This window comes from Gambusia affinis, linkage group LG07, assembly GCF_019740435.1.
Source record: "Gambusia affinis linkage group LG07, SWU_Gaff_1.0, whole genome shotgun sequence".
NCBI lineage: Eukaryota > Metazoa > Chordata > Actinopteri > Cyprinodontiformes > Poeciliidae > Gambusia > Gambusia affinis.
Genome location: NC_057874.1, coordinates 8,066,009 through 8,137,705, shown reverse-complemented (window position 1 = coordinate 8,137,705; position 71,697 = coordinate 8,066,009). Strand labels below are relative to the sequence as shown.

The 71,697-nt window shown below is 41.0% G+C and overlaps 2 protein-coding genes and 1 long non-coding RNA gene across 5 annotated transcripts; all 3 read right to left on the bottom strand.

Annotated features, from left to right (window-relative positions):
* Positions 1-43,930: 43,930 nt before the first annotated feature.
* LOC122834372 lies at positions 43,931-51,255 on the bottom strand. Its single transcript, XR_006371187.1, has 3 exons — positions 51,025-51,255; positions 50,876-50,919; positions 43,931-44,058 (listed from the first exon to the last, which is right to left on the bottom strand). It is a non-coding gene; the product is annotated as an uncharacterized LOC122834372 (long non-coding RNA).
* Positions 51,256-51,830: 575 nt separating this feature from the next.
* On the bottom strand, positions 51,831-52,770 carry LOC122834371 (inter-alpha-trypsin inhibitor heavy chain H3-like). The gene is made up of 3 exons (XM_044122767.1): positions 52,502-52,770; positions 52,301-52,426; positions 51,831-52,205 (listed from the first exon to the last, which is right to left on the bottom strand). Exons 1-3 carry the CDS (start codon positions 52,592-52,594, stop codon positions 52,041-52,043), a joined length of 384 nt encoding a protein of 127 aa, XP_043978702.1. The 5' UTR covers positions 52,595-52,770; the 3' UTR covers positions 51,831-52,040.
* Positions 52,771-57,229: 4,459 nt separating this feature from the next.
* On the bottom strand, positions 57,230-71,073 carry LOC122834369 (inter-alpha-trypsin inhibitor heavy chain H3-like). 3 transcript variants are annotated; one of them, XM_044122761.1, is made up of 22 exons: positions 70,817-70,977; positions 70,596-70,625; positions 70,230-70,253; positions 67,888-68,042; positions 67,306-67,410; positions 67,018-67,180; positions 66,815-66,925; positions 66,578-66,706; positions 66,367-66,483; positions 64,763-64,931; positions 64,541-64,666; positions 62,797-62,978; positions 62,514-62,699; positions 62,282-62,421; positions 61,249-61,409; positions 61,041-61,076; positions 60,863-60,931; positions 59,672-59,785; positions 59,385-59,586; positions 58,788-58,960; positions 58,205-58,316; positions 57,230-58,129 (listed from the first exon to the last, which is right to left on the bottom strand). In XM_044122761.1, exons 1-22 carry the CDS (start codon positions 70,934-70,936, stop codon positions 57,991-57,993), a joined length of 2,763 nt encoding a protein of 920 aa, XP_043978696.1. In that variant the 5' UTR covers positions 70,937-70,977; the 3' UTR covers positions 57,230-57,990. The 3 variants fall into 3 exon arrangements, with proteins under 3 accessions (XP_043978696.1, XP_043978695.1, XP_043978698.1); XM_044122760.1 differs by having other exon boundaries at positions 70,811-70,967; XM_044122763.1 differs by lacking the exon at positions 70,596-70,625 and having other exon boundaries at positions 70,817-71,073.
* Positions 71,074-71,697: the final 624 nt, after the last annotated feature.

Sequence of the window (71,697 nt, the reverse complement as noted above, 5' to 3'; positions counted from 1 at the left end):
TATTTTAAACATATTTTAACAAAATATTCACAGTGGTTCCAGTGATGAATCTGCAAGCACACACTCATATAATCATGATAGGAAGATGTTTATATTGTTGCATCCTTAAACGACTCAGGAAGTTTCTCACTGTGGAAACTTTAAGAAAAAGCCATTAAACCAAAACGTTTTTCAAAGAAATGAGCAAGAGAAAAAAAAAAAAAAAAGCAATGCAGTGGTCTTTTACAGTAAGCAGGGGATTAATTAAGACCATTGTTGTTTATATGTAGAGATCCTAACTTTCTGAAAGTAGAGAGGTGCGTTACTGAAAAGACAAACTATAATACCAATTAAATCAGAAAACACATGAATTCTGGAGGGCAAGCATGTTGAGCATTTGTCCTCAAAATGATTTATAAAAAGGGAAAGTCCTTCCTGAACCGAGGTGTTTTCTCTCCACTCTGTGATTTACCTGCACAACCGCAGCGGATGAAAACTGCAGCAGCAAATGAAGCGTGAAGCAGTGAACCTGAAAGAACAATATGGGCCCTGAAAACGGTTCTATCTGACGGAGCAACACGGCTTGTTTTCACTTTACATTTCCAGTAACTTGTTTACATTTTACTCCACAGACACACCTTCAGCTCAGAAGAAACGTAGATGTGGAGCCGGAGCAGCTGGGCACGTTTTATTTTAGGCATCTGACAGAAACGAGTTGTGTGGACCGTTTGAGTCATTTTGATTCAGTCGTTTTAGGCTCTGGGGAATATTTTCTGCTTTTCTATGTGTATCAAAGAGACGGCACCATCAATCATTTCAATACACAGTCATTGCAAAAACAAAGTGCAACCCCATTTAAATTCTCAGAAATATCACTAGTGATTTTGGAGAAAAATGTGCTCAAACTGTATTGTGTTCCTGTTTTTGACAGTGAATGTACACAAAATATCATTCTGGCATAGTCACCCGTTTTCTCTGTGAGCGCATTATCTGTTTTGGTTTGGTCACAGAGCGTGAGGATTTCTCAAAACAGGATGACACACTCTGATATTACATAAAAACCCTCCTAACTTTTGCAAGAGATGTGATCATATCATTGACATTAAAACAATCAATTCCCAGAGGAGTTTCTAAAACATTTTTAATATCTTATTTATTATTAATTAGTTTAGACTTACAATTATGACCCAGAAACAGCATCCTCCACCCACCTACGGTCTGTTTGACCCTTGGACATCTTATAAGTAAATCTTTCTGTCTCTTATGTCTATCTGTTTGTAACTAAAGAGAGGAATTCCAGTATTTAGACATTTAAGCACAGCTGCTTATTGTTAAATACAGAAAAGTGAACACTTTTTTCTTTAAAACAGAAGAAAATACAGCACACAGACGTTTGAAAAAAGCCTCATTGCTTTCTGCCACGTTTTTGAGTTGGACTCAGTTATGTTCCCAATTTGATCAGAAATGTGGAAACCCTCTTTTGAAGGTAAATCATAAAACATTTCCTACATCTGCTGCATCATAAGAAGCAGTTGGGTGATTTATTCTTGTTGCTTTATTAACTTTTGAATGAACACTAGACAATACATCAAAATAAAATTTTCCTTCACATAATTAATGTGTGCTACATTGAAATCACAAGGACAGCTTGCAGGCAACATGTGATTTGCAGTAACATTTCAAAGGCATTAGATATTTAGCTACTTGGAGGGATTTTCATTATCTGTTATCACCAAAACTGATTTTGGCAAACAAAGTCAGAAAGATTTGTGATGATAGATGTACATGTGTGTTAGTGATGAATAATATTGTCTTAAAATAAAACGGTAATCTTGGAATATCAGTTTTTCCTTGTAATGTGCAGCCCTATCTTATAAGATAGACTTAAAGTAAAATTTTATTAACCACAAAAAACTTTGTATCAGCAAAAAGAAATAATTCAAATGACCACAATTTCTTTTGTCTTTGGCTATTTTATCTTCCAAGTTTGTGTTGAGTTCAATACAATTTGTTTCAACTTACAGGAATTATTTTGTTATGCAACACAAATCCTCTTTTTTTATTATTTTAAACTAGTAAAATTAAAAACAGGCTGATGGTTTTGGCAGAGAGAACCATGGTTTCAGTTATTTTGTGTCACCTAAGGATATTTAGAAAATAAAATATGATACTTAAAAAATAAACGTTTTCAATCTTCAATCGCACTGACATACACCTTAGCTTTGAATATTGTAAACTATTAGACAGAATATTTAAAATTCAGTTTCAACTTATTTTTTAAAGGATTAACATATTTTTTAAATAGTACTGTAATATTTTTCAAAAGGAAAACTTTATGGCTCATTTTAAGTTCAATAATCACTGAGTCATTGCTTAAGAATCGTGGCACTTGATGAGCACACTTGATGTTCTGCAACGATTAGCACAGAAACGATTCATCCTACATCCTCTCATGCTGCTGATAAACAAAAAAACGTCCAGATGGTGTTTGTTTGTTTGTAGCAACCTTGAAACTGATTACAAAAAGTGTCAAAACCTCCCATATTTAGAGGGAAATCCCATATGATGTAAAAACGCATCTAAGATAGAAGCAAATTGCAGATGTTTCTAAGAAGCAACCGTCTCAAAGGTCTACATAATTTGTTCATCCGACTTATATTAGAGTGTTCAGTGGCGTCAATGGTAGCTATCTATAGCGAAGGCGGTAATGTCAGCATAGTCTCTGACGTTAGCTTTTAGGTAATGCTGGCACATATGATGCTATCAGGCTAAAAGCTAGCTGCTTTCAGTTCACGCATTTCAACTTATTTTAATACTGTTCCACACTAACTTTTGTTACTTATTGAAACTAGTGAATGTGGTGGAGTATTTATTTAAAACACTTAGATGACTTTCTTCCTGTTTACATTACTCTTCAGGTTCTTCAGCAGATCAGCTAGATAATTCATCCAACAGGACTCACACTGTTCTGTTTTTTTTTTTTTTTTTCAGAGAAATTTTATCCAGTTTTTTCTTGGTAATTCAAATTTTTGTCAAATCAGTAAGAACTTGAGAATAGTTGATAACTGAATCCTCCAACCCTCTCCCTGAACTTAATGTTCCTTTATGTGATTTATTATGTCGAATAACAGAGCGAAGAGACTGTGTGGAGTTATGCAGGGCGTGGCTGTTTTCTTGTCATCTTGGGTCAGGAAAAAGGGTTATATATTATTTTCTGCTAAAATCTCTAAATCCTTGATATATTTATTCACAAAGAATATTAAAACCCCAAAACAGAGAGAGCAAAATGAAAAAAAGTGCAGGGAAAGACGAACGAAAGAAAACGCAGTCCTATCGTTGACGCTAAAGGGTAAATATGTGGAGACATGGATGCCGTATTCACATCCCTCCACACGTTTATTAACTACGTCTAATTCTTTCTCAGGGGTGGGACTGTGGGAACCATGCTGTCACTTCCTGTGCCCGCAGGCCTCAGCCAATCCCCATCAGATAACAACCACAACTCTGCCAATGAGAGCTGGTCTTCAGATCCACATGATGGAACCGAGGCAGCGATAAGGACATAACTTGCCAGGGAAAATGTCTTGATCTCAATCGTACTCCCCTTCCCCACAATCCCCACTTCCCACCAAAATAGTTGTTTGGAGACAAGGTTTCTTTTTGTCTTTTGCCCATAATTACGCTCCCTTTCATCTGCCCCCCTGTTCCCCTTGACCCCTACTCTGGGGTCAGTGGCCAGGATATCCCACTCTCTTCGGTCCAATAATGTGCCTTTTAGGGTGGATGAAGAGGGGCATTCATGCCAGGGCAGACAGGAGAGCAGCAAGGAGAGTAATCACTCCATCACACTCTGCCCCCGTCTGTCCCAGCTCCTGCCCAAACACCCAAACAGCTTGCCTCACTCCTCACATCAAAGACCTGGAGCTGGACTGCAGCCTCAGAGCTTCAGCCCCACTCGGCACAGAGGGGGACTGTGCCGCCACCAGGCATGGACAGCACTGACTCGCACACACAGATCACCAAGGAAAACCCCCCTAAAAACTTTCCCAGTGATGATACAGTGAGGCGATTACTCAGAACTGAACCTTCACAATGGCTGTCATGAGTCCACACCATGTTGTGCACACAGAAAGACTTACCTGGAGATCAACACGGTTTGTGAAAACAGAACAGGATGCTCAAACCTGAACCCCAGTCTGAAGCAGCTGCAGCTCAGTAGAAAGAGCGGGCAATGGCTAACGTGAACACAAGTGGTGGAGGGTTCATCCCTGTTTGGGCCACTTTAATTGAACTCTAGTTTGTTTGCCTAGAAAATCTGCCTCGGTTGGAGAGTTGTGAATGCACAATATATCGGACCAAAACAGTGAACTCTGGCCCGCCTAAAGATCTAGGTCTCGGTTTGGTTGAAGTGATCTCTGGTGCAGTTTAAATGCAAACTTGGATGCAAGCAGACCGGAAATCGCTCCAAAAGCAGGAATTGGATTATAGCGCAAGGCATTGTGGGTAAAACAAACACAGTCTAGCGCTAGCGGCAGAAAGAGCTTGTGGTGTTTAGCTGTAGACCAAAAAGAAATCCTACAACCACTGAAATCTGACACTATTCCATATTTATTTGAATTTTGTGAAGAAGGAAGGTGTGCTGGTCTTCTTCTAAGGATTTTGTTTAGTTTCTTTAGGTGGTTCTCGGTGCAGCCCCACCACAGGTGAGGAGTTGAACAAGTTATTCAAAATGGTTTGAATAGATTGACACAGTACAGTGTAAATGTGAACCTCATTAGCTGAAAATGTAACAAATGCTGCAATTTTGGTCCCCAATCAAACCAAGTCTACCGTTTTTCACACCTGTGTTACCAGGTGTGAAAACACCCAAAGTCTCTGGTTTCTCAAAAGCCGTAGGTCAAAGCACAGACAAGAAGCACATCCCTGAGACTTTTTGACAAGTGACAAACACACCATTCTTTTTAATTTGTTCACATTTTCACAAGAAAATAAAAGTATTGTATACTTTTGTTTTCAAACCCCTCTACTTTGATACCCCAAATCAGGGGTCACCAATGTGGTGCCCGCGGGCCCCCGGTCGCCCAAGGGAACCTTGTCAGTCGCCAGTCTTTATTATTTAGCATCATTTGTGTTAAAAATTTTTTTAAAAAGTGCGCTGCTTTAGTGGTTTAGGTTTGTGCGGCTTTTGTGCGACGCACACACGATGCGCGTTGGAGAGGTGGTTGTGCTCTTGCAGGTCAGGTGTAGAGATAGTTTTGTACCTTCTGATCTGTCTGACATTTTTTTTTTCGACATCTGCCGGTGTCAGCCAACAGGTGACCCGTCAGCTTTTAAGTTCGCGAAACCACAAAAAAAGCTAATAAACCAACGACCCGCCAGAACCGCGCACTGTAAAAAGCTCAGGCTGGATCTTAGAACTATGGGAGGTTCAAACTCCACTTTTAGCTGACAGAAAAAGCAAACTGACCAATAAGATTTAGGCTTTGGCGTGCCCTTTGACCCCCACAGACTCACACTGATGTACGCTACATACAGGATGTTTTGGCACAAAATAACTTTTTGTTCTCTGCACAATTTTGTTAATAGTAAAGAGGGTTGGATAATAAAAAATACAATAACTTATCTTTTTTTTTATTTAAACAAAAATCTCACAGTGCGTCCAGCTGTGCAGCTGCAGCTGCAACAATTCATACTCTCAGTCACTTGTGGGAAATTTAGAATCACACAGAAAAGCTCCAAAAGGGAATCAAACTTAAAACTCTGAAATTAAGAACTTCTGATGACATAATGGTAATTAACCATATCTGCCATGATAAATTATTACTGATAACTATTGTCAGTAGTCCCTCACATTAATATGATCAGACAGCATGTAATCATATATATATACTGTTGTTATAAAGGCTGAGCCAAGAATATTTATGTCTGTATCAAACAAGTAGCCCTTCGTGTTGCTCTGGACCCATGAAGTAGCTCCCAGTCTCAAAAAGGTTGGTGACCCCTGAACTCGATGCATCCAGAGCTCAGCCAATTTGTAAGTAGAGTCCAGCTGTGAGTAATTTAATCTCAGCTGATCTATGAAGACCGTAGAGGTGTTTCTGAGAATATTAATGAGCAAACAGCATCACCAAGAAACAGAACAGAAAAAGAAGAAGAAAAGTTAAAATTTGCAAGGGAAGACGATAGAAACAGTGAAGCAGTGCGAGAATTGGTAGCAGCGTAGAAATGCTGTGAGCTGTCTTCCAGACTACAGCTGTATAAATGCAGGCTACCTGGGGGATCGTTTCATGCGCTAAAACTTCAGCAGCACAGATGTAACATATCACTGTCACCGAAGGTGGTCTGGTTTGTGGGTTGGTCCCTTGATGCTTTCAGAGCTGCACAAACTCGTCGGGGTGTGTAAACAGTGTGAATATATTTTAAAGCAGAGTGTGCCAAAGGAGTATTGGAAAATCTGCCTGGTTTTAGATCACCATAAAATGTTGGAGGGTCTTTATTACCCTGCATGAAAAGAACAATAAGCAGTTTGGGTCAGGATCTTAAAAAAGGCTCATAAAGCGTTGAAGAATGACTGGAATCCTGCCAGAATAGTCCAGTCTGTCGAAAGCATTTCTAATACGGAGAGCAATAAGGCAACTAGAAAATTCCTGAAGAAATTTAACTGGGGCCTGCCAAAGTGTGCCCGTCGGATTGGATCCAGCATTCTGATGCTAAGAATCTAGCATCAATGCTAAAGAAAGCTGCAATGTAATCAATAGCATGTGGAGAATCACAAGAATGTTAAGTAAGCTGGACATGCAACATTCAGTATGATAAAGCAAGTGCATTAGCTAAAATGAGCAAATATGCTAATGTAAGCATGAATACTTTCAGTAGCATGTGGGGTATCATTAGAATGTTTACTGTCATTTACTTACTCCATTAAGTATACTAAACATGGCTAATAAGTCTGAAAAATAGAAAATAGCTTATTTAAGCTAAAAGGCTAATGCTAATGAACTGCCTTGCTGCGCAAGGCAGTTCCCTAACCTCGGATAAACAGATAATGCAGAATGATATCATTGCACCGCCGGAGGCGGTGCACTGTCCAGAGGGGCATATTGAGGCTTTTATTTTGAAATTTGCAGTAAGCTTCATATTAAATGCCCACACTAATCCAATGTGTAAGAGTGCTTTGGATAAACCAATCACGTCAAGCAAAAATGAGCAATTACATGATGTAAAAATTCCCAAGGCTTTTATTTTGAAATTTTTAAGCTTCATTTGAAAGGGTCAAAGTCATCCCATGTGTAACAGTCATTGGATTAAATCAGTCATATAACGCTCAAAAAAGCAATGACCTGATGTAAAAATTTTCAAGGGCTTTTATTTTGAAATTTTCAGTAAGCTTCATTTCAAAGGGCCAAACTCATCCCATGTGTAACAGTGACAGGGTTAAATGAGTTATATACAGCCCATAGCAGCAAGTTGTTCTAAAGGCCAGCTCAGTCCTCCTCTGTTTTAACTGAACTAGTAGTTCGAACTACAGTGATGCGTATTTGTAGTCCTTAGCAGCTCTCCCTGCTCTGGGTTCCGTTGCCATGGTAAATAATCCTCTCTGCCAGCTGTGAGTGAGACATCCAGGGGGAGACAATTCTCTGTTTGAGCCAGCCAGTTTGACTAAAAAAAGCATTGCAAAAAACTGTTGGGAACCGTAATACATATTGAAAACCGTTTGAAGCATATGAGACGGCTGCTATTTGTCGTCTCACATAGTCCCGCCATATTCATATCTCTACCTCACTCAGAGTATTTACAGCGATGAGATATTTATAAGTGTGTGCCAAGGTCTGAAATTTTTCAGAAATACATGGAAGTGAATCAGTGAGATCTGTCTGCTACCCTGGCGCATGACTTTGCTCTGAAGCACCTGGAGAGAAAACTGTAAGCGCTAGATAATTTTTGAAAACATTTGACCGGAGCAGGCACGCGTATCAATGTCATGACCAAGTTTGATACCAATCATGCAATATTTGTGAGCGTGAGGGCGAGTTAAAAAATGATTTGGGGTCAAAATGTCGCTCTGACTCTCACTCTAGAGGAGCAGCCTTCACACTCTGATTTTTCCAAAAATCAAAAACTTTGGGTCGCTTAGAAAGAAGTTGTGGACAAACCATAATACATATTGACGTGCTGTCTTCACTTTAAAAGAGATCACGGACGTATCTACAAAATGAAGTTTGAATGGCGTTTCTACATAAAGTTATGACGACACAGAAAATCCTCAAAAATAGGGTATTTTCAGGATTTACTGGTTGCCTGACGAGACTTGCACCTGGTGAGCTCGTTAGTGATTTTGGGGTCGGCTTTTACGTCGCCATGGTAACTCCAAATCCCACCAAAAGTAATAGCTCCAATGCGGGTTCGAGCACGCGTTTGATACCACTTTTGTGGATGGGCTCGCAGCGGTACGAGCCGCATTAACGGTCACGGAAGAAAAATAAATAATTATAATACTTAAAGAGACATTCTATTGGGTGTAGAACAATAGGTGCCTGCCATGCAATGCATGGAGGCAGTGACTGACTTGCTTCGCAAGTCAGTCACTGCTCTCCTTATGCATTGCTATGGGCAGGCCTCAATAAGATCAAACAAGTGCTTTGTTTTGCTCAGCTTTACAGACCATATTAATGAGGGAAATCTTGCAGAAGTATTCAGACCATTTGAACTTTTACACATTTGTAAACTTTTCTAGCAGCTTTGCCCATTTTGGCCATTCTTCCACAAAGTCAGTCATACTGGACCGGGGCTATTGTACTTATTAATAAGAAACTAATATTACGAGTCCTTTCAAACACTTATTTAATGAAATAAAGTATGTCTCTTGTGATGGCCGTTTTGTCCAATAAGTAGGTTCATCATCATCAATCAGTCCATTAAAACATTTTCGCTTCATTATAAATGGAATAGATATTGAGATATTGTTTTCTATCGGAGCTCTAAGCTTCTCCTCCATCACCCTGATTGTCTGCTGTGTTCTTTGGTCTTCCTGATGCTGACGCTCTCTAATAAACTTCTGCGGCCTTCACAGAACAGCTGGATTTATACTGAGACTAAATCACACACCTGGACTCACTACACTGATCTGGCAAAGACAGAAAGTTGCTATGCGAGGCATTTATATGCATCTGTGTACAGGGGGTTGAATACAAATGGGAACGGCATTTTTCAACTTTTTACATATAAATATAATTGAAAACAATCTATCATTTTCTTACACTTAATAATACATATAAAATCCTTTAAAAATATATATTATTTCATAGTAAGGGTAGCCGATATGGACAATAAAGTTTATGACAAAAAACAATTTCTTGCTTATTTTTCAGGTCGCTGTAAATTGCACAGTATTCATAGCACCACGAGCATAAATATTGTTCTTGAATACCATTTCGGCTTCTTAAGGACAACACTCACTTAAAAAGGTGCGATTTATTTCAGTAAACTGCACACATTAACCACAGTAAATATTTTCAGATTTACTAATATTTATTGATGCTCTAGTGGAAAATCCAGTGGAAAAATATTTTTTTTAAATTATAATCATACTGTCATTTTTTAAAAATTTACTATCAATAACTTAAATTCATCAGGACACATATAAATCAAAATTTTTCACAATAATTGATGAGCGATAAATAAATGCCCACCTGTATTTCATAGAGATTTTTAATTCCGGTGTGTCCTGACACAATGTGAAAAAGTTTATTTGGATCGGTATGGATACTTTTGCGAGGCTCTATGTGTGTAATCTGAGTGAGAGCAGATATCCAAGAGAACAAACTAAACTACGAGGAGGTTTCAGGTACGGCACGGCGCTCATCAGTAGTGCGACCTCGTACGCCCACAGGACTAAACAGTCCTCAACCCGCCCGCCTGCAGCCTTCGAGCCTTTAAAGTTTTACTGTGATCAATAGCAGGATTAATTGCTGAAAGGACAAGGGGAGGAGGAGGAGGTGGAGAGGAGGAGGAGGCCTTCGGAGCCCCAGGCGAGGGAGGGTTTTCAGAAGGTGGGGGGGTTAAGATGCCGCTGACAGCTAGGGAAAGCTGAAGGGATTTAAAAGGCGAGTGGAGGGGAGCTGGACTTGGAGCTGCAAAGGCTCAAGAGGGGGGACTTCTACCTCCCCTTCCATCCATCCTACCCCACCCCAGGTCACCTGGCGGTGCGCGGGGTGGCGGGCCATCAGATTAGGATCTGAGAGGAGGAGATAACGAGTTTATTGCCCCCTGGACGGGACTGCTGGAGCCAGGGAAGGAGGAGGGCAGGCCGAGCAGGCCTGGCTGGGAGGCTGAATGGTGCCGGGCGTTTTGTGTTTGTTTTAACCTGGGGAGATAGATGCAGTCAGGCAGGGTCTTCATGAAAGAGCACCCCGGCAGGGAAGGAAAAGGCGCAGGCAGCATGGTTAGAATACCAGTAAAATCGCCCCACCAGCAACTGCAGCAGTCCATCCGTCACAACCTTGACAACGGATATTTGCATATGCTTGTTTGCAAACAGGCTCAGACAGACCAATAAACACAGCGAAAGCATTCTTTATTCTTCTTCTTTTGCTCAGTGGATTTAAAAAAAAAAAATAGCTGAAATTTCATGATCGCAACATAAGTGATGCTGCTAATTACATCCGCTCAACCACCGGTCCAACTCATGTGTTGAGTAACATCTAAAGTCCTGAATAGAACTCCATTGATCCTCAGCATTTACTTGCATGTCATCTCCTGAGTTATTGGAAATGGGATAAGGCCAATCCTATTACAAGCGAACACAGAATAACGTATGAAATCTATACGTATTTCACAGCGCCGTAATCTTCGGTCACTGGATTCTGCACACGTACTGCGAGCCCGTATTAGCTTTGCGTGTCTGGCCCCGACGCTGGAGGAGAGATAAGGGGAGCGGATATGAGAAATATGAAAAATAGCTCTGTGATAGGATGATCAGTGAGAATGAGCAATACGGGGGCGGCGGTGACAAATGGGACACGGCGTCACGGAGGAGAGCAATGCAAAAACGGCATTAGAGCCAAGGACACAGTGATTTTCCGAGAGGAGTGGAGGTACTTTGTTAGAACGAACAGGTCAATAAGAAATTCATAATATCAGTCATTTAGTTATTTTCTTTCCTTTCACATAATTCAGTTTGAAGGTATTTGGGGAAATCCTATTAACAACAAAGAAGAGGCAGACATGCGGCAATTTCACTTCCAGAGAATGAGAAATTTAGTGCTTTTCATGCTACAAACACAACCTTCAAAGCATTTTCTAGGAGTTTTTATGGGAGAGACCAACACAAGGTACTGCATAATTGTAAGATAGAAGGGAAATGGTAAATTTACAAACATTTTTGAAGGGAAAAAAATCCTTTGCAACCAATTGATACTAGAAGTCAAATGATTTGTAGAAACCAGTCTGAGTATACGTGTGTGTAATTTAATCGCAGTATAAATCCAGCAGCTCTGAAGGCCTCAGATGTTTGTTGAGGTGTTTTCACACCTCAATGAAATTGTAACATTTGTTTCATTTTCAGCTGCTGTGGTTTGTTTTCACACTGTACTGAGTTAGATGATCCAAACCCTTTGAAACCTGTCCTCCCACCTCCTCACCTGCGGTGGCGCTGCACCAGGAGTCACTGAATAAGACGACACGAAAACCAATGAAGATATGAATGCAACTTCCTTCTTCTCAAAATGTAAAGAAAAATGGAGTAGCGTCAGGTATTAGAGGTTGGTCTGTAGCAAAACACCACGACACATTCCTTCCTCTAGCCTTAGACTCTATCATTTGTTTTGGTTGTTTTTACCCAGAATGCACTGTGCTATAGATTGCTTCCCGCTTCTGGAGCATTCTCTGGTCCGCTTGCATCCACATATGCATCAGAATTTACTTCAACTGAACTGAAATCGAGGATTTTAGGAGGCCCAGAGGTCACTTTTTTTCCGCATCAGAGATTCATTATGCACTCAAACCAAACCAAGCAATCTGGACTTTCTAGGCAAAGGAACAAGAGTTCGATTAAACTGGACTAAACAGGGCTGGTGTGAATAAACCGTTTCAGAACATTAGTGAACAACCATCATCATGAAGACTGACGAACACAGCACACAGGTGATGACGAGGCGTGTCTTTTCTCCACCAGAGACAACATATTACAAAATGCCGTTAATTACACAAAAAGAAAACCTTGAAGTGGCAAAAAGCTTGAAACTGGGAGGGAGATTCACTTTCCAGGAAGAGAATGACCCCAACTATACGACCAGGACTGGAATATTAAAAATCCAGGCCTAAAGCAAAGTTCTACCAAAATTTTTAAATTGTTTGTGACAGAAACTCTCCTTCCAATCTATCTGAGCCTGAGCTATCTACTAGAGGAACGACAGAACTTCCTGTCTGTGGATGTGCGCAGCAGGTACAGACCAACACTTGCAGCTCGGGTTGCAACAAAGGTGGCTCTACAAAGTATTGTCTCACTAAGGTTGAGTAAGCCACAATTTTAAAATTTGTATTAGAAAAAAAAAACTATTTTTTCCACTTCCTTTTGTTTCACAATTAGGCACCACTGGGTTGGTGCATCTTCTAAGACCTTCAATAACACTGAGGTTTGTGGTTTTAACGTGACAAAATGTGAAAAAGTTCAGGGGGTATGAATGCTTTTGCAAGACTCTGTGTACCTTTATTAGCACAATGAACTGAGAGTAGGTGATAAAAAAAACATGCCATACAATGAAATGATCTGGCAAACAATCCAACAAGGCAATTGAAAACAGACAGACATCCTCCACATTGAGAAACCGGATGAATGGCAACAGCTATCCTCAACCCTCACACACTCGTTCGCACACTCGGAGGGATTTTGGGGGCCCTGCCGAGCGGCACGTGAGCAGCGCTCTGTCAGCTGTGTTTGAGTTGGGGCAGGCGAGGGGCGCCCCGCACCTTGGAAAGAAAGTAGCGACCCAGTGGCAAAGGGAGAGGGGAGGGGTTGCTCCATGGAAAGGCCAAGGCCCGAAGAAGAGAGAAAAGAGCAGCCACAAAACAGCTTTCCTCCAAAAAGAGAGAGACATACACACACACACACACACACACAGAGAGAGAGAGGGAAAGGATGAGGAGGGGGTTGCTGGAACAATGCTCCTTCAGCTGCAGGTGCAATGGCTATAAGGCGGCGTGTGTGTGAGTGTGTGTGTAGACAACGCTTTCTTTTTTGTGTTAATTGAGCTGATCTGTTGTCTTTTCTCTGCTGCAAGTTCAACTCACAGCTGATTAACATGTGGCCTTTCGGAGCTCCTGTGTGTGCGGAGAGTGTGTGCAGACACACAGAACGAGCCCCGGGTAAACGACACAGGCGCGGGGTGTGTAGACAGAGAGCGCTAACTCGATTTGCACTTGTATGGAGCGCGGCGCAATGGTTAACACATCTGAATACAGGCTTTATGCGCCGCATGTCATACAATTGGAAGTGCACAGAGGCGTCACCCAGCCACTAGATTAAATAGCATACTCAGAGGATTAGAGGATTTTTACCTAAGAACAGCGATGCAGCGCATAAAGCCCGCATTCAGCTCACCTACAGTAATTACTGCCACAGTGTTATGTTCCTATTATGAAACTCTATCGGCTCTCCTCATGCACTTCAAAAGCCAGAACAGGAGATGCTACTGTGATCGCGCCAGGTTAAACAAAGAGAGAACTTTAATATTGTTGAGTTTGACATGAAAACATTTTGGGGCGACTGAGCCTAAATCAGGCCCGGCGAGTTGACGCCGCGACAGCCGCCCCCATGGTGGGCCATCCTGATATTCAGACCCCACCAGACTCGGAGAGCATGTTTGGACAACTGGTTCCCATCCTAAAACTCACACAGAGTATCGCAGCCCGAGGCCAGGCCGGGGCCCGGGCCTAGGTAGAGAGGTGCCATCGCCGTCTTCGTTCGTGCAGAGCGGACACGAAATGCGTTGCGAGAGAAACCCTCGGGCCATCGACGGAGGAATGAGGCACAGAAACATGTGTAAGGCCTCAAAGAAGACACTAAACATCACAGAGGAGCGTGTCTCCCCCCCCCATCCCACCATCATCCTACACCTTGGCCCGTCCCTTTCATAGGAGATTACAGGGAGAGCGAGGAGCAGAGGGTAAAGATGGGGAACTGCGATACGGAAAGTGAGCGAGCGAGGATGTCGAAGGCAGAAACAAGGAGATTTTGCTCTCCACTCCTCTCTGCAGATATTACTGCTTAATTAAAAGGGCAGCATGTGCTAAGTATTATTCCAGCTGAGATCTCTATCTCGGGCCTATGTAATAAGATCTTCGGCGGGCTTACAGCTAAATTTTCGAGCAAATTTCCTTCCTATTCTTTACCCTTATTTTGCCTTTTTGCTCTGTTTTCTGCTGTCACTGCAATCCTTTTTGCTCGCTCGCAGGGGCCGCGTGCGATTGCATGTGCAGAGCGTGACTGTTTTGCATGTTAATTAATGTAATATTTTGTACACCTCTCGGGAGCTTGTAAGTGTTCTCTTGAATGTGTTCCAATTAAGAAACATCCCCTCGGGCGCAAATGTCTTTGGACACACTGAAATTGTTCCCCATATTTTTTTATTTTTTTTTGTTCACGTTTTTTTTCGGGAGACCGTGACGTACGTGAAGAAAATGCAAAGTTTTCACGTAGAAGATGTGGGGAAATGTGCTGGTTGTTGTGTGCAGCCTCGCCCGCTGAGCCGCCTCATTCTCCTTAACTGTCAGTCTCAAAGCCGTTCCCGCTCGTCTCCGTCTGCTCGCCGTGGATCCCGATGATGATTCATGTCTGCCGCTAATGCCGCAAATCCAGAGATGGTGCCTGGCTCGGGTGTCAGGCTGTCGTCTTTTAAAAGCAGCAATCTCCAAGCCCTTAACAGTGAGACTGCATCTTGAAAGCAATTTGAAAAAAATAAAATAAAAAAATATATGTGTGCAGAATTAGATGAAATGTACATCTGGAATTCACTCAGAAGTCGCGTGTAATTTCTGAGAAGTAACGTGCTCCAGGTTTATAGATGTCCACCAGGATCTGAGCGTGACTGCCAAGTCATTCATGTATCATGGCTACTGGAGACTGCAGAGGGGGGTGACCATCAGTCCCTTTTTGCATTTTTTCCAAAAGAGTGGCTTTGGACTCACATTCAATCATCTGGTAAATTAGTTTAATCCTGCAGCAAATCTGTCGCTCTCCTGGGACGTTTCCAGAGGTGTCAACCAGAGATAAGGACTGTGTGACAATAAAGCCACTAAAACCCACCAGGAGCTGGGGGAGGTGTGTGTGTGTGTGTGTGTGGGGGGGGGGGGTACAGGTTTTAACTCCTCCATATATTCGATGCTATTTGATTTATGGGAGCAGGAAGAAGCACTGCAGTTTACTGCAGTTCATAGGAAGCAAAATGACGACAAGTGATGATGTAAAGAGTGCTAGACGAGGAGAGAAGAGCCATGTGTGACAAAATTACATGAAGTGGCGTAAGTGTTATGTGCTAGGGAGAAACGCACTGTGAGTCAAGCGTGATTGTTTTTCAAGAAAAATACAGCTACTCTTATTTAAAAAAGAAAATAACCTAGACCTCAGACTGCTCCAAATGTTATGTAGAATACAGACTATTAGAGCTGTTGTAATGTTGTCAATTGTGAAACAAAATTCCAAATCTGAAGTTTTAAAACGCTCCCGCTAAAGCAAAGCAAAACGAGCGGCACTGACCAGAAATTTGTCTTAACAGCTTAGTTTGTCATTGTCGAATGCGATGGAACACCATAACAGTTTCATTTCAGCCAGCTGACCGGCAGTGTGCAGCAACAGGTGGGTGAGGAGGAGCTCTGTGTCACTTTGAAGCTTCGCAAAGTCCGAAACAAAACGACTAATCTGAAGGAAGGAGAAGAAAAAAACAGTTCTGAAACTGAAACTTTTACAAATCTAACTCTAAAACACACCAGTTTCTCTAATTCAAACATTTTATAGCTGTCAATATCTGCTCCAATATCCATTTTGAAAAATTACACCACAAACAATAACTCTATAGTGGTGTGAAGTAACAGAACTGATCATGTTCTATTTATCACATTTATTGCTCTTTTTCTCCTCTGGACATCTTTTTTTCCCCATCTCAACGACACTCCACAAGGGTCTATTAAAACCCGACCACCCGGAGCAGCCGGATCAGTGTCATCCAGAGGTTCATCAAAGGCATAAACAAGCAAACAGGAATAGAGACGGGCAGACGAGCACACATGGCCCAATGACAGGAATCGCCACACAACAGCAGACTGTATGTCTCTGTTTACGCTCACACACAAGCCCATGTGGATCACTTCTGCCCTCTATTGACTATGAAGAGGACTGCGGCTGGTGAGGCGTGGAGTTGCACTTAACTGAGGTGCTAGAATAAAATTTCACTGGTTGCATGTGCAGAAAGCACAACAATGCGGAGCAGGAAAAGGAAAAGGTTGTCAGATTGATTTATGGCATTAACACATGTTACTGGAACTCATTTTACTTTTATGTAAGTCACAGTCTTACCCAAAATGAGAACAAAGAGTAAATCTTCTACTCCTGATACAAGATCTTGATACAAGAACATATATTAAAACATGTACAAAAACTTCAATAAATATAATTTTGAATAATACATAAAATGTGCAGAAAATCAAAACAAACAGCATTATTTCATTTTTTAGAAAAAAAAAAAAATCTAATCTCATCAAGTATTTTTGACAACTCTGTTCATAAGTAAGGAAACCATGAATGGCACCGACTGAAGTGTTTTTAGACTAATAAAAGTTCCCAGATGTGAGTTAACTCTCTGGACGTCTAGAAGTTTCTGAAAGAAAAAAGAAACAATGGGAAAAGTGAGCTCAAAGTTAATGCGCCGCAGAGTGGCAGTGCAGCAAGTGGGAGACAGAGGAAACAAAATGTGCAAAAGAGGAAAGAAAACTTCAAAAATTCTCTTTGAGGGAAAATAAGATCACAGGCCGCAATTATATAATTCTCGTCAAGCGATGGTGACGATAGCCGAGCAGGAATGCAGTGAACATGCACACACATAAAAGTAATCCAGTGGGAGAATAGCCTTTCTGCCTGCATTTCTAAATGTTGAAAACTTATGGGGGTCACACGAGGGTCAGGTACAGGATGAGCGTGTGTGTGCGTGTATGCGTGTGTGCGTGGGTGCGTGTGCGTGTGTGTGTGTGTGTGTGTGTGCACTCCTCATAGCTGGGCTATGAGGAGTGGGCCCCTGATAAAAGCACTTCTTCTAATTTCCTCCTTTTTCTTCCTTTGTGTCCATTTGGTCCCACTCTTTCTAGTTATGATGAAAGTCAAAAAGTCAAACGTTTCCAAGTGCCCTGATGCCAAGAGCAGATTGGAGAGGGGAGCAGGACTTGTGAAGTGTGTTGTTGCGTCCAGCGCTGTGCTCATGTGCTTTTTTTTTTTTTTTTTTTCTTTTGCATGGTTGTGGCAGTGTGCTACGCTCTCTCAGGGCTTTGAGAACAATCAGCAGCAATGTGGCGCCCTGTTTCCAGATGAGCAGAGAAAACAAACCGGGCGTTTATGCTGCGGGTCGGTGCAGCACATCCCCAACTAACTTCCTCTGTTTGCGAAAAAACGTTCACAATGAAGTGAAAGAAACAAGTCGAAGCCCTTGTTACGAGTCCCCCCTCCGCCTCCCCAACACACACGCTAGCATGCATATACTGTAATCACATGGAGCCACACACACGCAGACTGGTCGTGGGGCCAAGGGGTCTGTTGCGAGGTTCCCAGGGAGCCTCAGCAGTCTTATGGAGGCACTTTGTCTGAAGCAGATGCAGACTGCAGCAGACTCCAGAGGAGATGCTATCAGCTGCTAGCTATGCTACGGCCGGGAGAAGAGTGGGAGGGAGAGAGTCGAAGAAAATGAGGGCGCACAATAACAGAAGGCACAAAATGTAGCTTTTGAAATCAGGTTATAAAAATAGGTAATTTAAACACAGTAAAACAGAGACTCTGGTTGGCCACACTAGCCTGAGTTACCATGACTGCTAAAAAGGGTTGTTTAGATTTTTTTGTATTTTTTTGTCTCTAGTGAAGTTCTAGAGACAAACTTCACTAGAGACAGTAAACTCAGTGATTGTTTCCTGTCACTGAGTTCACTGCAAAGTGAAGAAAGTATTCAGGTACGCTAACTGGTAGTTACACAAGTTTTTAGCTCGCTAGTTTAACTAGCGTTAGCTGATTTTTGCCATTTAAACAAATCAAATTCAAAAAGTTGAAATCCATGGAATACAAAGCAAAACAAACAAATCAGAGTCTGAAATTAAACTTTAAAAACATTTCAATTGTTTCTTTGTACCTTCCTAGTTGTCATTTTAGGTGCCCTCTCTCGTCTCTTTACCCATTTGGCTTCTTTATCCCTTCCACCTAATAACACAGAGGTTAATGGAAGAAAACATTTGTAACCATGGAAAACCATTCAAGAAGAAATGGTACTACATATGAAATTAACTGTAGACGTTGTCATATTCCCACTTTGGTTTCAACATTAATTACTGTTCTTTTTAATGTTCTTCCATATTGGTTATCATAGTGGCTCTCTCTCTCTCTCTTGTCTTTTGATTTCCATTTCCTGTTCTGTTCCTTCTCAGCTCCATTTCTCTCCATAGTAACAACTTTGTTGAAATAAATTGCTCACATGACCTCTATGCTGGGCTGGCATCAGAGATAATCTAAACTATTTACATTGCTATAATTCATTCCCTCTTTCTCCGACTCTTTGGGTTGCATCAGTGATCCTCTTGGTGCCTCCTTCTCCTCTCTTGCCTCCACCTTTTCTTTCCTCTGTTTCGTGAATATATTTTCTAGCATTATATGTTTCTGCAGTAAATTAGCCAGCTTTTAGAAGCTGTTTCCTATTCACACTGCATCTGTGTGTCTTCAGTAACCTTAAAATCCACACATCTTGCTGAATCTAACTCAAGTTTTCCTTTCACCACTGCTGTTTTGAGAAACATCATCTGACTGTCGGCACAAAGTTGAAAGTTTGCAGCATCGACTAGTCAAAGGCGAAGCAAATTGCTGTTTAAGTCACGGGTATATTCTGAGACAGCTAGTCTAACATTTATCTTTGAGCTGCTCTGCAACATTTCTTCTACTGGCACTACCTGTTGGACAATCCGAGGATTTGGGTCATTACTGACATCAGTAGTGCTTTTGGGAGAGGCTCTCCTTCAGCTATCATAAATTTAAACCTATGTTTTAATGAGTGCTACGTGTTAGCTTACAGTTAAAAGCGTTGAATTCAACAACCATGGCTGGATTTACAAGAACAAGGGCTCCTGGGCTAGTTTCAGTTTTGGTACCCCATCCACCCACTCCTCCCAAAATGCCATGCAGTCACAGCAGATTCTTGTTTGGGGCGCTATCACTAGAAGCTCTCCAGTATGTTTCTCCATCAATATGACACAACAGAACAGAAAACTGAAAAAATAGCAGAACAGAAAAAAGAACATCTTCAGATTATATGGAGAACTTACACGTCGCATCATCCCTATAGGCCAGTTTGTCTTTTTACATTCACAACTCCCAATGTAAGCAACCCACACCCACTCAAAGCTAAAGAGAGACCCACGTTATCAGGCAGACCAGATTTCATCAGCCCATCAGCTGAGGTTTCACATCTGTCCAATTAAAGCGGACTATCCAAGACACTGAACTCTGCTACATTTAAGAAGGAACAAGCAAATCTGGAGTGAAAGTGCAATAAACGTCTACATTTTCACAAGAAACGGTTTGTAGGTTTGTTCCTGTTTCCTCAGCCAAGCAACATGTTACTGTACTTAAGTTACTTTGACTGATGAAGTATCTAGAAGTATCAATTTTCCTGATCAGTTGCAGCTTGAGTTCTCCTGTCTTCTCCCAGTGCAAACTAGAAACAACCAATCAGAGCCAGGAGGCGGGTCTTAGTGCTGTCAATCACCCTTCTGCAGCTGGCAATAGGAGAAGTGGAAGGAGCGCAAACTTCTCACAGATAATCTGTCTCATATTGTAACAACATAGTGAAAGTTTCAACAAATATGTAAAAGGTTTTTCTAATATAAAGTTACATACTGCAGCTCTAAGCACAGATGAACAATCAGCAAAGTTACAAATGTCTGTGTGGTCGTCCAAACTAGTTTAACAAAAGGCTCAGGTTCAAGAACCTAACATCTTTCCCCAGTAACAAATCTGTTCACATTACACACGAAAAGCTGCAGAAAGCAGTGAGAGTGAACGCCTGAGGCAAGTGTTGGCAGGCAGAGTGATGTATAGTGAAGCTGAGGAGGGGTCAGGCCTGAGACAGACAAAAGTTCAACAAGGAGCAAGACCTCTCCAGGTGTGGCCTCCTTCCTCAGCTACAAAGCAGTAGGCTCCTGTAATCACTTTCTCCTGCTTTCTTTTTTTTTATCTTACAATATTCCTCTATGGGAGGTCTTAAAATTATAAGGAATTTACAGAGAAAGGTGCTGAGCAATGATATGAACCACAAAAAGTGGATACGAGGATGACTGTTTTTCATTTCTTCTGTTTTCTTTCTTTAATCTCTGATTACAAAGGCAACGTGGCGTTACGGATTGGCTGGGGCGAGCTGACGTAGTGGTAGACAGATCTAATGTGTGCTGTCTGCTGCATGGCGACTCCTTCGTTAGAGCGTGAGGGTGAAGGGGAGGATGACAAGGGGTAGGCATGAGGGACTCGCACCGTGACCCAAGGATTTCCATGGCCTCTGTCAGCGGAAAATTAGATTACAACAGTCCGACCAGGGGGGCGACCGAGGAGGGGGCGTCAAGAAGTCTAAATATGGAGGGCCCAGTATGTCTATAATCACTTTATACAAGTTAAATGAACTAAGAGACTTATCTCCTCCTCGCTGTCCAGATTGTCTATGTTGTGTCAAGCAAATGCGTGGCGCTTGGCTCTCTGTGGTGTAACCACGCAAGGATGCCGAACAGCGAAGCATAAATATTAGCGATACGTCCAGACGGACGGCTTTGACGCGGGATCAGACTATATGGACCAATTTAGCTGGTGCCATTCAAAATGAAGCGTCCCAGGAAACAGGCATAAATACGATAAGCAGCATGTCTGCTTGGATTATACCATTCAGCATAATGAAATTAATAACCCAAGGTGGAAAATTGATTTTGTGTTTTATTTTTTTCTTTTCTGAAATCTCAAGAAAAAGGAGCACAAAATGTTTTTGTGTTTGTTTGTTTTTTTTCCCCCAGTCAAATGATTGAATACAACTAGCTTCAGGGCTGCGACATTTCAATGAGGAGCTGATCATTTCAGAAAGAACATTTAAGGACAGAAGGTGACAAAAGAAAGATGAGAAGGACAAAGTCTGGAGGACAGAGGATAGCAGCTGAGGATGAACGGCGACATAGGAAAAAAAAAACAAAAGGCGAGACGGGGTGACAGACAGAGACGAAGCAGAAAACTAAAGTACGTGTAACATGACACAAATGGACAAAAAGTATTTAGCTAATGATTTATTATTAAGCAGTGCAGCCTGCCTTCCCCTGTCCAATCCTTGAGCCCAGCCCCGGTCCCATTGTAGGGAGATGGAGAGCCAGATAAGCGCGGCTGTAATGGTAGTCAGATGGCAGGTGGGCCGGCTGAATCCGGGGTTAATCACTGCTAAGTGCTGTGGAGAGGGGAGGACAGGGAGCCTGACTGAAACACTGTATCCTACGGGTGGTGGAGGCGGCGGCGGTGTGTTTGGCCGTAGGTAAGTCAGCCCAGGTAACTCAGCCCAACAGCTCACGGAGACAGCTGGACCCTCTGTGCCGGGAGGATAATGGTGTTAACTCAGAAGAGTCGCCACAATGATGCGTTACATCAACACAGTCCCCTCCTTCTCGCTGCCTGGCCTGCACTTTCAAACCATGTTAGGCTCTTTTGTACGAGCTCCATCCTGCCTTATTGCTTGGAGCATTTCCGAGTAACACAAGTGATTTAATCTGTCTGAGAGGAAGAGGAGAGCACTGTATAATGCGACAGGGAGGCCCAGGGACCCCAACATGGCACTCTTCTAGAATCAAATAAAGCTGCTACGGACGCGCCGATCAAAAAGTTTGGGACTGGTTTCCAACTGTCTTCTCACCCGCTGACTGCAGTTCACCGTCAAGAACTATCGAAAACTGAAGTGTTAATAAAATGTTCAAAATAATAGGAAAAGACCAAAATCAAAGTTTCCTTTCTCTCTGCATCACTGAAAATCTGACTTTGACTTTGTTGCAACGAGTCATAGGAATAGTTTGCCAAATGAAATGATAACATGTTCTAGTTATAAAATGTTTGCATATTTTCCAAAAATACGGTTGCTAAATAAGCAGATTGTACTCACCTTTGATGAAGTCAATGATGTTGTTTTCTGAATCGTTTGCACTTTGATTGATTTGCTCGGTTTTAGTGAGAATGAAACCACTGAATTATCAAACATGCATGCAATTAATTATTATACTGGCCTTTCACCAAATCATTATCTGTTTAATCAAACTTGATTACATCATATTTTCCACCAATTGTCCATTTTAACAGCAAACTGGAAATTGATATTTTTTGTTTTAACGTGGTAGCATGAACCTCTCCCACTAAAAGAATAATGAAATGTACACTGTACCTGTGTAAGTAAATAATCAAAATAAAAAAACTGTATGAATACAGTAGAATTCCTTCATATTTTAATAAAACGGACATTGAGACAATGTATGGCTCACCAACCATTTTTTTGAGTTGATCAAAATATAGAAGTGGATCAGATTACAATATTTGATTTTTTTTTTTTTATCAAGGTGCTACTTTACTGTTAAATTCTTTATTCATTTATTATAACTTCATGAGAAAATCTAAAATCCTTTCTGTGACAAATAATTTGTCATTTATATTGGGAAAAGCGTCTGGTGTTGCACAACTCTGCAGTTACATAAGTTTGAACTAAATGATTACAGAGTTGACATTTTAAATCATCTTCCACACATTGTTCCGCTTCCTCAGACTCAATTTCTTTTTACAAACACCTCAATGATTCCAAAAATAACCACGTGGTCTTCTCTCAGTAACAACTTTGACACAGAAGAGCATTATTGTGGGTGCAACCTGGCAGGACTTCTGTCCAGTGTGCTCAGTGATGGAAAAAAGATTGGATTTTTTAATTTGTCAACATTCAAGCTTAACCTCTATTTCATTCTGAGCACTCAATGGTTTCTATTTACTTAGCAGCCCAGAACAGGGATTAGAACAAACTTAGAATCCAGAAAAACTATCTCAGCAACCACGTTTTAGACACCTATTCTTCCTATTCAAATAAGGAATTAGACCAGAGGACACTTACTTTTATTTATTTATTTCCTCTCCAGGGGGTCTTTTTGTGGGCTCTAGTGTCCCTTATATGACAGTAGGCTGACAGGAAGGGGGAGAAACAGCGGGGAAGACATACGGCAAATGTCGGCCGGGTCCAGGAGTCGAACCCGCAACGGCTGCGTTGAGGACTAAAGACCTCTAAATGTGGGTTGCGCTATCCCTTACGCCACCACAGCACGCCCCCCAGAGGATACTTACTTATACTTATCTACTAATCCTGAACAGGAGCACCTAGTTTACATAATTTAGATCAACATTAGATACTTTTTCATCTTTTGCTCTTTCCTTTGGTTTATTTTGTTTGTATTTCCTTTTAATTCCTGTAAAGCACTTTGTATTGCCTTGTTGCTGGGAATATGCTATATAAATAAAATTACCTTTATTTTTTCCTTTGATGCATTTGTGGTACTGACTTGGTAGGATTACCTATAAGAGTAAATTTAGATCCCATAAAATCAGTTGATTAGCCAGCCGGACTCAAAACGCAACTGTCAAACAGCTTAATATTCCCTTTTAACCACTCACGATCCACAACGCTACAACACACACAACTAAATGTGGTTACTTTATAGCCAATTTGCAGTAAGGATTTGAACTTAAATATCCACCGATTGGTGATGGTCTTTATACTGACGTCTGACTTCAAACAGGCTGTCTTGACACACCGTGAAATGCAACCCAAAGTGCATCTGAGCAGCAGATGACATAGTCATAATACAAAGTAATCTGATCAATTACAAATTCCACTGTGTACGTTCTGTTTTTACGTCCTTCCCAGCATCAGACCCTTCTCGTTCCCAAATGTCAGGCAAATCAAAACAAAACACCAGGAAGGAAACACAAGCGTACTGAGCAGCGACTGCTGATGGGCTGTTTCTGCTGGAGCCCGCCGTCTGGACAGAGGTGGGCTTTCCTCGGCCTTTAACATGAAACAGGTTGCAACTCGGACTCACTACGGAGAGCTGGAGCCGTTACCGGCTTCAGTGCCTGAGCAGTGTTCTTTTGCAGGATGCTTGAGATAGATTAAGTATTATATAACTTCAGGAGGAAGGGACATTAAATTTGTATATTAATGTAATTATTTAAAATAAAATATAAAAGCTTGGTGTGCATTTGTAAACAGTCTTCAATAAACGAGTAATGTTGAGTCCAGTGCAAGCAACTAATTTCATTTTAACTTACTTACTTAGTAAAAATAGTTATGAATGAGTGACTTGAACTTTCCTCAACATGGGTGAACAAAAGGCGTCATAAAGACAGAGGGACACAGACAGCAGCTATGGGATAACATCCAGAAACGTTTAAAGCAGACTTAGAACAATATCTCAGGTTTCTCACAGAGTACAGTTCAATGTAGCACCTGAAAATGGAAAGAGTATGATACAAATGAAAACATACGACAGGATGTGAGAGGAGAGCGTTCATCAGAGAAGCAGCCAAGAGGCCAAAGGTCACCCTGGAGAAGCAGGAGACACTCGCTGCTCAGAAGGAAGAATCTGATGACACTCCACAGGAAGTGAGTGGATGAGTAGAAAAGTAGCAAAGTGTCGAGAAGGAAGACGTTGTTAAACAGAGTCCATACGAATTCCTGTTTGCAGTTTTCGCAAAGCAAAGATTTGGAAAAAGATGCTCAGAGGAGACCGATACCAAGCTTTTTTTTTTTTACCTACGTGCCAAATGCTTTGCAAAACTAATACTGCACATCACCCTGTACACACACACACACACACGCACACGCACGCACACACACGCACACACACACACTGTCACTGCTGTAAAAGAAAGTGGTCAAAACATCATGTATTGTTTTTATTTTTTTGCAGGCACAGTTGTGAAGGTGGATAGAGCTGAACACAAAGTAGCCCTGGAAAAAACACCGGTTAAAAGATGCAAAAGGATTTCAGGCTGGAGTAGAGGTTCATCTTCCCGCAGAAAAAAATTTTTTTGTCTAGTTTCTTTTTTTTTTCCCCACCAGGGGTCTTTTGTGGGCTCTAGTGTCCCTTATTTGAAAGTAGGCTGACAGGAAAGGGGGAAGAGAAGGAGGAAGACATGCGGCAAACGTCAGCCGGGTCTGGGAATCGAACCCGCGACCGCCGCGTCAAGGACTGAAGGCCTCCAAATGTGGGTCACGCTATGCCCTACGCCAACACAGCACGCCCTTTTTGTCTACTTTCTAGTGTAAATATGCTAGTACACGTGAAGTAAGACATAAGTGGCTTACAAGTAACTTTTCAGCAAGAGACAAGAGATTGTTTCCATTCAATTTCTTAATGTTGATATAAAAAGATACAAGTTTCAAGAAATGATCTGCTAGATTAACTTGTGCTTTTTTTTAAGCAATATTAATTAATTAATTAATTAATTAATTAATTAATTAATTAAATGCTTGTGAAAAGTCACTTGCAAGTTAGTTTGCAACTTGCAAGTTAGGACAACGTAGGACATCTTATCTGTGTCCTAAGATATTTGTATCTCAGGACATAAATATCAAGTGTCCTAAGATATTTGCACTAGAAACTAGACCAGAAACACTTGGTAAGATTTCACATTTTTGCAGTGAATGACACATAAGATATAGCCAAAGCTTTTGCTCAGAGTATATTTATGTGTAATAGTTGAGTCAAAATCCGGACCTCAATCTAATTGAGAATCTGACATGAAAACTGATGTTTAAAGACGCTCTCTGTCCGTTCTGGTTGAGCTTGAGCAGAGAAAATGTTGCCTCTTGATGTGGAAAGTTGGTAAAAGAACTAAAAACGTAATTGCATCACAAGACGGTTCTACAAACTGCTGACTCAAGAGGACTGAGTACAAATGCATGCCCCACTTTCCACTTTCCTCTTCCCAACTGTGCACATAAAACATCAACAGAGTTCTGCAGTGTTGTTCTTACACTGCTATGTAAAAACAACACAAAAATCTGCACTACTGTTTTTAACAGTAAAGTTGATTCCTCCGCCTCCTCCTATAAAATGGAGTTGTTGTAAACAACAGATGAAGTTGTCCTGTTTCAGAAGAAGAGGACGAAAAGAGGAGAGGTCAAGTTGAACAGAGTCTTAGTTAAATCATCTGCTCGCAGTAAACAGTTGAGAGGAACATCTATCAGCCGGGCACGTGCCGCTGACAGTATAATAATAAGGCAGCCAGAGCGGGAGCGTGCGCTGCAAACAGATAAAGAGGGCCCTCCAGAGAAAGAGCGAGAGCAGCAAGGGAGGGAAAAGAGCCGACAGAGAAAAACCAGCTCATCGCCTTTTCCATCAGCGGCGGCAGTGGACGGAGCTGGTGTGAGTGCGCGCTCGGTTCATAATCACAAGGTTACTGTTCATTGTTCAACACGACCCGCTGGACATGAGTGACAAGGTGGGCAGCAGAGGTCCGTGCTACTGTGCCGATAATTACCTCATGACGACAAAGCTGACTTTGATGTCCACTCTCCCCACTGTAATGCCTTAATGACCTTAGAGCTGGGATTCCTGCAAGTCGGGGGGGGATATATTTGAAGAAGAAGAAAAAAAAAAAAAAAAGAACGATGCCTACACATATATAACAAGCATACACGCTGGTTCCTGAGCAGGAGCACACACTCACTCTCCTCGCACACGCACACACACGCAGCCAGGCACACACACACACAGCTCCAGCCGCCAGTGGGCTTGATGTCAATCAAGAGGGTGTCTAATTAAAAGTAACAGGAGGAAGCTGCTGGGGACAGCAATCGCTATCGGACTCCCATTTTCATATGAATGGCCTTTTTTAATTAAACTCAACAGCTAATAAGCCTCAGCATCCAGAACATGTAGCAGTTTAACAGACAAAGCCACAAAGAAACACACACACACACACACAGCGACAGACAGAGAAGAGCAAGAGGAAGGAGAGGTAAAGACAGTAGGATGAATAATGAAGAGTCAGAAGCAGAGTGATGCATTGCCTTTGAACCTGATGGCTCCGCTTTGTTGGTGGAGGCGCTTTGCCAGAAGCTATTGTTGTCAACAAAGTTTATTTAGCACTGATGGTATTAAAGAACACAGTCAAACAGAATTTGCCTTTGCCATTAGTCAGAAAGAAATGAAAGAGGGGGTGAAAAGAAAGAGCGTATCTCTTCCTTAGATGAAAAGGGGAGTCTACAAACAATTTGGACACATGCGTGTTAGTTATTCTGTCCCACAGCTGAAGGCTAATTAGAAAATATATTTGAGCTCCGGTGAATGGATCAAACATGAAACAACATTGAGAGTAAAGCAGCTGTCTTTATTAAAGGCAACAAAGACTAAATAAAAATGACAATACTTTACCAACTGAGTTATGCGTTATCATGAAATTAAATAGAATAATAACACATTCCAGCAGATTAAGCTGTGAACACGTCTGATTTATCCACTAATTCATTCATTCCTTTTAGTAATTTGTGGATGTTGGGCATTTCTCCTCGTCACACTAATACTTTTGCAGTTTTAATCATTTTGTAGGTGAATCTGTCAGGTGGAAAAAAAAAAAAGACAGAATGGGGACGCTTTGTTCCTACTTTGACAACCAACATTTAAAACATTTTTTACAGTCTGTGTAATGTAGGGACATGTGGTTTAGTGACCTATTTTCTCTAATCAGAGTCCCTTATCTTTCCCATTTTAAAGGAGTCAAACAGCAGCGAAGGAACCAAAACCAAATTACATGAAAATAGGTTGTAATTCAAGCTTTTAATATCTTTTAAGACATAATATACGACTAAATTTAAAAGCAAGGTGAGAGTTGAAGGTATAATTCTCCATATAGTTAAGAAGAAATACTTGATTGATTCACAAGGGATAAATGAAGGGGTGTGAAGTTACATACAAGAAAAGGAAACAATGGCAACACCTTCACCCAGTTAGATGCATTCTCTTGTAAGCTTCTTCCTTTTTCCTCCAAGTGTAGCGATGGTCATCAAAGCAAAACATTTAGAACTTAGTTTGGTCAGACAAGTCTCCCAAAGTTAAGATCTTTGTCCCCACGTTGTGAACTCTGATTTCACAGCAAAATATGTTAATCTCTGGGAAACAGAAAACCTCTTCTTCCTGCATAAGTTGTAATATCATATAGGTTCAAAATGGGGCGATCAGCATGACTTATTCTGGACCTTATTATTATTATTATTATTATTATTATTATTATTATTATTATTATTATGACCATTAGTAGTAGCATTATTATTACCATTATATAATATTATATTAATTGTCTCACTGATGCAGGAAAAGGCAAAAAGGTTTAAGTAAAGGAACGACAACAGATTTAATTTTCAGTCACTTTTGTTGCTTATAATTTTACTTGGTTTTAATATATTTAAAAAGGACGATTAAATTATTTTTATTTTTGTCATTATTTATTTATTATATGTTTATTGTTGTCTTCAAGTAAAAAACATCTATTGTCCCCATATAATATTGCATATTACACTGAGATAGATCTCACTTTATTCAGTGACCCAAATGTAATCCAGTGAGGTTATGTGAGGTCCGGCCCTTTACTGCTGAGTTTGAACAATTATCATCTTAGTAGTTTGTTCATAAAACAGCATCTAATTATCAACTCTATATTTACATGGAGTGAGCTACCACAAGTATATAAAAAAAGAAAAGAAATCTGCATATCAACACATAAAATTACAGAGGAAGTGAGAGTTGGCGCAACAGATGAACTAAACATAACATATGATTCCCATACTGCTCAGATTTGTCTGTGGAAGAGATTAGGCTTTCATTCTTACAAACACAACAAATCTCAATTTTTTCCAACCTTTTATGGAAGATAAAGAGCCTCAGATCCCTTTTCCGCACTAAATCCCACATCAGCGTCTGGCTGGCTATAGAAACCACCCAGCAGGTTGTTTCTAAATGACTTAAAAGAGAGCAGATAGATAGCCGGCTCTGGCAATCTCAAAGTGGAGCTCTCCGCGTTGGCCGTGACGAGCGCTCGACTCACTAATTCTCTCGCTTCTTTACTTCCTCGGAAACTTTTAACATCGTGACCCCGAGAAACATTTGCAAACTATAACAATAAAATTAACATGTAATGAGCAAAATAATTGCACATCAAACGGTGCTCGATGGTGGAGCTGGAGCTGGGAAGAAAGGGGCCAATTTACAGATTACATGGCTCACGACTACCGAAGTTCAAAACACGGAGAAATTGGTTTAGGAGTGAGGGGGTGGTGGTGGGAGAAAGGACCCTTCCAAAACGAGTCAGAAGCATTCTTTAAACTTGTGTAATGGATACGCTGCGGGCAACTCCGCGAATTTACCATGCAAAGAATCTCCATTCTGCACGCAGCACTTCAAAGAGCGAAAGTAACTGAGTTCCAGGAAGCCAGTGGGCAAAGGGAGAGGAAACTCAGAGATGCACATTTGTCTCCCGGAGTGACAGAAATTTGAGGAGGGTAGGGGGCATAAAATGAAAGATTTATCTGATGCGAGGCAGAGTATTAGTCAACATCACAGTGCTCCCTCAATTTTAGAAAACAGAGGAAAATCAGCAATCAGAGAGGAGAAATGCTAAGAAAGTAAAAAAAAATAAAAAAATTAAAAATCAAACTGGGGCATTTTTTTATACTCTCAGCTGTTGGGAAGGGAAAACACGGGATAGAGGAGCAGAAGAGAGACAGCTAGGGCGACAACAGGCCAAGTTCCTGTGTTGTATTTCTCTATTGGGCAGCAGTCTTTTATGTTGTCTTGGTACAGCAACTAAATGAAAGCAGAAGATTACATAGAAGTGATAAAGTGCTGCCCTTTGCTATCAGATACACACAGTGTCAGAGATTACAGTGAGAAAACACCTAAAAACTGCAGATACACTCTGGACTGCAGTGGACAGCTGATATCACATCAACAAGCTAACAAGTAGGAATACGAGGGTCACAACACGCGGCCTCTTCTTCAGACCTAAAACAGCTTCAAGGAGCTTGTGAACGTGCCGTGCTTTGCAAAAGTATTCAATCACCTTTAACCTTTTCAATATTTAGCCACATTACCATCAAATGCTTTAATAGCTGCTTCATTAGGATCTTTGATTATAGAAGACAGAGCTGTACATAATTGCAAAGTGAAAGCAAAATTACATATCATTTTCAAGTTAACTCTCAGCATAAATAGGTTTATTCTCAGCATAAATGCATTTGCCCTGTGATAGCTTCAGAGGTTTGAGAAAATTAGTGAAGAGCGTGACTAAGGAAGGTCAGGGATGACGCTAAGAAAATCAGGATTAGGTTTTAAAACAAAAAAAAAACATTCCAAACTGCAAATATCTCTAAGTGCGATTTTCAACTCACCATCATGTTGGCAGTGTTATGCTGGGAGGATGCCCTTCTTCAAGCTAGTATAGGGAAGTTGATTAGCTTGATGGGAAGATGGATGGAGCCAATAACAGAGCGCGATTTCCCCCAGTGTATTATAAGCCTGGCTGGTCACCAGGCTTTATTTGCGCCCCCACCAGGCTGACCATCCATTGTTCGTTTATTAAAAGTTTTTTGTACACCAGTAACAGTGATAAGGGTGGGCTAAAGACTCTTTTTGGTGAAATGGCTGGAAGCACAATGGCAACAATGTGAACACACAAGAAGTGGGAGGTCAGGGGTCATTTTTCATTCACCGGGACTCTGTAACTACAGTCTGTCTTTACCGTTCTACACACCGACAGCAGAGAATAAATGTGGTCACTTTAATTAGGATGAAACAACTCCAGTGCAAAAAAGTTTATATTTATCTTAACTGTTTTTTTTTTAATGTTTGCCTTTTTTAAGACTTCATAGTTGGTGTTTAGGTATTTTTAATAATGTCTTCCAATGACACATCATTATCTACTCATATGTACAAATTTCCTGTCAACTTTAAAAAATGTTACCCCAATACCACAGGGCTTCTGGGTAAAACCCTGACACAGGGCAATCCTGGAAGATAGAAGCCATGATACAAGTTGATAAAGACTTTAGATTGGGTCAGATATTCACTTTCCAGCAGAGTAGCTAATATACAGCCTGAGCTACAACTGACAAAGCATATTTATGTATTAGATTGGTCCAGTTAAAGCTCCCACTTAAATCAAATTCAGTCTTAATTGCAATTAGCTAAAAACTTTTCAATTATAAGTTCAGAAGAGGCGCTGATTTATAAGAGCTGAATATAAATACATCCCACACTTTTCAGATCTTATTGGCAAAAACCTTAGAAAACGTTGCATACTTTCCTTCTTCTTCACAGTTAAGCACTATTTTGTGCTGGTTTATCATATGAAAGCACTGTAAATTATATTGTAGTCTGTAGCTGTAACATCTCAGAATGTAACGGATTCAAAGCTCATGGACACCTTTGAAAGGCACTGCAGAGGGAATAAGGAATGTGAGGATGACCCTACTCTAAAACATTTAACTCAAAGTGAACAGAAATGTTAGGTTCAAATGGCACAAAATATCAACTTAAAATGGTTCAAATGCAGTATTCCTGTTTGAAAGTTGCCCTTACTGAAAAGAACGTCTCTGTCAACATTTTGTGCTCCTTGCTCACATGGCCTCCTCTCTCAGCCCTCACTCGCTCTGCTTTTGCTGCAACCCCCCACTCTCTCTTCCTCACAAGGCAGTCAACCTTCTCCTGTTCTGGAGTCTTATCTGATGGGCGCGCTGCCACTGTTTGCATAAAACACTGTTTATAAGGGGTTGCATATGTTAAAACATTAAAACCCACATTACTGCATGCACACACACTAATGTTGCAAAAAGTGCACACACTGACAAGTTGAGCTCCTCTGACCTTGCTGAAAAGCCATGCAACTGACATGTAGAGGATTTGTTTAAATAGGGCTTCTCCTTGTGTATTATCAAGGTAACCAAAATGGTTCACTAAACACACACAGACGCGCTTAAATGGCCAAACAGTGTGATTTATTTTACTTTCACTATAATATTTTAATTTCAATAATATTCTTTAAAGATTATTTTAAAATATAAACTGTTTTGATCTCCTTTCCTAAAAAAAAAAGAGAGCAAGTACAGAATCGAACCATGATACTGTATTAAAAATTATTAGAAACTTTAGGGGGTTTTTTGTTTTGTTTTGTTTTGGGTTTTTTTGCAAAAACATAGGGTAAACGTTTAAGTTGAATTGGTAAGCTAGTTTTCTTAAGAAGCTGAACTGAAACAAACACTTGAAAGAGAGAGAAAATAATGTTTAGAGAAAGACAGGGAAACCCTACAGAATGGAGGAAGGCTGAAGCTACAGTAAAACAGAAAACTACAGACCAGCTGTCTCTGCCTGAACTGTTCAATAAGTTCCCAATTTTAGGATTAATAAAGCAAATCTCATCGTAAATTAGTTTTAGACCTGAAGCGTCATCAGACAAGCAAAAGACACAATAAGAAAAGAGGAAAAACTGAAAGCCTTCCAGTTTAAACTAACTGGAAAGCAGCAACACATACATAACATATATATGTTTGTCCAAAACATGCATAGTAACATTTATTTCAGCAGCCTGTACTAAATCTAGCTAAAATGCTTCATTAGCTATCGTAGTGTAATAGCATATTGCTAATGTTTTAGCCTTAGTGAAAAGGTCACTACTAATAACACAGTAACAAAAAGTAGCTAACAGTATTTTCTATGCTACCAATTTGTTATCATTAACTAAGGTGCAAACTTAGCTAATAGGATGTTAACTTAAAAAAAAAAAAGCAACCATTATTTGCTGGGCTAAAGTTAGCTATAACTTGATGATTGATCAACAATTATTAGTTTGGAAGTTTTTCTTTAAGCATTCTGCATGCTAATTACTGTTCTTTTGGGAAAATGGGATCACAATCAGATCATGAACACTGAGATAGTAATTTGTACCATTATAACATCCTTGCTGCTGTTCACCTTTTTTGAATATTAAATCATATATTCAAATGTTCATTGTATTTTCACTCCCAGCTTAAGAAAGTAAAGTCAGCTGATAATTGTTGTGGCAGCCGTCCCACACAACATTAGTCTTTCCATTGGTCTTGCTCTATTTCCCCCATTCTGTCCTGTGTGCTGATCGTTATTGCACTCAATTAAAATTCCATCCTTTGTTTTCTTTGAAAATTAGGTTACTTTTTCAAATTTTCACTAATTTACTTAACATGTGAAAATCTCAGACTTCAGCGACTCAAAGGTCTAGTTGTTTGTTTAACACACAACTTGAACTTTTCTTCTTTTTTTCACATCAGCCCTTTTTTCACCCATCTATATATGCTCCTCTTATATATTTTTCAGTATCAATGCTCCATGCAGACTTTGGTGGAATAAAGATGTTAACCTGAAGTGATCGTTGTGGTAAATCAGTGATGATAGGAGTACCCTTATTTCCCCGTAAAATGAAAACCTGTTATATCCAAATAGCAAATTGGTAGCATAATATAACCAACACTATTGGCTATCATTAACTCGATTGGATTTGATCAAGTTAAATCTGATCCTGTCAATCCCACCACACAAAATGATTAAAGCTTTTCTTTGCTATGGCCTGTCGCGCCAACCTGACTGTCACTGGGTGAAGGAAGTGAACAGCCAGGGAGTAAAGTTCCCAGGAAGTTAAGGAGTTAGACTTGTGTATAGATTGGAAAGGGTGCTGTCAACAGAGCGGAGCCTTTTGCCCTGACACATGACCTGACTACTTCCGGGTCATGTTGCGATAGCTTTCTTTAAGGTTATTCAGAGTGCCAGCAGTGTTTCACATGACCTCCAGCACATAACATTCCTTGGCACAAATATCATGAAACGCTTTTTTCCCCCTTGCTATTTTTCTTCCAAAGAAACACTCAACACACACACACACACACACACACACACACGCCACACTTGTTCACACACAGTCTACTCGAGTCAAATCTGATCATGTCAATCTCACCACACAAAATGAGTAAGTCCTTCATGGCCGTTTGATGTGTGAACATTAAACTGGGATGGGGTTAGAGAGAGCAGTTAAGTCATAGGGGTTAATGGAGGCAATGGCAAGTGCAAGGATCTTAACTTCAAAACATTCTTTCTTTGGGCACGCGTGACTCAAGATCATCATCATTAAAGATCAGGGTATGCGGCCATGAGCTCATTATGGACCCATGATGGTGCTCATTTGTCATATCCCCAAGTAGGAATATTTAGTTCCCTGAGAAAGATGTCGACTGGAAATTTCTTCTGTTTAAATCATTTTTATTAGATTTAAGAAATCAAATGTTGAAAAAACAAAAAACTTAGTCTTGTTATGCCTTAAATAACTATTCCTCACCACAAACCTCAAATGGATTTGTTCAATTGCTACACACAAACATAGGATCAGACATTCACATGGCAGCAACTCAATGCGTGGAGTAGAAGACTTGCTAAAGTTAAGGCCAAACTTTTAGGACGGTGAAGTCAGGAAATATAACTAACTTAATGTGACGTGGTTGTTTGTGCCAGACAGGCTGATCTAACTCTTTTTGAAACTACTGATCTCCAATGATTTCATACAAATCACAAATAATGTTATTCCAAAGGTGATATGAGGTCACTATATAGTTCTTTCTGGTTCTTAAAAAAACCACCTCCCCAAAGCTACAGCGGGACGTAAAGTTTAAAGTCAGACTAATGGAGAATTATCATAGTTTCTGGCTCTCTCTCCCTCTCATTTGTACATCTAGTGTGAGAACATGGCATTTGAAGCCCCCCCCCAGGCAGACAAAGACAGTGATATCTGCACTTTGTTCATTATGCTGCACAAGTGATTGTCCATTTTCCTATTTCTTGTCTTTTATTCATTTTAATTCATCCTCCATTTGATCCATTTCCCCAGAGTCGGTGCTCTGCCTGGGCTCCAGGTCTCCTCTCTATCTCTTAATTCCCCTCTGACTGGTGGAACTGAATGGCATCAAAGACATTTCAACTGCATCGGCCAAGTTTCAGGGTCTCCTGTGTGTTTGAAGTAAGAAAGTGCAATTCATCATGCGTCTGTGTGTTTAAAATTTCCAACATTTGAAGAGGCGAATCCAAACACACAACTTTTCCTTTCTCTATTGTTTTCCTTCCCCAGTTAGATAACCCGGCATTATTTGTTACAGTTGTTGACAGTATTCTGTCTTCCTGTCTCTGCACCTGTCGAGTCGGACTAAAATGGCCACTGATGGTTAGAAGAAAGGATGAGGCAAAGGTAATATGGCTTCAATTGTTAAAGTCTGCTTGAGAGACAGCCAAAAGAGACAGAGCCACCAAACTGGGCCAAGAGAGAGCTTCATGAATGCTGTGTGTGTGTGTGTGTGTGTGTGTGTGTGTGTGTGTGTGTGTGTGTGTGTATTTAGGGGGTAGCATGGATGGAAGATGTCAACATTCTTTCTTCACGGTGCCCATCTCCATTTGCATAATTTCCATTCCTCACAAGCAACAAAGAAAAGAAGGAGATGCTCATACAAAAACCAAAATTGACGAGCGAACAATGGTGGTCTGAAGGGTCATTTCGTGAGGGCTAGGTTTTTCAAATTTGTGGCTAAATACTTTGTCAGGCTAGTTTTGGAAAGTGCAGTTTTTGCCAAAGCTCAGTCAAACTCTGGCTTTGTCTGATTTGACGAGCAGTGTGAGCCGAACTCAAATCGTCCTCAAATATTCAAATACGAAATAAAAAGCAAACAATGCCCTTCATTTTACTTGTCAGCAAGACGATGATGAACAGCGAGAGATACAGGTGCAGTGGATGGTGGACTGGTCAGTGATTAATGTTCGTGCCTTTTAAACTTGAGTTTAAGATGCATAAATCACTGAGGACAACAACCTCCAAATCACATCAAAAACATAGACGGGAAGCCCACAGTTCATGCTGCAGCTTTAAATCACAGCTGCATTTCGAACACAAAAAGTTACAAAAGTATTTATATATTATATATTGTCACTTTATAACCAGAAACTACAATGTATTTTATGGAATTTTATTTTACAAAACCATAATGAGGGCATAAAATATATAAAGCTGTCCAAAAGTTTTCTTTTACAAGTTTCAATCTGGAAAAGAAATTAATTTGTGCTAAATATCTCATGCTTAGAGTGGACAGAGAGCATCTAAACTTTTATTTTTGTGCCTTGTTGTATGTTTGTCCAAAATTGCAAATTGTGGGCGTGCCGTGGTGGCGTAGGGGATAGCGCGACCCACATATGGAGGCCTTCAGTACTCGACGTGGCCGTCGCAGGTTCGATTCCCGGACCCGGCGACATTTGCCGCATGTCTCTCCCCCTTTCCTCTCAGCCTACTTTCAAATAAGGGACACTAGAGCCCACAAAAAGACCCCCTGGTGGGGAATAAAGAAATAAATCCAAAAAAAAAAAATTGCAAATTGTTTGCTCATCTGACCTGCCATTTGGCTGATGAGTTTCCTCCATGACTGATGACAAACCTGATTCAGGATTTTATTCTGACTATTCTTCCAAATAAAGTCAGATTTGTAAAGTGTTTGACACTTAGAGAGCAACGATTACCTGCGGCAGAGTTCCCATGACTTTCTGAAATTATTTTCTAATTAATGCTCCCCATGCCCACCCTGTCAGTTAGCGGACAACAATGATGCTGTGCTAAAACCTGATCCTGCTATAAACGTCTCTACACCTTCATCCCTAACCATTACTTGGTTTACTTTGTTTACTGATGTTCTCTAAAAAGTTCCCAGCTTACGACTGGATTTATGCTGAAATTAAATTGCCACTCTGAACCCAGTTCATTTTGCCAAATTTTATTTAGGGGTATGGAATTAAAACCGTACTTTTTTGAGATTTGTTTTATTTGCAAAAAAAAAAAAAAAAACACACACAAAAAAAAACTTTTTAACAATTTTTCAAATTCATAATAACGCAAAATTTTGTTTTGATTTGTCCCAACGAACTTTAAAGTTTGTGGTTCTAATATAACAAAACAGATAGTGGAAAATAAAATAGTGGCTTTATATTTTTGGAAGTTTAGTAAATGCTCCAGTGGGAGAAAACCCAAACAGGTGTACAGAGTGAAAGTGGCAGACGTGAGGGCGAATAAGAGGGCGGGTAGGCAGGCAAAGATGGATGATGGATGGTGTTGATACAGGAGGAAGCAGCCTCGCTTTATCTAGGCAGCACAAGCCAGACCTGCCGGGGTGATGGGTGGGCTGTCAGCCTTTTGTTTATGGACCATCTCCCATCTCCTATATGTCCCAAAACCCAAGATCACTCAAAACCAGCCAGAACCTTCCTATTTTTTGTCTCCATCATCTCTGGATGCATTTTGTCCCCTCCTTAAACAGATCACAGTCTACGCTTTATTTTAGATATACAGTAGAGAAGAGACTACTTAATATATGCTTTTTAATAGTTGGCAAAAACTGAAAGAGAAATCTTAAATATACTGGGATCCTTTCTAAAATGAGACAAACACATTAAAGTCAATCCCTGAGTGAAGAGAGCTGGAGAAAAAGCAGCTCGGAGAAAAGGGGAAGAATTAAATCTAATCCAACCATATCCCCACGAGTTGCACGCTTCCAATTAACGACTGGTTGGTTTATCAGTTTCCAACGGGTGATTGCTGTTTTTAATCATTTTCTCTTTTTTCCACTCTATCAGTTCTTCCCACTCTTATCATCTAACCCCCCTCCTCTTGCAGTCTCACTTCCCACCCCATCTCTGTTCAGCACTTCCTCCGTTTCACCGTGAATCTCATGGAGCCGCTCTCTCACGCTGCGTCCCGCGCTGAAGGCCGCTCTGTTTATTAAAGGACACTTTGATGTGTTGGTTTGAGTGTGCCTGTGGTCGTTCTTCCACCACTGACACAGCAACCACTGTTCAGCTACGCACGCATGGATATCAAATTCAACTGTAGAAAACTTACAAGACACATTTTCAAAAGAAAAAACCCCCACCAGGAATCAGCTGGCAACCAAAGTCAAGATAAAAATCTGAACTTTACCCATCGACTGAAGGCACCATCATTGTGCTGACGACAACACTCTTTGGGATGGAAGTTGTTGCTAAGTCATAGAGACTCAACCCTAGCCCTGTTAGCTTCAATAAGGTGTTTAAAAATAAAGTCAGGGAAGCACCAAATGATCTAGGAAGTACTTTGCATGAAAATATCAGACCAAACTAAACAGTGGTTTACGTAGGCTGCAGGAGAGCAAAAAAGAGCAAGACTTTCAGCAGACAACAGGAAGGCTGAACAGAGTACGGCCAAGTTGCTTTGCTTTATACATTTGAGCTTCCAATCTGCCTGTTATTAAATATACTACATTTGAAAACACTGGCACCTTTTGAAAATATCAGTGTCTCAGTCTAAGGAATACATTTAGAGACGGCATTTTCAGTAATGTTATATTTCTAACAATGCTACAAATGCTAAATTCTAATAATTTCTATTTTGTTTTAAAATATGTTGTTTCACAATATTTGCCCACATACACTTCTGCTTCTAATACAATCTTTTATGGGGGGTTTTTTCCTTACCATATAAAGCACTTTGAACTGCCTAGTTGTTGAAGTGTGCAATCCAAATAAACTTAAGCCGACTTGAATATTAATGGTCGCCCCCTAAGTTATTGATCATTCAAAATGGGTAAGAAAACAAATCTTCTTATAGTTCTTGAGGAGAAATCAGAATTGGCAAATTTACCAGGAAGCAGCAGGTCAAGTTCTTTGCTTTTTCAAAGAAAAGAGCATTTATCACAAATTGTACAAAGACTGATACTCAGAGTATTGAGAGTTTGAGTTCTTTGCTGAAGTAACGAGACTTTCTTCGGGCCTTTTCTCATGACTCATTCAAAAACTCAACTATACAGACCTTTACAAATTCCTCTCCTTTCACCTGCATTTGTCCGTGTGATTGATTAGAAGACCTGCAACGTCTCTGTCGCGCTGATCGATCGGCTGGCTACGCCTGGCGGCACAGTAATAAATGGGGCATGATGGACGGGTGATGGAGCTGCAGTTATGGCTTTAATTTACCTGACGCCTCACACTGACAGAGACTCATAACGAGCTGACAAGGGTCTGTAATGGTTACGCTCAGTCACCTCTTGTAGGGGAGACAGGGTGGGCGGAGGTGTATGATGTGAGTGGAGTTTGTGTGTGTAGTACAGAGCCTGTTTGGTTAGTGTGCGTGTGGATTTGTGTGTACTAAGAAGCTCAATGAATCAGTGCTGCTGCTTCTCCTCCCTCTGGTCAAGGTGTTATTGAGAGCAGGGCTGTTATCTCTGTCGATGAGGTCGCCCGCCGCCTCACTAACAGGGGAGTACGCCACCCATTCCAATCCCAGCATGCTGAGCAGCGTGTCCGCATGGGTCGTTGCTAGCCACATCCTCCTGGGTGGGCTATAACTCATCTCGAGATGGGGATAGGGCCTTATCTCAGTCCCCCCTCCGCAGGCCTGCCCCTTGCCTGCTCTGTCTTTGGGAAAAGATTTCCTGGTGCCCTCGTGTGTGAGTTATAGTTGGAGTTAAGGTGACTGAATAGACCTGTCTGTTTGGGCTGTCTCTGAGAAATTATGTCTGTGTCGCTGGAGGGATGTGAAGCTCTATGCATGAATGTTTGTATAGTGTGCATTTCCTGGTTACACTGAGATCCATTGATCAGTTGCGGGCACTCGTCTTAGTACATCCTGTTCCCTAAGTTACAACGTAACGGTCATAAGTTATTTAATCATGTGAAGGGCATTGTTACAGTTGTAAAAGGGCTGCACCCCTCCTCTAGCTGCATGCGCACACACCCAGGCTCCCCCCTGCTCCCATCCACACCGCCTTTCTCTGTCATCTTGGCCTATCAATCAAAAATGTATTAAGTCCAGAGTCGGGGCCGATCAAAGGCAGAATTCCTGGGAGGAGAGCAGATAAGGCCTATCTCATTAATAAGTGCTTTACCATCGTAGGGGCCCGTGCGCCTCGCCACACCCAGCCTGCTTTCCTTTGATATCTAATTATCCATCCGTTTCATTCTGTCAGAGAGGGAGGAGAGAGACGACTCACAGTTGTCAAATACTGTTGCCCCCATGTGTGTATGTGTGTGTGCAGGCGTGTGTGAGTGAGAGTGCATATGTATCACGATATGGGCAAGGGGCTGCACCAAAACACTGACATGCAGAAAATCCAAACGTGCAGAAAGTGGCACATGTAAACAAATGCAAATAAGATGTTTTTGCAACGGAACGGGAGCCTTGAAAAGCTGTCATGCATACAGGATGAAGTCTGAGATGTAGACAGGGATCTGTCTTACAGGCTGCTAAGATTCAGATGGGACTTGCATGTCTTCCATTGTACAGAATCTGGGAGCAAAAGGGCCTCAAGACGTGCTTAGAGGAACTTGAAGAGGGATGAGGTAGTAAAGGGCAAGGAGAGGAACAAGATTGATCATCCAACTGGTGACTGCAGTTAGATGATTTAAAATTTGACTGGTCCAAAGCTGGGACAATGAAAACATGATTGGAGAAAGAAACACGCCTTATACCTACCAAAAGATTTAATTCAAACATCTCACTTATAGTAACAGACTTGAAGTCTTTTCTCAGTGACAACTTCCTCACTAAAGAGGGATGTTGTTACCACAACTTGGCAGCTCTGGGGTAGCTACTAGAATGGAAACTGTACTTTTTTCCAAGGAGCTTTGCTGTTCCTTTATGCTTCCACTTTCAAACTGATTTAAGACTTTAGATTTAGTTAGGTTTCCAACATTCTGTCACTTTTAAAAAAAATTTATGAAATCAATCTTAATAGTCTTGCTTTTGAGAGAGAATTATCAATTGACGCAGAAAGTTGAAGCAAAGCAGTACTGGTCAGTCAGAGCTTTCCAATATTCATAATCAGAAACTGGCTCCAAAATCCTTGATCCCGCTAGAGAGAGATATTAAAACATCAAAGGAAGATACCACAAAGAGGGGGCAATTGAAGGAGTTCAAAAGTTAAGAGGATTTTTAAGAAATACAGAGTAAGGAACATGGACAAAAGCAGAAGAAGAAATCAAGCAGGAAGGGAAAGGACAGGAGAGATGAGGAGGAGAACAGGGTATGGGAGGGAGAGAAAGAGCAGGGCATTCTTTAGCCTTCTCTCCTTGGTTTTCTGTAAGAGTAGCTCTGGCAGATAAGGCTAAAAGGTCCGTCAGTCTGTTGTGGAACAATCCATTCTGTGTCTCTCCCCTTCTTGTCTCCCTCACGATACTGCCTTTCTCTCTGTCTAATGGCACAACTCGGATTTCTAGTGATGCCTCTCGTGATATGGCTCATCTCTGGTGGCAGGGCTTACCGGCATCACTCGCCCAATTCAATAAACTCCCGAGTCGTGAGGAACCAAGCAGCCTCGAAATCTAAAGTGACAGACAAACTCTGCTGCATCTCTTTAAAGAGCGAACCTTAAAACGAGGCTAGTGTTCAAACCGGCGTCGCTTGTTGATATAAAGGAGGACTATTCAAAGCTGCAATAAAGAGCTGAAATTATGTCTTCATTCACCCGAGCTGTTCAAACCTTCATCCCTAATCGCTCAAAGCAGAGCTCGGAGAGACAAACACAAACCAAGGAGGATTTAGGAGAACAAAACCGACACAAACACAGGCCCACGTGCCTAACAAAGACTCCAAAGTCTGCCTCGCCATCCGCATGTCCTCTCTGAAAAAGGAACCTTCATCTCTGAGCGCTCGTGTTATGAAGAGACTTTCTTCAAGAAAGAAGAGAGGCGTGTCAAAGACATGGGTCACGATGTTTACAAAGGCGACTTTTAATCCAATCACAGCATCCCCGTGGCTTTTATTTCCTGTTTCATGGGATTAAAAATGAAATGAAATATATTAAACAAATTAATTTACAGCTGAAAACACTTTTTTTTTCTGTTTTAAAGGGATGGGTTGAAACGCTAAAGAAATCTACAAAGGTAATTACTGGTCAAAGAAGCAAATTAGTTCCTGAGGCTTAATATTACGATTTATATTTCAGAAGACAGAACGATGTGAGTCAAACAAACAAAGATACTTCACAAAGTCTCACTTCTTCTTCATAAAAAAAAAAAGTCCATCATCCCCCATCTGACGCTGAAACACATGTTAACCAGTAAATAATCAGCTGCTCCCTCTTCCTCTCACTACCTCTCTGTGTTTCTGCCTCTGACCTGTTGCGAAGCTTGCCTGAGGGTTTGAATAACTGTCTGGTGCCAGGCTGCCTCCCCCCAGGGCCTTGTGGGAAATGAAGAGGAGGTCAGCAGAGGTGTGTGCGTAAATGTTTCCGAGAGTAGGCGCAGGCTCGTGTGCTTGGGACGGTGTGTGCCTTTGGCTGATGTTCTTTATCGAGTGTAGAGAGGCAGATGGATGGAATGATGGAGAAATGAAAAAACTGTGGCCATGAGAAGAGTCTCTGGAAAAATACATGTGGAGTTTCATATAGGACTTAGAGGTTTTTACAATACGTACGGTTATCACAGTTAGTGATATTTCAAAAGAATCAATACAGAAAAATTGTATTATTTAAAATGACTGTTTCATCAAAGTTGATACAAAAGGCACACAACTTTACACAGCAGTGCTGCTGAAACACAGACTGTCCTCTGCCTTGGCTAATCCCTAGGCTAAGAGCTAATCAAAACAGTGAGCTGCTGCTGCTGGAAATATGACACTCTGTTAACATGGCAAAGACCCTTTATGGCCGTCTTTAGTTTTGTAAGCAAAGCCAAAACCGAAAGTGTTGTTCATCAGTTTCTATGAAACAAATCGGAAAAGCCGAAAGAAGCTAGCAACTGGAATTAAGCCCAGATGCTAGCTGCTAGCAGTACAACCAACGCTCTGTTGAGTTTCCCCACTGTGAAGTCTGCATGGTGCAACTACTGAAGTACAAGTTGACCAAGGCACATAAAACTACCAAATAAATAAGGTCCCAAGATGAATCCCTCTCTCCTGCTCTATTTAGTTCTCTCATTAATTGTAAAGGAATTAGCAGCAAATGTGGCTAATAATGTAAGGAGTAATCATTAACAAAAGGTGGAAGCTGACTATAGGAGCAGAAACTACAGTCAGAAACAGTAGCAAAATACTCTAGTTGGTCCAAGAAATAAGATGAAAAATGACCAGAAACAGAAATTGAACTGCTGCAGTTTCAGTGTATTAGCAGCATGGTGACAGGCAAACGGAAGCACAGAGATAAACACAGCAATAAAATGTAGTTCCTGCAGAATTTAAGCCGAGGTATATTGTTCCAAAAAAGGATATTAACATTTCTACTAAGCGCTATGTTGTCTACTATTTTTCAATACTGGGATATTAGAGTTTGAAACAAAGCATTGTGACAACCTAACTTGGACCTCTACTAAAATAATTTTAGAGTCACCAACAGAAAATAGGTGTTGATATGAATCAGGTGATTTTTAGCTGGAATTTCTTTAGTTGGAAATTAAAAAAAATCCAATCTCTCTCTGACTAATGTATGCGTCATGGTGAAAACCACAACACTGCTCAGTGTGGAGAATCCTACTGAGTGAAGAACTCTTTCAAAGGAAACTAAACATTTGTCACAAGACATTAATTTGTACTTGCCTGGAGGATGTTTCATCAACCTGGCGAAGGAACAAATTGACCTGGAGATGACTTTAGCAGATACCAGGAAGACTGGACGTATTAGTGAGTTTGCTGTTCTTGCACATCCACACTCTGCAGTGTGGAAGTTTCTCCTGAGCAAAGAAGACAAATGTTAGGTGCTTTTTAAGGATGCAAAGAGGTCAAGACACATCTGGTGTTCAATTGGGCCGAAAGAGAGAGTTAGCCTTTGAGCAGATAACAGGAAGGTTGAATGCATTGAATGTTAATTAAGCATACATAAATATGTCTACCACATACAAATACTGTTGTGCTGAGTACTGTATCCTGGTTTAGGATTAAAGCAAAATTATCCTCTTGATTGTGTTTTTTCCCCCCTTACTTAGAAAAATTAGATCAGACCCTCATCTATCCCCCACTCACTCTTCTGGTGTGGATGTTTGGTTACTGTAAAAAAATAAAATAAAACTGAATTGGCGTATGTTATTCCTTCTTATACTTCCACTGTGTTGGAAGTTCAATTGTACAATGTAAGTGTAACTTGCCTGCCCAAATAAAAGATTAAATAAAAAAATATTAAAACTGACCAGTGCATCTCTAAGTTAACTGTACTTCACTACAAATAAAGTTTTGATACTAAGTTTCTCCAACACCGTTTTTTGACTTGCTTTGGTATCAGTTACATAACATGGACAAGGTGCAGTAGCTGCCCGAAGCCAGTCTTTCTCTGGAGAACACCTCAGACACACAGGCAGATAAAAGAGAGGTCAGCACCGGGACGAACCTCTTACAAGCCTGGTCAGGGCTGGAGTGGGGCCAGCATGCCTGGGTGGCAATGCCTGCACCCCCAGAAAGAACCAGTCTGGTTGTGATTTGGTCCGGCAGACACTAAAGACACAGTAGAGTCTTCCTTGATTTACTTTTTCTGCTCTGAGCATGCTTTGGCTAACATGGGTCAGGAAGGGGTAACGGGGAGGTCATAGGGGGCTCCAGTTGACTGTGGCCTAAGGGGGGATCCTGGGGAGGCATAGCAGTGTGATAACGGGTGTGTGTGTATGTGTGCGGATGTGTGTGTGGGGGGTATCCCTAAGGAGTGTAACCCCTCCCAAATCAAAACAAACAAACAGAGCAGTGCTCTGATCTAATCTGACTCTAAAGCCTTGCAAACAGGCTGCCTGGAGCAGCTACCGCTCCCAACTGCAGCTTCTATTGTCTTTTCCTCCAGAGCAACCGGAGCAATGCAGTTATTTCATTTTTTGTACCTTGTGAGTTATCGATGAAAACGGACCGAGACCCATTCACATTACTGCGGTGACAAATTGAAGCGTGAGTTCAGACACAGGCGCTCCCTTTGTGTACAGAGGCTGTAACAACAAGAGTTTACTGATAGGGGATCATGTTTGTGCACATTACCAGGGATCAGTGAAACTATGAAAATTATTTCACAGTTTACAGCCCCGATCGAGTCGTGGCGTTTGCCCCGTTGGAGCCTGACCCCAAACATTCCCTTCCTTGCCTCTGTGTTTTGAAGCTTTTGCCGTAGTTCAGACAGTAGACTAAACTTCTCACCGTCTAACTGCAACATCAACACAACGGCAAACAAACCCCTCCTCCGCGAGCCGGGTCCGCCGCCAATCCCCGCGCGGCGCTCTGTCAGCTGACTGGTGAGAAAAGATAAGGGGGGAGATTAGACCAATCAGGGGGTCAGGCTGAGGTTATCACAACCACTCTAAAACTAAAACAGATTGGGGAGAGGAGAGGTGGGGGGCAGTCCGGCATCTACTGTCAAGTCTCATATCAGGAGGCCGTGTGTTGCCCTGCCCTGCTGGACTGGGAGGATGTCAGACTTAGTTTGGGTTAGAAGTTTCTGGGTCAGGCTGATGTTAGCAAAACACAGCGTGGATAAGCTGGTCCCGGACCCACGATACGACACATGATAAGGTTTCTACGTCTCACACAGTGGCTGTCCCGTAAGAGTATACACACATTGTTGAAGTCTCCAAATTGTTTTTGTGCTTTTGCCATGGATGCCTCCGTCAAAGCTGTCCGTCTTTTCATTTATTAACCGAGCTATGAAACTACAACGTCCTAATTCCTTTTGCTTTGGGCTGATGATGGAAAACTGTTGAATAATTACATCTGATAAATCAAAACTTGCATTCAAAATCACTCCTGTCGTCTGTCAGTCTGGTCGTGCTTTTCTTCCCCCCTCGCTCTGTCTATTTTTGCATAATTGTTTGCTTATTTTTTTCATTATCTCAACATCTGGAATCCAACTCCCCGCAGTGATAAACACTAGGCCCCTCTCAGTCTCTTTCTCCGCCCTTCTCCCTCTCCGGCTCCTTGCACCTAGATGCGATGGAATGGTGATTAACGGCGGCGTGGCAGGAGGACACAAGGCTTTTCGTCACGACGGAAAAACAAACAAACACAACTGGTGGGATGAAATGGTGGAAATATGTACAGAATCTTATCACAGATGCTAATTGTTTCCGTGTGCGAGGGGAGGGGGACGGGCGGCGGAGGAGAGAAGCGGAGCACGCGAGGGAGGGAAAGAGGAACTTGAGAATATCCTCCCGGTGCCTTTGGCCTGCGCCTGACTTCAGAGCTAAGCCTCTCTCAGGAGAAGGTCAACACTGGGTTCAACTTTTCACCTCTGCAGTTGGAGAGATGCGCCGAATACCGAGGATTACACCAAAGCGCGCTGCAATGTCACCTCGTCCCCTGGTGCTTTGCAAACCTATCAGGACGTGGCCATCTGAGACGAGCAGACCAGCAAAACCACAGCATAAAATAATATGGTTTCTATAGAAAAATGCATACCGCTACGGTTAAATTACATCTCCTTCCAAAAGTATTCATACTTCTTGAATATTTGTGCAACAAATAATCCTAAAGCCCTAAATAAAATCCAAAGACATGCTTTAAAAGGCACCTAATTAGTAAATAGAGTCTACCTGTGAGTTAGCTAATCTAATTATAAACAGTGTTGTGTTAGCTGTTTGGTGGCGGCCTCAGAGTTTTGTTAGAAAATATTAAAGACCAAGCATCACAAAGAAAACCAAGGAACAAACATAACAGGTGATAGATGAAGCTTAACACAGAGTCAGGTTCTAAGATAATATGCCAACCTTCAAACTTCTCATGAAGCATTTCTTGCCATCTGAAATGCTAGATAGTTTTGCCACAACTGCAAACCTATCAAGATGTGGCCATTTGAAGTTGACAAGCCAAGCAAAGAGAGGATCAGATGCAACCAGGGGATCAGACAAGACCAAAATTCAAATTTTTTTCTCTAAATGCAAAGCACTGTTTGACTCATAACTAACAACCGCACTGTCCCCATGGTGGAAGTAGCATTATGCTGTGGCAATGCTTTTGATCAGAGGGGGCAGGGAGGATGGTCACCATTGATAGGAAGGTGGATGGAGCTAAAAATGGGGCAATCCTGGAAGAAAATCTATTAGAGGCTGCAAAAGATTTGAGATTTGTGTGGAGGTTAATCTCACAGGAGGACAACAATGCAAATCATACAACCTGAGCTGCAATGTAGTCTGTAACATAAGAGAATGTTCATGTATAACAATAAACGCCCAGACCTAAATCCAATTCAAAATTTTTGGCAAGGCTTGAAAATTGCTGCTCATAGTTCCTCTCCACCTAGCATGACTGAGCTTGAGCTATTGTGTACAAAAGAATGGGCAAAGCTGGTAGAAACATACCCCAGAAGACATGCAGCTGTTATTGTTTTGACTAAAGGAGGCTGCACACAACACTTCTAAGTTTTTTTATTTTATTTTTTATTTTCAATTTTCCTTCCCGCTTCACATTCATGTGCTATTTTGTGTTGCTCTACCAGTCAAAATCCAAATGAAACACATTAAAGTTTGGTTTAATGTGTTTTTAAAGAAAGTGTGGAAAATTACAAAGTGTGTTATTGTTTTTGCCTGGTTCTTATAACTTTAACATATTCAGAAAAAATGAATTACGATAATAAATTTCAAATTCTAACTTTGGGAAGTGTAACCACATTTCAGCAAACCATTTGTGTCATTTTTATGTTTGCAGTTTTTTGTTATTTTTCTTTCCTTTTTTATTTTTACAAACAAAATCTAAATTCCATTTTAAAAATATTTTAGTAGCTTTGCACCTATGTAGTAAATGCAACATAATAGATATGTGACACCCTCGAATGACAAATGTGAACAGAGAACTTTGCCCAAGAAGGAAAAATGTGCAGCCTGGTCTCGGATGTCTGCGTGTGGGTGCAACAATGTAATCAACGGTCAGGTGTCACTGAACTGATGGACAAACGGACAGACCGACAGGCGGCCGGCTGGCGTCAGCAGCCACACGCCTGTCACGACACACTGCACGGCAAGAGGCTGCATACCGCAGCACCCACACTGCGTTCACACAATGAGCGCTCAGTGCCCCGCATCACGCACCAGCGGCAGCAGCAATGTGAAATATTCATACAGGGACAAAAGGTAGAGAGACGTGCGGGTTGGGAGGCAAAAACTCACAGACAGGAAGCTGGAGGAGAAAGTTTGAAAACTGTCAAACTGTAACTTAGAAAAGAAGAACTGACATGAAATAATATAATGTAACAACATTGATATTTTAAGGAAAACTTCCCTGCAGGAGGAGGGACAATTTTGGCTTATTTATGGCTTTTTGTTCGTTCTTAAAAAAAATTTAATAACATAAAAAAAAATTTAAAAAGTGTGTTGGGGGTAGGGAGGATAGTGCAAATATTAAGGTGCAAATATGTATTTGTTTCATAGTTAATAAAGTAACAATTTTTCATTAATTAGCCAGACAGGGACTATTTCGACAAGGAAATATTAGAGACAGTAACTGCATAACTTTGAGCTAATACTTGGTTGTTACATTGACAATATCAAATTGAGGCTATCCTTCAGACTTCATGAGGCTGTTATCAGGGTAAGAGTAGACAGCCAAAAATAGCTTGATAAATATTAAATATGACCAACATGTGATGCTGATCTAATGTTTAATCAAGACAGTCTATAAAAATTGTTTAATAATGAACTCAGAAGTTTGTCTAAAATGTAATTTCCAAGGTTAGTTACTGCAGTAAGGTAACTCATTTAATGGCATAAAATATTTTTTTTTGTAATTTGAATAAAACAAGCCAATGCAGTCAATCCAGTCGGCAGGACCTTCACGATTCCAGCGGCAATGGCAGAAATTGGATTAACAGCTCTCTCACGCCCTCTGCTGGACAAGCAGGAGACTTACATGTAGGTCCTCCCATAAAACAATCATCCACTCATCCTTTAAGTTCAGACTGACTTTTTTTTCTGGTTTCCAATATTGCTGGGGTTAAGAGTGTGTTCAGCAAACAATAATATCACTCATGTGTGAAGAGGCTGCCATTTTCTACAACAGAGCCCAAACTTATTACAGTGGGGGGCCCTCTGAAGTTGGCCCCCGACACCCAGAGCCTGTCCACATCTGCTGTTAATCAGCAAGGCTTGCAAAAACACCAGCATACAAGGAGAGAGATGCACACAGTCAAACACTTCTGCACAGAGCCACCCGCCCCTCACCACCACCACAAAATCCCTCTCAACTCCTGAACTTCCGACATGACTGAGGTTAACACACTTGCCCTGTGTCTACTAAAGCTCACACATCGCTATGAAATAGGAGCGGGGAGTACAAGGAGTTTCCTCATACATGCACACACATAATAGATTTTAGTTAATAGTTAAAGTTGGTGAAGTACTTCCGAGTGTCGTCGGAGTTTTGGTGAGATGGAAATAAATATCGGTAGTCAATATCAGTTTTATATATCAGACTGATACCGATATGAATGACTGATATTGGCAGATATCGATGTTAGTGCCGGTATATCATGCATCCCTACTTTCCCGTCATGGTTTGGTTCAATCAAAAGGAACAAATGAAAAGTCGCCACAATAAAACTGATTGGACAAATAGTTTACATGGCTATAGCCACTGATTGGATTCATGTTGTAGCCTACAACAATGCTGGATTTGGACTTGGATGATTTTTCTCCGGTATCAGGGATGTCTACAGTCAGATTCATGTTGTTTCGGGTGAGTTCTTCAGTTAAGTGCAGAGCAAGCTGTTGCAGGCACTAACAAAAAGTTTTGCTTGTTTTTCCACTGCAGATGAATGAAAATCCTTAATATTCCCGATCAGAATTTAATGAGGGAGGTCCTGCCACCTTTTAAAGTTGTACCACAAAATGTTGAATCGGGCAATTAGTTCCTAATCTAGACATTCTCCATGTATTCAGGTATAAATTGGCGCTGTATAAGTTCAGTAAATGTGAATCAAATTTATATGGCTCTAGAAAATATTTTCTGTTCAAATGCTTTTACTATTACACCCCTAAATGTCCTTAATCTGATTCATGTTCTCAGTGTTTGAAATGTTAAAGTTCTCAGAGGATGGTGGGAACATGTGTGGTCAAAAGGAATAACTTAGAAAATGATTGGTTAGTCACAGTTAATGTTTATCACATTTTTCAGCAACAGTAAAAATTTCTTGATATTGAGAAGCCCTAAATGTGTGTATATATATATATATATATATATATATATATATATATATATATATATGTGTGTGTGTGTGTGTGTGTGTGTGTGTGTGTGTGTGTGTGTGTGTGTGTGTTAATAAACAAAAATATGCTAAAACCTTTTAATATTTCAATTTTCTGAGAAACTGAATTTTGTGTCAGTAACTGTAAGCCATAAACACCCAAACTAACTGAATTAAGAGGCTTAAAATATATCGCTCTGTGTATTGAATATAACTTGAGGTTACTTTTTGAATTATTTAAATAAGGTAATTCAAGCTCGTCTCTAAATATTGTCCATATTAATATTAATAATCTTGTATTTTACCTCCTTAAGTGTAGCAATGTATTTATTAAACCACTGAAAAAAACATACCTGTTTTTCCTGTTCAATCAGCAGCGGGTGTGCCAGAGGACCACCTGTTAAACAATTCACCTTCCTCGCATTACTACTTAATTAAAGGCTACAATCAGAAATATCCCAATAATAAGACAATACAAATATTTCGGGTAAAATTAACTTACTTTTCCGCAGAAGTGTCTTTAAGGAACGGTTCATTTGTCAACGCTATTACGGTGCAACAGCTACCTAGCTAGCTCATATAAAGCTAATTTAACATTTAGTTTAACTTTAACTTAAGGGCTTTGCTAAAATATTTAGATGTAGCACTCGGTTTCTGTCGGCTTTTTTTTTTGTTAAAACAAAAACAACCTTATAAACGTCATACACTCAACATCCGCATTTTCCGTCATCTGCTTAAATAAATGTGAGCACGAATTAGCTTTGCCTCACTTCTGCCCCTTGTGGAATATATACGCAACTCACTTTCTGCTTTTTGAAATAGTTGAGAAAGGAAATAGCAGCAACGGCCTGAATTTTAGTACTTAAAAGAAAACTGTAATTTTTTATCAATTTATGATTGTAGTGTGAACACAAGACCTAAGTATTTGTTAATTTCAGTCAGAAGTGGTAAAAATGGGTTTATAAACCATTAATCACTGAAGTAGATAAAGGCAGACACCGTTTTAGAGAAGAACCTTGTCTTCACAGCTGTATATATTGCCCACAAGTTGCAGACGAATAATTTATGTTTCATTGTAAAATGGATTAAACACAAATGAATTCCACACTTTGAAGACTTTTATTTGTTAGTAGGAAGGGCATAGTGACGACAAAGTCCCTGTGAACAATATGAAGCTTATGGTTTACCAAAAAGGTAGAAAATACTGCGCACTGTGATTAGCACTGAATGCCTCATGAGCAAAAAGTTTAAACCAGGCACAGCCAAGTCACAATCAGTAAACGATAGCATTAGACAACAGTGCATGACTTACGTTGCAGCGATCTGCAGCACCTTCCTTCAACACAGCTTACAAAGGAGTTTTAATTGCATAATGATTTACAACTGAAAATTCAAAATCCTCTGTATTTTACCACCTTAGACCAATGATGTTACATGTTGCATTTATGGTGAGTTTCTGAGATCTAAAAAAATCCTAATTTTAACCACAAACCTAAATGTGTGCATTTAGGTTTGTTGTTAAAATGAGTCAAAATTAAGTTCGTTTGTTCGTTCCTTCCTTCCTTCCATCCATCCATCCATTTTCTTTACACCCTTGTCCTTAGTGGGGTCAGCAGGGGTGCTGGTTCCTATCTTCACTGAACGTTTCGGGCGAGAGGCAGGGTCAAAGTATCCATTCACAACCTGGAAATAAATAGGACATCAAATGAAAATCAATGCATTAATTGAGTTTAGACCTTACGTTCTGAGACAAAAAAAAAAAAGTGATGCTGACTAACCTGAATTTCCCCAAAGCCTTTTTCTCTTTTCACGTCGTATTTGATGATGAAATCTCCATTAATCAAGCCTTGTGGACACTGGGCACACCTCTGCTGCTCAGCTGTTGGTGAGAAAGAGATGTGTGCCTGAGAGAAAGAGAAAATCACGTCACTTGGAAACAACAATTTGGTGTCAGTCAGGCCCACGTTTTAACCGGTCACCTTTGAGTCTGGTGGTTTTCTCGACGAGGGGCAGCAGCTCATTGGTGAGGAAAGTTGCAGTAGCTTCAACAAAAGCAATGCTCTGTGGCTCATAGATGTCCGCAGTAATCTGTCACGCAAAATCAAAAGCTCGCACGGTTAACTGAGGAATACCACTAGAACCTGACAATGCCTTGGCTCTCCAGAGAGTTCTTTGATTAAAAGAGAAGAGGTTTTAACCTGAAACTCCTGCATGGGTTGTTGCACTTTAACTCGGGTCACAATCTTGTATTGGCTCAGTGTCCGCTGAAGCCGAGAACACGAAAGAAAGAAAAATATTTTGAAATGAAGCTCTCCCTTTGTTTTGTTGAAGGCGTTAGCTAGCTTTACCTAGCTTAAAAGGTGTTAATTTTTTTGTAATTTTTGTTTTCCTCTAACAAAAAAAATGTAGCCAATAAAGAATGACGGACTCTCAATAATCTTGATATCTGGTGGAGACAATTTAATGTGCCATGCTGTTGTTCTGCTGTGGTTGTTTTTCATTTTAAGACATCACCAAAAACTCACTTTTTTGTTGTTGTTATTCTGCTCCTACAGAGCATGTGAATTGTTTTCTTTTTCTTGTGGCAGCTCTTTGCACACTTTGAATGTTTTGAGACTCTATAAGCAGATGTGGTAGAACATAGCAGCAGAAGAGGCTGGTGGCCAAGATGAGGGTCGATTTATTGTGTTCTGCCCTCTGAGCTCTGGACCAAAATCATGTGAAAATAAATTGTCTGTAAACAAAACTAAGTCACCAGCGTAAACACAGGGCTATGAAAACATCTCCAGTTTTTCTGCTCATTTACACCGTACACCACACGAGTCAAAAAAAAAAAGAAAAAAGAAAAAAAGAAACTTCATGAGGAAAAAGACAGAACAAGTACAGTGGTTTGCATCTGGAGGCACTGATCAGTTTTGGATTTTACAATTAGTAAACAAAAAAGACAGAACAAGTACAGTGGTTTGCATCTGGAGGCACTGATCAGTTTTGGATTTTACAATTAGTAAACAGTGTCATTCCTGTGAGACCTGCTAGTTGTCATAGTCTACTTAAGTCTTTCACAGTTTAAATTTTTGTCTTACATTTGTCCTGTTTGTACTTCTTTACTGTGGGAGAGAAATTGAAAAGAGATGTTATGGTTGCTTATATATGCATTTAATTACAGCTCATGTAGGTGATTATCTTTATTGAACTGGATCCTGTAACGTCTCTAGTATCCCGAAGCCAATTAAAAACATGGTGAACATTTCTCACTGTGTGGCATTAAACATGAACATTTCCCAGATACTTACAGCAGGTGGCGCAGCAAGTTTTCAGACTCTCTACAAAGGAATCGGTAGCTGAAAGTGATTGGGATGTCCAGATCTGACACCAGATCAAACCTGTTTTTAAACGATAGTGGAAATTCTTTTTGGTGATGAGTCAAATTATCCCCTATTCCAACGTCTCTCTGCCCGGCTTTCTAACCATCCAGGCAGAGATTTAAAGAGAATCTGCAAAAGCAAACAAAGTGGATTAGCAGTGCTTTCCAACAGCAGATGATTTCATAATCCGACGGACCCTCCTCTCCAGGACCCCTGAATAGACCTTGCCAGGGAGGCTTAAGAGTGTGACCCCCTACAATAGGAGCACACCCTCCAGTCCCCCTTTTTGAAGTGGGGGACCACCACCCCAGTCTGCCAATCCAGGGGAACTGGCCCCAATGTCCATGCGATACTGCAGAGTCGCGTCAGCCAACACAACCCTACAACATCCAGAGCCTTAAGGAACTCCGGGGAAATCTCATCCACCCCTGGGGCCCTGCCACCGAGGAGCTTTTTGACCACCTCGGCGACCTCATCCCCAGGGATTGGAGAGCCCAACCCAGAGTCCCCAGGCTCAGCTTCCTCTATGGAAGTCATGTTGGTGGGATTGAGGAGGTCTTCGAAGGACTCTGCCCATTGGCCCACAATGTCCCCAGTCGAGGTCAGCAGCACACCATCCCCACTATAGATAGTGTTGGTGCTGCACTGCTTCCACCTCTTGAGACACCAGATGGTGGACTAGAATCTCCTCGAAGCCGTGCGGAAGTCTTTCTCCATGGCCTCTCTGAACTTTGAAGCGTGATGTCACTGCTCAAGGTGGAGGGATCTGAACGCCATATTGTATGGCCATAAACATAACCGAGAAAAGAACATAACCTACTGTCTCACAAATATTTTGAATTTTTGAATATTTTAAGTTACTTAAAATTATTTAGCAATGGTACACACTTGCTGCATTATTGGATGTAATGTCCGATCACACGACCGAAACGGTAAAAAGATGGAATACGGACTTTCGTTTCCCTTTATTCCTGTGCTAACTAGCCTGAGCATTCATATCAAGCTCCATTGTGCCAAACCAGCTGTAGCAGAGAGAAAGGAGCAGACTGTGAGAAATGGGCCTGATAGAATACTCAACCTAATTTGTTAAGCTTTTAACAAGTTTTCTATTGTTTTGTTGATGAGTAGTCGGCACCTGCTGACACACAATGACACGTTTCCTGTTTTTATGTTTCTTGTGCAGTGAGCGATTCCAGCGTACAGAGGATACGTGTGCATGTCTATGAGCCTGTGTTTGGTTCCAGGATCAGACAAAGAGCTTAGTGTGGAAGACGCACAAGAATGCTGTTAGCAAAAGTCAAACTGGCACAAAAGGACAGTCCATGTTACAGACTGGCTATGATCATAGACGTTTTTTTCTTCCAAATCTGAGATGGTGACTCAGATTCTGGGCACTGAGGAAATTAAAAGAAAGAGGGATTTTAGAAGAGGTGCTTGAGGCGAGAACATCCAAAAGAGTAAACAAGAACTCAGATGGGAAAAGACCAGTTTAAACACATAGCATGTAATCAATGTTAGCAAAATGAGGCGGGGGTGCAGGGAAGTACAAGGTTTCAAACACAATCAATATCAATTACATACCCACTGTACATGTAGACTCCATTGGGTGCTAAAAAAACTTACCTTTTCTTCTTAAATGCTCTGTTTATCATGCTGTTGATGAACTACAGCAAACTTTCACCATGCTAGTGCGCATATTTGGCACTGCCAAATTGTTCAGAGTAAATACCTGTGTCAGGCCATCTCTTCGGGAAAGAACCAGAGCTCCCTGGACCTGAACCGGAAGACGGATACAGACGCAAATTCACAGCAGCAGCAGCAGCATCCTGGGAAGAAGCTGGAGGCAAGAGGGCCTCCGCGCTGGCACAGCTGGAAACCAGTGTGCAGGGAATTCGAAGCATGTGGGATCAAGTCTTCCTGTAAAAGTCACTCCACCCACATTGTGTATTAAAAAAAATAAATAAATAAAAAAAGAGGGAGCCTCCACCTATTGAACAAAGATTGTGTGTGTTTGTGTTTTCATGTACATGGTATGCCTGCAGGGGATCTGCAGGGTGTGCAGGGATCCTGCCTAAACAAGGTTTCATGTTCAAGTCATCATGTTTTCACTCCATGAATAAAGACTATTCATGCTGCAGTTTGAATGAAGACAGCAGTTTGTCAATGTAGCTTTTATTTGGTACTGTGGTTGCACTTTGTCCTGCGGCAGAGTGTTACAAACATTTTAATGACAAAGGCCCTGTTGGCACTTTTAATACAAGTATTAAAAGATCAGGGCGTAATCTTGCAATACGACTAATTCTGAGCTGGTGTTGCATTATGTCGCATAATGAGCAACACCAGTTCATAATGCTCATTATGAGCTGGCTGTTGGACCTCAGGTAGGTTTTGATCTGTTTATAAAAGCTGAAACAAACAAGAGAACTTCTCCTCCTCTATGAAAGAATAACAACAAAATATAGATCCAACTCGAGAGCATTTGTAAGAACTTTGAACGTCGATAATCACTTTACACACACGCACTAAAAAAAAAAAAGCAACAAGAAGTTTTGTGCTTTTGGAACAGGAGTTGAAAATCAAGAATTATGATTTGTTTTGTTAGATTAGCCAAGAAACGAGAAGGACGCTCATCATACTTCACAGGCCGCCATTTTGTAGTAAGAGACTGATCACACTTCACTGAACCCTTTCCACGGGATGGAATCGGATCGGTAAGATGGTGAAATGATGCAGCATAATGATGTTAATATCAGTGGGTCGTGTTTATGACTTTCGTTCACTCTGGAGAGAAAGTTTCTAACCTCTGAGAGAGCGTTTTGTTGCACACGTAGCACAAGCTAGCGCTAGCTACGTTCAGGATACACACATTGACAAATTCTAATAAGAATCGATCATAAAGTCTGTATAGACAGAAAATGTATTCCACAGAGTGTAATACAAAGTGTGAGCTTTGTTAATTAAATTCAACAGTTTATCTGTACTGTTAGGTTTTATATATTGCTGGACATTTTGCAGTTTAGGCTGTTTCAAACTCAAGTGTTGCCAGGTTTTCATCAAGCTTAATAACTCTTGGCTGTCCTAAATATCACCAACACCTAGACAAGAATAACATAGCGCAAGTGACGATAGGGGACAGCCTAGAAATGTTTACAACTACAAATAAAGTTTTAATTTTATTTATTCATCTTCATACATAAAGTCTCTTTTTGTTTCTAACCTACACAGTTCACTTAGGAACCTACGAGAAGTCTCCATAAAGCTAATCTTTCTCACCATTTTTTATTCTTTTTGTGGAAAATGCAATCCGCATTACTTGTCTAAATGAACCAAATAACAACAAAACAATTAGAATGTGTTTTATTGTAGTGTAGTGATTTATTTTAAACAAAGAACATGTCATCCTTGCATCCCGCCCTCGTCATAATGTGATCAGTTATTTTGGTTTAATCGAGGGTCATAATCTTTCATTAATCGCCAGATGTAAGGATCTAACCACAGTAAATGGAAATGTGGTGTAGATGTAGAAATTCTCTAGAAAATGTAAAACAACACAATGAAATTATACGTGAGATCTGAGAATCTGTGTGATTATTTATCTCCGTAAGTCATCAGAAATGTCAGAAATAAACCGATACGCCATGATGGAAGACATGGGTGTGACATGCTTTGTTTCTGTTTACAAAATGGACTTTGTAGGCGATGGTGATATGGCAACATGTAGACGTAAAATGAGGTTAACAAATTGGCAAAGAGGCAAACTGACCTGTAATGCACATTATGAAGCTGTTATCTTAACATCTTTTGTTGTTGTCTGTTTTACTAATCTGATTACTTCAACAGCAGAATAAAAAACAAAGTCTCAAATTCACTCAGTTTCAAGTACTGAAATTGTCCAAAACAGGGGAAAAAACCCAAACTGGGTTCATTTTTAACCTAGCAGTGTTTCAAAAGAGTTCTTCTAATCCTAGAAATTTGCCACAATATTGGGGGGAAAAAGAGGACAGTTCTGTTTTCTGCAAGAGTGTCAAGCCGGATTCCCTCATTGTTTTGATAAACTTGACTTTGATTGTATTTAGCAGTGCACAAGAATGCGCTACTTGCTTTCAGACCGTAGTGAAAAGGCTGGACACAACGTAGTCTGCCGCTGCTCCGTCAATGAGGCCCGACCCGTTGTTGTGGATGAACCAGCAGGGAACGTTTTCACCGTTCTTCACGTCTCTTCTGAAGTCCCTCTGCCAGCCTCTGCGCGGATCCAGGAGAACAGGTCAGGATGGCGTTCAGACGCTGACGACAACCAGCTCCACTCTCTCGACTTACCTGGTCACATTGAGCTGGTGTCCTTTTGCAAACATGGTGGCGTCTGGTTTCTCTGGAGATTCCCCGGGACGTAAATCTGTCACCTCGTACTCAATCCCGTGGTAAAACTGACCTGAAGGACAGGTCAAAGCAGGCACATTTATTTTTCAAACGACACGAGGTCAGGAAATTTAAATCTGGTCGATATATTTCCCGGTTCTAATCGTTTGTCAGAAACTGAATTTTGGGTTTTCAGTACATGTATGCAGTAATCAAACTTAACATATTAACATGTAAACTGTGTGAGTACAATAAATTATTACAATATAGGAGTTTTACTTTTTCAGTTGAATTACTGAAATACATCAACTTGTCATTAACTTTTTAGTTCATGGAAATGCACCTGTGCACATGCAGGAAGTTATTTATGCTTTGCTGCATTTATATCTGTGCCAGACCCATACAGATATATCTTACTTCATTGTGCATTCTTGTATTTAAACGTTTTACTAAACCGCGTTACTATGAAAAACACTGAATTTAAATCGTATCAAAGGAAGTGTAAAAACGCACACACACAAAAAATAAATTCATCATGTTGCACCTAGCAAGCCATGAACAGAAGGGGACAGAAGGTGGGTGTCCAGGGTGTAGAAACCCAGGTAGTCCCGGTGGTAGGGATGCTTCTCCCACACTTTATGGAGCAGGATCACGAACTTAACGGAGCGCTTTAGCGTTACAGTCAGGCTGCCATCTTTAGTAACCACAACATCCACGCTGAAACACAACATAACAAAGACCGTCACAACCGACCTAATCTGAAGAACACTTTTAAAGTTTTCCTTTAGCACAGCGGTTTTCATTTTGATGGGAAACAGAAAAACATAATAAAATGGGAGGGGGGGTTTTACAGCAGAAACAGGAGGTTGTTTAAAGAATAAACATCCCCGTTTTTGCCTGGATTAACCCAACTGGACCTCCTTCAACGCTAGTCTCATGGGAGGAAACAAACAAACAAACTGTTAGGTAGACATGGGTGACGAAAAACAGGATTTGGTGGAGCTGATCAAACTAAAGTCAAACTAAAGTTTTTGTTTAAAACATGGAACTAAACCAGGCACGGGTTGCTGTAAAGTCAGCAGTTCACGGAGCTCAGCGTACTCTGAGTTCCAGGTATAAAAAGTAAGCTGCTCCAACTCACTTGGGTCCTTTGAGAGAGGCTGTATCCGTCCACAGCAGCTTGGCGTCTTTACCGTCCTGCGAAACTGAAATATACTGAGTGGTCACCTGCAGGCTGACGCCCAAAGTCCGGTGGACGATGCCGAAACGCCAAAAATAGGTGTTAATTTTCCCATCAGGAGGAATCTTCTTGTCTCCTATGACCTGACCGTTGACAAAAACACCTGAGGAGAGATGATGGGAGTCAGTGCAGGAAGGATGGAAAGGTTGAACTTCAGAGGGCGAACTGTTTGAAACTGTTTTGCCGACCTGCTTCTGGGTCACGGACCAGATTAAAAATGGTTCCTGGTACGTCGTTGATGTTGAAGCACAGAGAGTCGTTTCTCCCAGGAAGCTCTATAATGAAGTGGGGATCTCCATCCACTGCAGCACAGACAGTGACGGTAACAATTAAAAAAAGGTGGCGCTCGGAGTGAGAGCTCGGGATTTTTGAGGCTTGGTTCTGTCGTTAATGTCTCCACTTACTACAAACCCGGATTCGCTTATCCTAGCAGCTAAAGCTAACAGACGACAGGAGAGAAAGACCAAGATCAAAACAAACTTCTGCTGCTGGAGAGTCTTTTAGTTACTCCCAACCAGAAAATCTGAAGAAATTTTGCAAATTAGGACTATTTCTGTCACTCTGACACTCAGAGTATTTCAGCTGCTGCCGATTACCACGGTCACTCTTTGATGTACACCAATCTGAACTGAAATGTTTCATTGTGGAAAAAGCTAAAAGTTGTGTTTCTTTATTTTCTTTTCTTACTATTTAAGCAAATTTTAAACTGTTAAGTTTTGCCTTTGTGGTCGAAACGTCAAACTCTTTGCTTAAGAACTAAAATAACAGTTTGTAACTCTTGAGAAAACGCACAGTGGGAATTATCGTATGACAACAACAGACCATTAAAGCCACCAGCTTTATTCTGTTTGAACCGCAATGATTATACAGATAAAATACTTAAGAAATATATTAAAAATGAAAGTGTCATGAAAATTAAGGAGTGTCCATGAATGTTTATCATGTTGTCATGAAGTGTCTTTCGGTAAATAATGACACTTTTAATGCAGATTTATACTAAAAGTGTCAACTTAGCATTAAGTTCCATTAAATCTTACATTAAAAGTCAATTGAAAGAGTCAACTTTGCATTAAAAGTGTCATCATTTACCAAATGGCACTTCATAACAACAGTCATAGACATTCATAAAGACTTCTTCATGTTCATAACATGCATTATGTCATGCTTATGATGGTGCCATGTCAGTCTTATGCACACCCCTTCAAATTAAGTGTTGCCTAAATTTCTCCATCAGCAAGAAAACAAATATTTCAAACATGAAAACTACGAGATCGCTACAAATCAACATTTGGAGAAACCTTCTTATAGATTACAAAATACATAAGCGATATAACCATCTTCATCCTTCTTTAATGTCTTCGGGGATGAAATGTACTTACCTAAATACACTGGAGAAGGCAAATACCGCATTGGGGAAGAGAGGTAATTCGATGTAACTCGTGAGAATGCTGTACATTAAAATACAAGTAAAAAAAAAAAAACCTAGATTAATAAATTACAGAAACTCCGTAGTTTTTTTTCCCTTTTTATCTTTATTTTAGAAAATGATCGTCTCACCCATCGGTCTCAGTCTTTCCGATTGCTGTCTTTGCTCTGTGAAAAACGACCAACAACGGGCAACTTGACACATTTTGTACCAGAAAATCCAGTTAATGACGTTAACGATGCTTATTGTCAATGTGTTTTCTCCTTTCAAATATGTTAGCTTAACTCTACGCCAAAAGCTTGGCCGGGTAAATCGGAGGGGAGGAAAGCTTTGCTTTACCCTCGGTCAGTTTGTCCGCGATGAGAGGGCTGTCTGTGCCGTCTTCTGTTTCAGGCTTGGTCACCACCATGGAGGTGAGAGGAGTGACAAAGCTGTACTGCAGAGACATTTCCAGGGCTTTAGCTGTGGCGTTGGCCTTTTCATCTGCTGCACCAGTCTTACTGTGATGAGAAAGAAAAAAAAAACACACACACAAAAAAAAAAAAACGTATGTTGCCATCAACATTGGACTTTTATTTAGCAATGGCTGACAAATACAATTTAATCAGTACTGCTCAAGACACAACCAGCAAGGAAAACGAAGGTTAAGCACATCGACATCTTTTCTCAGCAAGTATATTTCTTATGAAAGGTGGAAACCGCATCGGGTATCAGTTACAACTCAAGCAGCAGACACAAAGAAATGAGCCCAGAAACTAAGTTATGTCTATTAGGGTGGAATAGTGCGGTTCGTTTGGATATTTAGCACCAAACTGTGTTCCTCTCTGGGGACACAGAACCCATCTCCTTCCTGGATGGTGTGCTGGCTGAGGATCTGCATTTCTGTTTATACTTGTGGGAATTTTTAGCCGAGAACGAGCCAGATTGGGGGGGTCCAAAGTTCTCTTCCTGATTTCTTTTGATTTCAAACACCTCAAAACACCCCAGTTCTCGGTGGTGTGGCATCGTGTCACTCAAATGTTGTAATCAAAAGCCAGACATCACCATCTGGGCTTTCCTCCCTTGCTGAAAGGTAGTTTTAGTAATCGCAATATTTTGAAGAAAGTTATCGAAGAAAGAAATCAAAGTACGAAACACGGGAAAAATTTACTTGGGAAAAAATGTGGGAAAAAAAGCTCTTTTTTTACCAGCACATGGAAATGTCTGGTTTCCCTCGTAATACGCTCAATTTAACTTGAAGAGTTCCCCTGTGAATCTGGACTACTTGGACTCCGACATTCGGAGCAGATTTTATGCCAATAGGTCTCAAATTGATTCATTCAGTATTTAATTTCCTTGTTCCCTAACAAGGAAAAGGTCTGTCGCAACAAACCTTTTCTCCAGGAGTTGTTGGATGGTGAGGTAAGCCCACAGACGCTCAGTGAAATCTCCAAAGATGTAAGTCTCATCTGGATACATCACGTTCCAGTCAACAATGCCGGCCTGGCCTTGCACTTTGAAGTCATCCTCAAACTACACAGAAAAGAGAAAAGTTATTCTAAATGGGACAGATGAAGACCCGTCGAAACCCTTTGACATTTTTTTTAGTAGAGTTTATTTCTTACGCCCTGGCCAAGGACTTCCACCAGGAAGTTGTCCAGGTCGTTGTCCGTCAACTGACCCGCCACCACAATCTCTGAGCCGTTGAACAACTGAGGGAAGTGAGAGGTGGTCACATAGTCGACTGCATTGTCAGGATATACCAGGTCCACCTCTAACAGCAGAGGGCTGGCCACTTCGTCATAGAAATCCTGCAAATGATTGCAGTTGATTCCATTTTAGTATCGCACCCCAAAAACATGAGATTCATTTCGGCCGAGCAGAACTCAAAGCGCTCAAACCGTTCACCTGGAGCTGCAGAGTCGCGTCCGAAGCTTCAAAGATCCTGCGAGCCAGTCCTTTGTTCTCTTTGCTCATCACATCCAGGAAGTTGTAGTCCACGTCGTTTCCGAATCCGAGACAGAACAGAGACATGTTTCCCCCGATGGCAGAACGCACATTCTCCTGGATCTGTGGGATGTTAGACTCTCCTTTGGATGCAAAAAAGGTTATGATAAATGCAAAGTACGTGAAAATGAAAATGTAAGATCTATCTCTCAATATTTCTCAAGTATTCGAAGCCCTTTAAGCCATATTACAACCACAAGCTTCTTTGTGGTTTATTGGGATTTTTTTGTGCTAGAGCAACTCAACGACTTGTACATACAGCGAACCCTCGCTGTAACGTGGTTCACCTTTCACAGCCTCGCTGCTTGGCAGAGTTTTTTGCACAGTTTTTTTTCACAGTGCATTGTGTTCTGCGTCCTGATTGGCTAAACAGTCTGCGCGCTTCTTCTCTACCTGTGTGCCAATAACGTTCAGGTATTTAAATACACGTAATACAGCGTGGCAAATTTTGGCAAATGTTTTTGCACAGAAGAAAAAACAGCGACAACAACTACCGATAACGATGTTCTTCTCTTGAAAAAACACACCAGCACCACAGGCTTCAGAAAAAGACACTAGACAGCGGAGTGATGCCGCAGCGTCACAGTCAGAGGAACAGTGAAATACGCGAGTCACAATCTGTCCTACTGTACTTTGTACTGATGATTAAAATTATTATTTTACTGTAGTTATTTGTAAGAAATTTGTTTAAAAAAATGCTTGGTCCTGAAAACAGATTTTGTTCTTTGGTTTTTATGTGGAGTATTTAATTATGCTGAATAGTAATTATAAAAAATAAATGTAACTACTTCACGGATTTCGCCTTTCTCGGGTTCTTTTTAGAAAGCAACCCCTGCGAAAAACGAGGGTCCACTGTGTACATTGTTTTACAAGCTTAAGGCAACCTAGGTTGCTTCACACACATATTAAAACACTCCAGATATAGAGATGTATATTCAATGTAAAACATTAGAAGAAGAAAGATTTTAAAAATATATATAAGCAGGAGCTACAAAGCAGGTAGAGTGAAGTTGGTCAGCATTGACGCTGATGTGGACGGAGCTAAAGGGCAATCCAGGAAGAACTGAGGGGAAAAAGAAAACTTGAGCGCAAAGACTCTAAAGAGTTATAATGAAATGGTTTAGAACAGAGCACATTTGGGTGTTGAAACGGCCCAGTCAAAGTATGTGCGGCATGACGAAAACTGCTGCGCACTGACGGTCCGCAACCGTTCTGACTGGGTTGTTGATATTTTGCAAGGAATTGAGAACGTTTTAGTTTCTAGATATGTGACGCTTATTGAAACACATCCAAAAAGACTTCCAGGTTTACTGGCACAGTGGCGATCAAAAGAGGGGGCTGAGAGGGGCCCGGGGCTCCCCTGGAAAAATTACTCACCTCTGGAGAATCATGCTCAGCTCATACAAAGGCACACAGAGTCATGTTCTCCAATCAAGACATGTGCAACCCAATAAAGAAATCAATATATATTAGCATTTATTTGTAAAGATACATGCAAAATGGTTTATTATTTCCTTCAGTTTTATGCGTAAAATCTCAGTCTATCACTTAAAATTTCAAGCCAAATCAGGTATACGATGCAAATTTGTGAAGAAAGTTTAAGAGATATGAACACTTTTGGAAGCTGCTGTGTGGAAAGACTTACCAGAGTTTGGCATTCCATCAGTCAGTAAGATGATCATGTCAATGCTTCTCTCAGGGAGCCGGTTCGCCTGTCTGTCTCTCTTCAGCATATTTATTCCATCCAGCATTGCCTGGTTAATATTAGTAGCTTGGCAAAATAAAATAAAATAAGCAAACTGTCAATTGTTTAACTTGGTAATTGGATTCAGGAAGTGTGACACATTAAACTGTTTGTTGTCTTCACCTCCATTGTCTCGGATTGACCTGGCGTAGTCCTTTGCTTCAGCCACGTTTTGTTTGGTCGCTTTGGCGAGAGACTCCTTCCAAGACAGAATGACGGAGTCAAACTGGAGGAGAGCGAAGTGGTCCTCTTCATGGAGGTCCTCCAAAATGGCCACCAGTGCATCTCGGGTCTGCAAAAGTTCAAAACGTACCCCCGCTAACGCTGATGCAGCAGCTTTCGCAATCACAGTCGTGGTCATAAATTTACATACCCTGACAGAATTTTGGATTTTTTTTTTCTTGGACATTTTTAAACACACAAATATTAAAAACACAAATATTCTTTCTCGCAAGGTCAGTAGTTGGGTGAAACAACCATGTTAAGCCTTTTCAAATCAATAATGACACCAGAAACTACCCAAATGACCTTGGTCAAAAGTTTACATACACCTTATGATTTCTTTTTTTTTTTTTTTTGCCTTCAAAACATGCACATAAGTCGACACAAACATTGCTACTAAAAGTAACCGTCCTCACTTGATATGTGTTTGGTTTAAATCATCATTTTCAGCAGAAACTGCAAGAACGATTGTTCGGGATACAAATAAAAGCCCATAGATACCTTCAGCCGAAGCGCACAACTCTGAAAAACAGTGGTGTGGCTGTGGAGCCGCTGGAAGAAAAAAATGGACTGCCTGGTTGAATCACCATAAGAAAGCCATTACTATGCAAATGCCACAAAGTATCCTTTTTAAAAAGCACGAAGGAGTGATGAGACCAAAGTCGAACTGTTTAGCCAAGTGCTGTATTTGGAGAGGAGTCAACAAGGCCTGCGATGAACACCATTCCTACTGTGAAACACGGAGGTGGGTCACTGGTGTTTTGGGGATGTGTGAGCTACTACAGGGAACTTAATCACAATTGATCGCAGGATGAATGCAGTTTGTCATCAGGAAGTAATGGAGGACGATTTTCACTCATCCGCCCCGGAAGCTGCGCGTGGGACGTTCAAACATGACAACGTCTCAAAAGACAAGGCCAAGTCGACCCGTCGTTGGCTACAACAGAACAAAGTGAAGGTCCTGAAGTGGCTACCTCAGTCGCCCTTGGAGCGATCTCAACACAATCATGCAAGACAAACCAAGAATTTACATAAACCGGAGGCTTTGTACCATTTTCAAATTGAGCCACCTTCACCATGTCGTCTCAACATTCTTCCATCAAGCTGCGAACAATGTTTTTACCAGCAACTTGCTAAGAAGTAGTTCCTATATGATGAGCTCAGTAGTTCCACCAGGTGTTTGCTAATTGCTGCTGCCGCTAGTCTGGAGGAGCTAGGTTGGGGGAAAGTCCCACCCAGAATGGCTATAAGAGGGGGATCAAAAGATTTCTTAAACATGCATGAAAGAATCAAAGCAGCACTCCAGGTATGTTTTTGATAATGATGCAGTACGATGTAAAGCTAAAAATAAGTTGACTTCATATAACGCTGCCCCTTTAAAGAGAGCGATGCACAGTAGCAACAGCTGCTCTATGTGAGTTTCTGTTGTCATTATTATGCAAGAGGAACACAGCTGTTTGACAAATAAAATGGCTGCACCCACTATATATCTGAAGAGTTTTCACCTGTGCCATCTTTGTGCCGCTCATCGACCCGCTCCTATCGATAACAAACACCACATTCTTAGGCACTCTGGGCAGGTCAGGGGGTGCAAAGAAGTGCACAAAGTAGCCGTTCGCAATCTAGACGGAAACAGAGTCACAACTTGCACTAAATGGCCGAATATAAGCAAGCCAAACAAACAACATGAATCTGTGATTTGAGTTCACAGCGCACCTGAATGTCCCCGACGCGCTCCTGTCTGTTCACGTCATACTTAATGATGAAATCGCCGTCTATCAACGTCCCATCGCAGCCTGGACACTTTCTCTGCTGCTCCACGGTTGGAGAGAAGGAGACATGAGCCTGACAAGAAAAAGGACGAGTGAGACAGATATCTGCATTGATTGTTGAAAAGGAAGGAGAAACGAAAGTCATTCAAGGAGTCAAAACGACAAGTGAAGAGTGAGGTACCTTCTTATCCAGGACTGTTTTCTCCACTAGGGGGAGCAGCTCGTTGGAGAGGAAAGTGGCGTGGGCATCAACATGAGACAGGCCCTGAGGCTCATAAATGTTGGTCGAAATCTGTTTCCGACACAGAGACGCCGCTTCGTGACCATGTTCATCGAATCATAAGGAGGCAGCAGGAAATGAAAATGAATCATCTGGCCACTCACCTGGAACTGCTCTACCAGACTTTTGGGTTTGACTCGGATCAGAATCTCATACTGGCCCTGTTTCCTCTGAAGGAGCTCCTCGTAGGTCAGGATGAAAGTCACGTTGCTTTCAGCTGCAATGTTGACCGACACAGAAAACTTCTCCATCTTCCTCCCAGAAGCCCTGCAGTAAAAAAAGTCGACACACACACACAGGTATCTCTTTCTGCTCCCAACGCCAGGACAGCAGGGGGGCTTTTGAAGAACGTCAGTTTTACAAGAAGCTAGTTTGTGTCTCGGTCGACTCACTTGACCAATCCCGCCGTCTGTCCGGACGAGACGGCCTTCTCATATTGTTTCTTAGCTTTCTCCTTCTCCTTCACCTCCCCGACGTACGCCTTCCCTTCAATCTCCCTGAGTAACACAAACACAAAAGACAACGCAAAGAAATATGCATCGCTTTGCTTCACTGCAAAAACAAAAAACCTTACCAAGTAATATTTATCTTCTTTCTAGTCTAAATATCTCGCTGCACTTGAAATACGACAAATGATCTTACAAGTAGCTTTTCAGGAAGACGTGGGAGCTTGCTTCAAGTCAGTGATTCTTTAATAGTGATGAAAAAGTGCTTGTTCTACTGACAGATTATTTCTTTCACAGCATGACATTTTCTCCATGTTGTAAGTGAAATAATCTTTCAATGGAACAAGTCCTTTTTCTTGACTGTTGAGGAATGACCGACTTAAAACAAGCTCCCACGTCTTACCGAGAAATTGTTCGTAAGTTAGCGTTGCCCTACTTAAAGTGTGCTAAGATATTTAGACTAGAACTAACAAAAAAAAAACAAAAAAACATAGCCTGAGACTAAATAGAACCTGAAATCTAGTTTACATGCTGAAATTTGTGATGAAGGCAGACTTTGGGAGCTCCACGTCGAAAAAGATTTCCTTTGACGTGTTGGCTTTGTTCAGGGCCACCGAGGTCATGACGGTGTGGGCGAAGCGGTTCGTCACGGTGCAGTCCACCGTCACGCTGAGCACTTCTACCTGTGGACGGGAGGCAAGGAACAAGGGAAACCTGTCATCCAAAATTTAAATATACGCATTCCTATTGTTGACACTGAAATGATAAATTCTTTCTTTTGTTTGTTCGCCTGACAAACCATGTGCAAGAGAGTCTTTGAACTCGTTTGTCACAAACTCCAGTGGATTGTATTGGGAGTTGGCGGGAAAAACACAAAATAGCACTAAACTAGAAAGTGGAAGGAAAGTAACATGGCTTTCTACGTTTTCTATCAGAAAATCTGAAAAGTGTGGAGTGCTTATGTCTTCGGGCCGCCTTACACTGATACTTCTAAATACAATCCAGTGTAATTCGTTATCTCAAGGATTCACACCCTTCTTAAAATACTGTCCATTTGTTGTATAATTAAAAAAATATTTAAATAAGCCAAGAGTCAGAGCCAGAGACTCTCAAAGAGTCGCAGTTTGGAACAGGTCTTGCTCTGGTGATCCTGAATGCACCGTCCCCACAGTGATGCTTGGTGGTGGAAGCATCATAATGTCGGACGCTTTTCTTCATGGGAGGATGGATGGAGCAAAGTACAGGACCGTCCCGGAAGGTTTAACTCAAAGTGTAATCCATTGTGTTAGATTGGCCTAGTTCAAGTCCAGCCTGAAGCCGGCAGAAAATCTGAGGTCAGACTTAAAAGCACGTTTTTGAATAGATGTTTTAGACCCAGTCTGACTCGACTTGGGTTATTTCACAAGGAAGAATGTCATGAAAAGGTCGTTTCAACAAACTCTAGAGGACTGAATGCGCGGACATGCCACACGTTTCAGATTTTTAGGAGTAAAATAACTGACAAAACATGTATTCTTTTTGTTTCTCTTCTCTATTGTTGCGTGTTGGTCTGTCAGAGAAATCCCAATAAATCACCTGGAAGTCTGTGGGGAACGGTGAAAGAGTGAGGAAAAGTTCAGACAAACGAATGAATACTTGTACAATGAACCTTGGCATCGACTAAAATGTCAAAGAGTGGCAGTTAGAGCTCTTCTTGTGTGCAAACAAAACTTGGCAAACAGTTTTACTAATCTTAAGTTGGCAAGCATTTGTCAATTTAAGAATTTTTTTTTGGGGGGTGGGGGGTTATCAAAAAAAACAAAAAAAAAACTAATTTCATACGACACTTTTGCAGTTTTTATCCTCTATGCAGATTAAGGACAAAGAACCAAAACAAGGTAAGTACCATACGATGCGCAGGTTTCGGAAACAGGACTAATTATTACTAACTTGAGTCTACACAAAGTGAGGTCAAAGTGGAACCTTTCTGTTTGTCATGAGCTCATCTTTTAACGCAGTTATTTTGGGCAGAAGATTGCTGCAAAATTTTACACAATTTCCACGATGCAGATGCCAAACACCGGGCAGCTAGGAAACGGTGTTTAGGAGACATTACGTCACCTCTTACACCCTGGGAGTGTTGTTGTGAGTCTGCATCTTCTCACTGAGAATAACGTCGATGACTATCTCACTGGGTTTTTCCAAAAAATAAAATTATTTGCATTAGTTTTTGCTTTATCTTACATAAATATCTACTTTTGTTTAAAGTAGTTATTTAAAAGGGACCAAGGCTTTTAGAGAACACTTTCTTTCATAATAATTTTTTTGTTGGTGGAAAGTATTAAAAAAGTACCGGCTCGTTCTAAAATATTAATTTCCTTTTAATTTTTTCCACATTTTTCATTTAACAGCCTAAAACTTCTAATGGATTTCAAGTGATAAGAAAGAAACACAGAATTGTGCAGTGGAGATAAAGTGATGCAGGTTGTTGATATTGTTTGTATGCGGCCTGAAATCTGGATAGTGTGGCATGCATTTGTGCTGAGCCCAGGTGAGTCACTCCCACTTTTTGGTCCAAAAATAAATCTTGTATTTCTTTTCCTTTTTTTTTTTTTAACGTGTCTAAAACTCGTTCTCACCTTCCTCTTCGCAAAACAGCTCGAGCAAAATCGGTTTGGATTAAAAGTATCTGTAGACTGTAGCGTTTCCAAAGCATGCCACACACGTTCCGCATTTTGATTTTGATCTGGACTTTGACTGGGCCATCCCAACACATGAGCATCCCTTGATAGTTCAAGCCTGGCACACATTGAAGTTTGAAGTTGCAACTTGAATAAATGCGGAAAAGTTAAAGGGTCTCCTTTCGTTGACAGAACACATAATGAGCTTACCATTGCCTCGTTTGTGCTTCGTTTCTGCAGCAAAGAGAGCAAACAAAAAGAAACAAGACAGAAAATTTATACTTAAGCATTGCAAAATTGCAACAATAACATTTCAGCTGAAATTCTTGTGGTAATTAGAGCAGAAAATATAGAATTTATTTCCCCTCCAGAAGAACTTTAAATTCTGCATGCGTAAGAATAATTAGGCCACAGCCATGTTGATTAAATTACTGAATCTTACTATTATTACTATACCAGCCAGCATAAATTTAATTCTGCTTGCTTAAGTATGATTTGCTCAAATGAATTAAACCGATGCATTATATTCACCAACATAAAAAAAGGTGTTTCTTTTTAACAGTTTCAGCCAAGCACCTGAAGCATTTTGGTGGCTCCCGTCATTTCCTGTAACACAAATGTGTTGCCAAAAAAATCAAAGGAGAAAAAAATGTCGGTAATTTATATGCTACCACTTCAACTTGTAAGATTATATATATATATATGGTTTTATACTCCGAATGGTACATAAGGCAGACGTTGTTGAAACTAATTCATCTAATGGCACCAATCAACAACAACTGAAAGTATACCGTTACCTCCGGAGCCTCATCGTCCTCGAAGATGACCAGCGCTCCAGATGTTGGGCTGGCGAGCCAGAGGCAGCCGCAGCCACACAGCAGCAGCAGCAGCAGCCGGACACCCAACGGACCAGACATGACTGAACTCCCAACAAACACTGACTCGCTTCAGAGCTGAGGGGAGGGAGAAGAAAAAAGTCCTCTCTGCTCTGGTGGGAGGGACAGAGGGGGCGGGTGAGCTGCCCTTGACTGTTGACCAGAAGATCAGCTGGCTGAAGGCCTGGAGGTACAAACACGGTACTTATAAAGCTGAAAGAAGAAGAAGAAGAAAAAATGTGGCTATCTGAATGCTTCCATTCAAAACCAACCTGTACCTAAACTGACATTTGGAAAAGAAAAAAAAAAAGAAAAGAAACTAGCTTGCAAGCTGTAGCTGAAAAATATAGAAGAAAAACAAAACGCGCACTAACAATTATGACTTTATTTAGTGTGTGAGGTAATTAACACATCCATGCCGTGCTACAGTGAGGTGTCTGTGCTGCAGCTCGGTTATCCCTGAAAAAACAAGGTGAGTGTGAGTGCTATGTTGAAATACTGTGTACTTTGCCCCACGCCCCTGCTTTATGTCTGCCACTTTCCGGCACTAGAATTAAACATCAACTATATAAATCGAAAATATAATCATCACTCTGTGCAAATTACCACTTAAGACTTTGAGTATCGGTGTGCTTCTTGCACACCTTAAAAACATAACCAAATTGTTTTCTCGCCATGGGTCCAAAACAAGCTATGTGTGACTTTCGAGCTGGAACTCTGATTTTATGTGAGCTGTATGTGTATTTGAATTGGCATAGTGCTCTGTTTTTCATCTGGTGAGTCAGTTTCATGGCACGGCGTAT

What these genes read in the sequence shown, in the direction of transcription:
- LOC122834371 (XM_044122767.1), bottom strand. Translation starts at nt 52,594, where the DNA reads ATGAGCCACAGAGCATTGCTTTTGTTGAAGCTACTGCAACTTTCCTCA. An exon ending in GAAAACCACCAGACTCAAAG is followed by an intron (nt 52,427 to 52,501) that starts GTGACCGGTTAA and finishes TCTTTCTCTCAG; the next exon opens with GCACACATCTCTTTCTCACC. An exon ending in AAGGCTTTGGGGAAATTCAG is followed by an intron (nt 52,206 to 52,300) that starts GTTAGTCAGCAT and finishes ATTTATTTCCAG; the next exon opens with GTTGTGAATGGATACTTTGA.
- LOC122834369 (XM_044122760.1), bottom strand. Translation starts at nt 70,936, where the DNA reads ATGTCTGGTCCGTTGGGTGTCCGGCTGCTGCTGCTGCTGCTGTGTGGC. An exon ending in TGATGGAATGCCAAACTCTG is followed by an intron (nt 62,979 to 64,540) that starts GTAAGTCTTTCC and finishes TTGCATCCAAAG; the next exon opens with GAGAGTCTAACATCCCACAG. An exon ending in TGGAAGTCCTTGGCCAGGGC is followed by an intron (nt 62,422 to 62,513) that starts GTAAGAAATAAA and finishes TTTTCTGTGTAG; the next exon opens with TTTGAGGATGACTTCAAAGT.